This window comes from Varroa jacobsoni, unplaced genomic scaffold, assembly GCF_002532875.2.
Source record: "Varroa jacobsoni isolate VJ856 unplaced genomic scaffold, vjacob_1.0 scaffold_742, whole genome shotgun sequence".
NCBI classification, from domain to species: Eukaryota; Metazoa; Arthropoda; class Arachnida; order Mesostigmata; family Varroidae; genus Varroa; species Varroa jacobsoni.
The window spans coordinates 100,367-172,455 of NW_019213644.1; the positions used below are offsets into that span (position 1 = coordinate 100,367).

A 72,089-nucleotide genomic window follows, 5' to 3' on the forward strand; every position below is an offset into this window, starting at 1 on the left:
CGGCGAATTTTCCCTATTAGCCACGCATCCAAACCTATAAATATACTCAGCAGCCAGACAGATCCATTGTGCTCATAAGTTTGATTACTACAGAATAAACTATTACACCGTCTAATACTTTCAAAGCTGCAGCTATCCGCGATTCTAGCAATCGCTACCAACTATATAGGCCAACACATTTTGGCGCAATAAAGACTCATGAAGCAATTTCCTAATTTCAGGCTGTGTTATTTTGCCTTCAGTTTCACACGGGTTACATATTGCCGACGGTGCTTTCGTAAACCAGCCGTGCTGGTTATTAATAACTAATAATAAATCATTATATCTAATAATTAGCTATTAGGCGTTTGATAGTGCGGAACTTACTTAGAAGTTAGCGAAGCTTGTGGAAACGACCAAATAACGAAGTAGAGATGTACTTGCCGTTTTCTTGAGAACTTAACTTGGACAAGAAGAGAAACTTGGGAAGAACCGTGCAAGAGTTTAATGCTTTCATTCTAACCAACGTGTTAGAAATCCCGTCCTTGAAGATTGGCCTGTATCAATTGAATGCAAGCAGTACCCGTTAGAATGTCCAGCATTCCAACTAAGCCAAAAAAATATGTCTCATTATCCAGAATCATCTATAACGTGTGATCTACCTGAGAAAAACACCTACGGTTGAATAGAATATATTACAAGCGTCTTCGTTCTATTGTAGTCTTTGGCTATAGCTAGACTATGCGAAAGATAAATGTCGTACCGGTTCATAGTCAAAGATCGTTTACACGACAAAACAACATTGTCTACAATGCCAGACAATTATAAACGGTGTTAATCTACTCACGAACACTCGTCAGGTAATTCTGTTGCACAAGCATAATTTCGAATTCTTGAGGGATTTTTTCTCACCATGTGATCGCCAACAAACTCACAACTAGGACAAAGCTAGATAATATAAGTAAGGCGATCACCTACATATCAAAGCATGGACGTATGATTGTAACTATCACTATTCAGCCTTTGCGTTCGTTAAAAACAACTGCAGCTCTCTGGGATCGGCAAAATTGACTTTCCGTAATGCGATTATGGACGACGCGTAGGAGCTCACGCTGTTTACTACCACTTGCTGAGAGCTCATTCACTTCACAGTCTCGATCCTTCTAATGAGCGCTGCAGCGAGCAGTAGCCCGACAAGGCCGTTCAGATGGCGCCTAAAGAAAAACGATACAATTATTCTGATCAACATTGCAGTAATAATGGTAAGCCTTATACGTATTTATCCACGAAGTCATTGGCCCCGGCCATATACTCGTAGCTCTGGTTGTTCGCCTGCTGTGGGTGTGGGTGTTTAGATGAAATGTCCAGTATCAGTGAACCTGGACATAGCACCGAAAGGAGCCCAAGAGAAGTGACCGATGGAGCTGATTTATGAGGTAACATCTATGTGTTTCATTTTTACTGCGCACGTCATAGTACCGTATTCGGTACCGTTTAATTCGTTATACGTTGCTTCGATATTCTGCCATTTCGGCGGGTAACGATCGACCGAAATAATTTTTTCCGTCAGTCTAGCGGCCTAAACTAGCGTCTGTGTGTACGTATTTATACGGACTCTATGTAGCTTATACGGGCAGTGTCATAATCAACGCTTGAAACACACTGCATTTGCGATCTTTTCGACTGGGCTGGACAAAACGGAACTGTCCGAGGAGTCTTCTCGATTTTGTCGAATAACAGAAACAGTTTTTGACTAGTCTGTAGTAATTTTTTTACTGTCATCTTTCTGAGCATTTGTCTTTGTCAAAGAGCTCCATTGTGTTCCGCTTTCGGATATTCAGATTATTTGCGTCGGCAACCTACTTCAGTTCGACCATAGCCTCATGGCTAAGTTTGACTTTATCAAAGTTCACAGCAACATAACATCATTGAAAATTATTATTATAAATATCAAGGAAAATAGCTACTGCACTGGCAGTTAAAACAAAAATTATGCTCAAAGCTCGGGAATGCTGAAATAGAAGACTGAATGATGGCCTATCATCCGTAATTTTTGAAAAGAACTCATAATAGCTCCTGCCGATAGATGCGCGTGAATTCACGCCAGGAAACGTACGGTACCAGAATTCATGCAGCGTTCGTGCCTTGTAATCATCTTATCCTTTCCTCTTATGATTAATGTGTAGTATAATAGTTAGATAAAATGATCTAAACAGAATTTGTCGAACAGCTTGAACTTGCGAGAATCTCTAAGAAAATACATACACACACATACGCACACACGAAATGAATATGTGTTTTTGAATAAATTCACTTTTTTTTTTTGTTTCTTCTACATTACAGCTCATTTACCAACGAGTTTCGCCCTGCGCTGATCGAGACGAGACAATTGGAGGTTTTTGCTTAGCGCAACATAAGTGCGAACATAGATTGCCGAGTCGATTTCATTCAACGGCCTTTTCCGTCTGTTTTTTCGACAACCACCAGCTCCACCTGCCGACAACCCGAAGAAACAATATCAGCTATAGAATCAGCTTGGATTACAAACGCACGCATAAACACAATCCAAGTTTACTTATATATGTATAGTTTAACTTCATTGGCTGAGTTAGCTCGGTTGAATATCTTCAGTTGCCGCACTCGAACAGCGATAGTCAGCCTATGCTATATCGCCTGATTAGACTGTGTCTTATAGATCTAGTAGAAAAAATATGTATTTACAAAAACTAAGTAATGTAAGCTTCTACTTTTTGGAGTACTGCAGATTGTTAGCTGAATAGCCGTGGCTGGGTCCCACATTTAACAGGTGGGTTATTCTAATTCATTCTCTACGGAAGCCGAGACAGGCTGGTTCATTACGCATAAATAAATGATTCATCCAGCGTGTGGTATACGTATAAATACAGTAGTTTCTGTAGGTTGGCAGTATATTCATGGTTAAGTTTTTGGCCTCCTACCGCTATCCATTAAGGTGTCCGAAAACCGTATAGGGAGCTGGGTATAGAATGTCATTTTAGTCTGTTGCTATTTACATATAACGGGCAGTTATGCATGAAAATTGGCTAGAAAAATGTTTGTTTTTTAGTACGGTGGCCAGGAGGCTGGTTCGCAGTCACTTGTTTGCGTTGTGCTCCTAAGAGGACAAAGTCGAGCCCCATCGTTATAATAAAACTCGTAAAAAAAAAGCAACCTATATTTTGTCGCGACGCTATTTTGCACAACCTTAGACTCGCTGATGATTAGTGGTCATTGTGAGTAGTACCACTGAAACGCCCAAACAACTTGCCCATATGCCTAGTTCATTGGCCTGATTCTGAATGAGTCAATCAGGACACCAAGAAATGCTAAAAATAGATTGCTACATCTAAGCAAATAACATTATTTTTATTGATCGACTAGGAAATGGCTCGATGTCATGGATGCAAGCAATGCTCGTTTTTTTAATAATTCCCAGAGCTGGATCACTTATGTTTGTCTTATGGATTGCTAGATTGAGTTTTTTAGGTATTTTCTGAGGATTTCTTCTAGGCATCCACAGCCCAGTACATTATTCAAGCTTACTTCGAGGAAAGGTGTACTCATTTGATTCTCTATCTTGCTGAGTTCTTTTTTTCTAGCCATGTACTGCGCAATGTCTGAGCCACTACCTTTGATGAACAACCCTTAAAAACAAAGTTTTGATGTATATATGATTACGGCGTAGGCTGGAAGGGTAGTTGAGAGATAATTATTGTGTACTGTTTTAGAGTCTTTGGATATCTCAGATTAGAGTATGTCAAGCCTTGAAACACGCTCCAGTTGTACCGGAACCTTTTTCCAGCTTGCATACCATTTAATCGTTAGGAATCAAATTTAACCGAAACACATAATCAATTAATACGTTTATTTTGCAAAAAAAAATTAGTTTATAATTGGACGTATGCCACACTCCATAATCGATTCACCCTAAATCCAGAATGATCAATTTAGGCCTAAGCTAAGTATTTCCATGATCAAGGCCTAAGAACATATTATTCCGTTGGAACATCATAGTATTAGAAGGTTGATCTAAAAGCTCATATCTGAATATATCTCTTTAAGATGTATACAGCTTTACAGGGAATCCATCTACTCTGCTGAATTCAAGATTAACTCTAGCTGTCAACACGATTTAACGTTGGGCGAATGACCTTTAGCAGAAACCAAAATACTTAGGAACATTCACCGTGTTTCCGGTACATTCTTTCATGTCCCAGTCGACTTTCAGTCCTGTCTGTTAATACGAAGGCTACTCCAGATCTTCAGATCAGTTTTAGGATTTACGCGCAAGTAGGTGAATATTATGCTTTTGCCAGGCATCGGCGGGAAAGTTCCGCGTGAAGATACGCTTAGGGAAGCTTTTAAATAGCGGAAAACAGTGACAATGAAAATATCCGACTGTGCCAAGTGAATGCATACTTAAACACCTGCTATGGCGACCGCTATTGCTAAATTAGGTTGTGTTAAAATCGTGAAAAAATAACTGGGCTTCCTTAAGCGGCGATTTTTCCTGAACATGCGGTAGCAAACATGCGCCATGCGCTGAAGTTGTAGAAGGAAAGTCTCTTCAAGATATAAGGTCTATACGAAAATGAACCATATATATATCAGCTTATGGTTCGAAGCAGCCGATGACGTTATAAGGCGCTAGTATCGTAAACCAGTGTACGCGGGCCAATGGCACTACATCTCTAAGTCTACTAAATAGAAAATAACCGAGTCACATCAAATATACGCATTTTTTTTTAAAATTATGACATTAACTAAACACATATAATGTATAATAAAATAATACTGTATACAGAAGCATCTGTAATACGATGAAAAATAATCATAAACTCCATGAAAGCTACTGAATATATTGCTTATTGATGAACTGTTCCACGAACCGTTCTCACGGAAAACTTTCCACTTAGTTATCCTATGGGTGTACGAGGGTAGCATCGGTAAGTGCTAGTTTCGCGGGAAAAGTTATAGAACTATAGGTATAAATTATAGCAAATGTTTCACTGGAACAAGAAAAGTTATATTCTTTTCTTATATATATTTCTATTATAAGTTCACAGCCTGGTTATGTCCTACTAATACATAGGGATAGCGCAGCCGCTTATATCAATTTGCTTCAGTTTTATTCTTCCATAGACTGGGATCATTTTTATCCATATACTATTAAGGCTACTGAGGTTGCATTACGACGTCCGTATCATCGTGCACGACGAGAGCATTTGATGCAGAAGAGCGATCCTCCGCTAACAGTTCAAAGCAACTGCCTAGAGCGCACGACGCCATACGATATGAGCCTATCAGAGGCATCGAGAGGAGTCTAAGTATGTAGACGGTGCTCCGAAAAAATGAGACACACCTCGCCTAGAAGAGAACACACAAGTCCCCCATTTCATAGCCACCGTCGCAGCCTCGTCAGTCGTCTGCTACATGCCCGCTACGCGTATCACTCACTATTCCTGGTTAGATCTGTGCTTGTATCCGTAAGGCCTTCCTTTATTTCTTTCTTTCGGTTGTTCGTCATCGCATTCTGTGAGCACTGACACAAGTGATGCAGGCCAGAACGAAAGAACATGGGATCATTTACTGGTTATCATTCTCTTGCCAGAACACTTTTCGCTGTCACGCCTTGGCCACAGTTGATCTCCCTTCTTTAGGCATGATTCCTCTAGTAGGAGACTGGTCGGAACAGGAGCTTCAGCGTTGCTTTAGGTGGCCAAAATTAAGGCCTTTCATTTAGACTAACACCGTGTTATTTATTGAATTACGGATTTTCAAGCCCAGCTCCACACTACGTCGAGCCTCGTTGTATCTAGTCTCAGGCAGGGCGCTCGAATAAGGCTATTCATCATCCAATTCACCTGTTTCACATATTTCTTCAGCAGACTTCGACAGAGAACGGCCATTTGCATGTGGAATGTTACACCCGTCGCCGTATTTCTTCATCCGACAATGCAAAATACTGCACGACCCGCTTTGGAACTACGAGCAACCTCGTGCATAACTACATTACGCAGGGCAAAAAATAGCCAGTTCATAAAAAAAAATCCCATATTATCATTTTGCGGCTGCATGTCTATGCTACTGATTATTTTATCGTCTTTCTGACATAAGATAATGTCGAATGCTTCTAGAGAATTTTGCAGTTGGCCTTCAGTTCTGTAGAATGCTTTATTTCTAATAACTTAATAACGATACACGTGGGGTGGGGCCGAAGCGGACAGGTACCAATCTCTTTTTTGTGTGCCTAACCGCGAGCTGTTATTTAGAAATCTCGTGCTCTTAGTATCGATGGAGATATCAGATACCCACTCTATAATTGCGAGTGTCGTGTCAGCAATCGCGTTTCTTTTAAGACTAGAAAAATATAAACCGAAAATCCTGTTCCTCGCTCTTTGTCGTGGAAGCGACCACTAACTTTGTCATGAAAGTGGGCGCTGTACCTTTAGTGGGCGATCAGCGGAACCTTGGTAAACTGATAACTCCAGAGTGATTAGCTGTCTGTACACATGGCGGGTAGAATTTTAAATCACTGGCCCTAAACCCCACACACAGACTTCGAAGATATTTGTATGAAGCTTGTCCGGTTATTCATGTAGCCCCCGACGGACCGCCGTAGAAATGAATATTTAACTGATTTAGAAAAAAAAAATATCTAGTATAACCTTACCCAGATCTCTACAAACCCGTAAATACTAGTTCAATTTTATAGGGTGTACGAACTAGAAACACGTTTGCCAACCGATTTTGCAAAAAATATGTTACGATTCGATGAAAGTTGGCGTTAACAAAATCGAAAAAAAAAACAGAATCTGTAACATCGTACGCAATTTTTTTCCTGTTCGTTTATACGTGTGCTTGCAGCTAGTTCTGTAAACTCGCGCGATTTTTCTACCAGCAAATAACAAGAAAAGGGTCAAGGATTTTATTACAGCAACTACGGCCGTAATCGACCCATACACGGTTTTATTTTAAGAACTTTTTTACTATATGATGCACCACATAAATTAGAAGTCCAATAGGATTTTTTAAAATTTTCGTTAGATGAATCTTTTTTAATTCGAGTCATATAAAACGTCGTTTTTGCGCGTACGATAATATACTTCTGTGTATTACGATCAGGCAAATTTCTTTTTCGGGGTACTTTTTTTTTTGCTTCTAAAGAGATTTGCAGTTCAGTCGTGCTCATAGATGTTGAAGCGGCAAGTATAATATGTGTGAAGCATTGACTTGCGCTGGGGCAAGGTGTCCATTTCGTCCTAAAGATCAACTGGTCAAGAATACCTCAGGTTCAGCCTAGGGGCATTTTGAACATACAGAGTACTGAAACAATTGCCACTTGTATCGTATACACTAGCAGAACAGATGTTGCATATCATCAGCTACGGCTATGAATCGTTTATATGTAATAAGTGACAAGAGCTAACTAAATCGATTACGAGATCCTCATTGATATAGGTCGATCTTTTTGGAAACCGATTTGATCCTTAAACTCATATCTACTTCGGGCATATTACCATGATTTTCTATGCTGTCTGAAAGACTGACGAGAGGTATACAGTTATCTATTTACTATAGTACATGTATGTCTTATGGAGTGACAAAGAAGAATTCAAATTTCTGCAAAAGAATGCAAAGAGAAATGAAAGAAGCTTGCTTCTCGGTTGGCTTTCCAGGCAGCTTTTTCGCCCAGATTGTCTGGTTGGATAACTAAAGCTAAAGAGTGTCGATTCTGGTTGGCGTAATGATCAGTGACAGGGTAATTTGGTTACTACTACAATCCACATCATACTATGATCAGCCAAGGCTTGTGCTATAAACGAGTTCGTCTGGACATTGGGCTTCTTGTATTTAACTGACCAGTCTTTTAGAGCAAAAATGCAATGAAAATGACGTAGAAATTAATGGTGAGCTGTAAGTCTCATGGCTCAGTCGATAACGTTTTGATAAAGAACAGCTACGGGCCACTACATTTAGTGCTAACAATCTGCATCGAGCTTTGTAGAACATTAACAACTACGGTATTGACGACAGAACAAAAACAAACACATAATCAACACTGGTCGTTTGTAACAGTGGCTGATCGATAATCATCGAAAGGTATGATTGTTTTTTTTTTTTTTTTTTTTGTTCTGGCCTTTGGAGAATCCGCAGTTTGAAATCATGTTGCGCTTTTCGAACTGATACCCAAGCACATAATTCGTTTCACCAACGAATGCCCATTACGCTACCAAATCTTGGAAATAACGCGAATACAGGTATATAACAAACTTGTTCTTATGAAAATGGTGTTTGTATGAGGTGTGGTAACATCTTGGATCGTGCAGCGTCGTGTGGAACTTCCGCGTGGCGTCGATTTCAAAGTTGAACATGTCATATCTGAGACAGATGGCAAAATGCAGTAATTAGGAGCTTTGTTCTGATATCTTTAAGGTATTCTCTGCTTTGAATCGAGTAGACAGCCGGGATTCAGTAGCTGTCTTTGTTTCTATTTCCACTTAACAGCTGTTACGATTGCAGAAGTTTGCTTCAAATAATATCAGTGATAGCTAACGGGTAGAAAGCTAGCGGGATAAATTATACATGTTGAAAATGTGCACGACAGAACCGTTGCATAGAAAACAAGGATTTGCAAAATCTCACTGTTACTTCTGACACCGTACCATTTTCCTCTAAAACAGAAGCTACATTATTTGCCTTATAGAAATTCGTTAAATTAAATATTTTGGTAAAATTTTTAAGGTTCTAGGGTAGCTTTGCGGAGGCTAGTCTACTATCTTTTGCCTTACGAGCTCATCCGAACCATAGGCAGACATGAATATTCTGATTATGCTGCCACGTCTCTAAGTCAAATCCAAATAGATCTATACTTAATTTATAATATTGGATTGTCTCACGAGTTTGCAGCGGATTTGCGAATCGATATCAATTTTGGCGCCATTTTTTAAAACAAAAAAGGAACTGTTAACTATATTCAAAAGGTATTGTTTTTTGACTTCGTGCTCGATTCGATTTATTTAAGTTTATTTATTTAAGAAGTAGATTTATTTAAGAGGGACAAAGATCTATTTGACGCTATTTTGAATTTTTTTTCCCGAAAAGGACTGCGTGTAATTCAAATTCGCTAGAAAATTAACGTAATCCTCTAGTCAAATACACAGCCTTTTTCTTTGAGGTGGTGACTTTAGCACGCAAGACAAAACAGGTGGAGGTCTATTCCCTGATTAAGAGAATTGTAAAGTTCCTACTATGTGTGAGTTTTTGCCAGATTTTAGAAAACACGAAACCTCCGAATCGACTGTCGCACAATGTCACTTGAAGATACATCTAAGCTCCCCATCATCTGCCGGTGACTTTCTAAAACGAAGATGAGCACGGCTATTTAAAGATATTTAGAGCAGATTGCTTGTCAAAGCGCACAAGTGACTTTCGGGTAAGCATAAAAAATGAACGCTGTCAATTTAGTGAGAATACAAGAAACTACGCTTTTGTAAGCTTTTCTCGAATAATCGAGACGTCACCTCACTTGATCTCCATAAACAGTTCGGCTGCTTAATGCATCCGAATATGCGTCCAATATAAGGGCAGTCATGCGTCATCATGACAACGGCCAGTCTTGCCCGTTTTCAGTAGTTCTCTAAGAATCGTACGAGTTTAATTGACGTGTTGTGCCTCACCCGATCCATAGTCCCGACCTTGCTCTCTGCGGCTATCACCTTTGGTCCTAGCAAAACTCCTTTAATAGGACGAATTTTGTACCTTCAAAGGGTGTAAAAAATAATAGATTTCAAAGGCTGCCAGTAGTAAGGGTCGTCGCTAATAACAGCCAATATATCATTGACTTAAACTGTTAGGGCGAAAAAAAGCTGTGTGTATCCATTAAATTAATGGATAATAAATTATAGCTATCGCACAATGAGCCAGCATCGAGCTCGTATGATTTCTGTCTTGGAAACGCAAAACCGTTCTCATTAATTAATACTAGTTCACCATTTCGGTCTTAGCGTGTTGAAAAAATTTCGAACACCTTTGATTTCTTTAGCTACTGCACTTTCGGACAGTCTCAGCCTTCGTTTCCGCGAAATTCGTTATAAGGTTCTGTTCAGTTGTATAAAGTGACTTTTCGATCTGGGGGCAGGATCTATGAGTTGCTGCTGGCCTTCTGCTCTCCTGCCTCCAGCGATTCAGTCAGCAGCACTACAGAATAATGGTGAAGGGGAATGCGCGTATTCGACAATGGAATATGACGGTCTTCCCTTGGCCAACAATATATTCTTCAACTGAGGGCCCGCGTAGGGGTTTTCCGGTCTGCACTTTTCGTAGATCTCAAAGGTTCCCCTATACGCGGTCCAGTCGGCGCCAATTAAGCCAATTCGTAGTGCAAAGGACAAACATATGTATGGCAGTTAAGCAAGCAAAAAGCGGTGCCTTGAGGAGTACAACAGAAAACTTTACAAAAGGATTGTTAAATTGAACCTTTTGTGTTCTGCCCGATTCGATCCGATCCAGGAACGTGGCTACGATATCACCAGCGCTATGTGCAGCCTCTTTCAATTATAACCTCTGCCCTTTGACAATGGCAAACTATGACGAACATTAATTAAGACTGCATTGTATAAGCGGAGAAGAACTGGTGGGTACATTGTATATACATGTAGATCTTTCGTTAACATTTACAGTTTTTGTTACTTTAAGTGTTATTGCATAAAGGAATCTTGTGCTATCATCACACAATACCATAGATGAATAAGGAATATGCTCTATTTTAGGGAAGGAAACACATAACTGTAATGATAATAAACCACTATGTTAGGCATACGAGATGATTTTATGTTTGTAGATACATTGATAATATCCCCGTGATAGCTTAGGGAGTAACCTATTTGCCTACTGATCTCAGGGGCACGCTGGGGTGAGTAAAACAATGGCATAAATTCTATTCCAGCCTAGTTATTATGAATGTAGTTTGCACATAAAATATCTCTCTGTTTCACTGGCTGAAGAACCGTGTATTATTCTAGATTGGATTTTGGCAACTGTATACGAAAGACTTGAGTATCATAAGATCAGGGTTCTGTTTAAAATTCATTCATTCTCCTTTTGAGTTCGTTCGTCTCTCCGAGATCCAGAAGAAACAAAAAAAAATCTATGTTATATAAGTGTATGTTTTGTATCAGAATATTCAGCCATTTATTGGGTAGAAACACTTCAGGTTGAAACTAAGCATAGTTGAATATCTTGTGTTGAAAACTAGCAAGCGTATAATTAGATCGTATTTGATTTTAAGAGCATAGCCGGTGGAACATCATAAAATATGATAATAATACTTTTTGGGTACAGCCAGATAAAACTAGTCGACGCTCATGGTAGCAATACAAAATGTCAAAATATCCTGTTATATCGTTTGAAGGTTCGCTCCGTATCCCTGATGTAACTCAACAAAGAATTCTTCATGACCTCAGCCACTCCTTTCCCTCTTTTTTTTGCAAACGTCACAAAAAGAGCTGCTTCTCTATTTCCGTATCGGTTCAACGTCGTATCAGTTATTATACAGTCTAAACCAGAAGAGCACGCAGCTGTATTTATTGCCGTATATCCGCATGCCGATGCAGTCTGAATTAGGCAGAGCAGCTTCAGTGTATTAGGAGACGAAGTCCTAATTATATATTGATATTGAGATACGTGCGTAAAGTGTTAGATATATTTACTATTTTGCTATGTCTGCATTCTACTACACTTTAAGTACATAGACACTTCCCACACTAGGAGTTATCGCCCAGAGACTGCTTCCATCAATTCACCTATCATTTCTCTGATTAGCGCTCGGTCTAGCCTGTTAGTTGCTTGTGTATCGGCGCATCTTTGCAAGACATTGAGGTTGCCTATGCACATACAGACGACCAAACCGACGGCCATTTTGTTTCTGTTACTTCTCACTTCGCCAGTCTTCAAGAGAGTGCTTTCGTGAGAGCCGTTCTAATTTCACTGCTCCTTTTTCTGACCCTGGCTTTAATGCGCTTTATCCCCCTAATTTATAGACATATCTACACGTTTATACCGGCCATGTCATAAAACGTTGCTGACGTGCATCATCTTGCTGTCCTATTTTTGCCTTTTCTAAGCAAAAGTTTGGGCAACCGATCAAACGGCTTGGGTACCTAGTGCATCGTGTACTTGCGGGGGCGCTGTTCTCCGAGAAGGAGAAACCAGCCGTCATGTAGTCATCATCTTTATCACCATCAACAATTAAATAGGCGTTTACAGCAGCAGGGCAAATTTAGCTAAAGCCTATGCGCGCGCATGTCCCTGGCTGTACCATTTGTGTCTGTCACCGGATAATAGCTTTCAGATTTATGTCCGCTCTTTTACTTTGGCGCTGCTGCTCAATTTGAAACAGGACTTCCTCCAACCTTCAAGGTTCATTTACGGTCGTATAGCAAGCCTGCGCATCTCAGCTACATCAACAGTGCGTGTAAGGGTAAGCCGTTGGCACGTTTCGCTTTGCCAACTTGGGTTGGCGTAACCCTTGTGGAGAGGCCCGTGGTCCCCGCGCGGGTGCGTTCCACGGATGAGCTAACTACTACCCTAAGTTCGGGGCGGGGGGAGGGGGTCAGTTGTTCGGAAAACAGCCGTAACGGAAGTTACTGGAGGCAGATTTCGTGCTATATTACAAGGCACGTGTACATATACTAATATAGCGGCAGCAGAGATAGTAGCCAAAGCAGTGTTATACAGCCGTTATTTTCAGATCAAAGTAACAATACCAGCACAAAACTTTCACTCTAAAGTTACTAACTGAATAACCGGTCAGTTACCAACGGAAGTACCAACGCGCTAAAGGCATTGTCTACAATTCATTAGAAGAAGTCCTTTGCGGTTCATTTCTCAATGTTAGATTTCCTTTCCATTCATAACTTATCTTCCCAGTTTAGTCTGATCACATAATCGCTCCTCTTAAACTATGCAGTACATAAGGTTCGAAAGATCTCTTACAAATATGTATCAGTTGCTCCTGAAAACAAATTGCTGAAATTACTTGGGCAATAATATCAGTTGTGCAATATATCAAGATAATAGCGTCGGTCGCAGCAAAGGTAGTAAATAGCCTTATCTGAAGCCGCTGGAGAAACTGATTTATAAATATGTTCCTCTACTGTGTTTCGTTCAGCTGTGTGTGTTTGATATTTCTCTAGTCCTCAGCAGACGAAATATGTCTGCCATCGATCGCTGGCTATGCTGGGAACTCTTCCTATTACTACCGAGCTTGGCCAAGTAATTAGGGATTATGTATCGATATGCCGACGACGGGCTTTCGTTACTTTTTGGTTTGCTCTTAGTTCATCTGTCTTTGGCGGGAGGCTGATGTAGGAAATAAACGCGTTCCAAGAATAAGGTCAAAAATCCACCTCCCTGTTTCTATATTGCGTCATCTACCACGGCTTTAAACCAGAACCAGATGCCCAACGACATACACAAGCACACCGAACGGGCTTTGGCAATATGCGTGTACCTTTTTCGGGGTAAACGAGTCGGGAAATTTTCTATTGTCTCAACATAGCCTGCCAGAGACTGCACTTGAAATATGCTGTGATCCGATCTTAATTTATGACAACTGCTTGCTTGAGCCCGAACGTTCATAAAATTCATTAAGTTTACGAAATTATATATTTAGATGAAGTCAGGGGTTCATTTCACGTATTCATGGCAGGTTCTGCTATCTATCTTCAGCGTAATACGTTTTTGGAAAGCAACTCGGTTTGACAGTTACACGGTTTTTTTTTTTAACCCAACACCATAGGCACGCCGTTTGGTTCAGCGTGCGAATTCATAGACATTTTTCTCAGATCATCCTTAGCTACAGTCCTTCTCTTCTAATGTCACAATACTAGTTTAACTAGCGAACTCTAACATGTTCGAACCCGATTTGCGAATAACGGTCGATACCTTTCTGGCTATACATCTCTAAACACATCTGGATAGTTTTCAACTTAAAATCCCTAAATAGACTAAATTGACAGAAGTTAGAATTGAATTTAGCAGAAGTTACTAGCATCGGAACTATGGGCGAGTTTCAAAGCCCTGTATGATGCAACACGTACGCTAAAATGAAAAATCGAAATCGATGCGGTCACTGCGTTCGCCGTTCCACGTTTTGCTCAGGCACCGCAAGGTGTCCAATACGACCTACTTTTACAGCAGTCCGATCTGACAGCAGTCAACGTAGTGTTGATGGAAACCAACATTAAACTCAAGTTTTTTTTAAGGAACTTTGAGATGGATTCGTTCATTTCTTTTCGAGCGTCAATTGAATCTGTAACCGACTATATACTTATAAAAACCAAGGATAACTTAGGGTTATTTACATATATTCTACAGCTATTGACCAGAAGCGAAAACTAAATCGAATGCCTCTAGGGGATGCGAACCTTGCGTTCCTATTGGAATTAAACATCTGATGAATTTGCTTAAATGGCTGGATGGTAATGATGCGCGAAAGTAAAAGATCCGTGTAGACATGCCGCGTTAACTTCTAAATAACTATACTAGCGCTCGAAAAGTTATGACTATTTTACTCCAATGTAAACGGGTTGCAACAGAACGTCCATACCGCTTAATCACGTAATCCTAAACGATTTTTGAAGGAGTTGATGGTGTACCTCGACACCCGACATTTGTAATAGAAGTTACGGGTAGAGATATCTGCTAGATCAGTCAGAAATGCATGAAGATGCACTATACTCCTTTAATGATGTATTTCCTGCGGTGATGAGCTTTTTTTTAAAGAAAATAAAAATAATAATACATATTTTGTCTTCCTATTTGTTACAATGGTACTGGCTTGAAAGAGCAACCCGTCATCCAATGCTGTGGTCATCAAACACCTGTACGCCTTTCAAAATAGCTTCGACTTTGTTATCCATTAAACCTGAATAGTATATTGCACTGTTAAAAGCGGATACCTAAGTAAACACTGCAATCGAACTCCATTGAATAGGAAATTAAGTGTCGAGGTTACTATAGTGATGAATGTGCTACCCTTTATGATTGCCACAAGAAGATCGTTTTTTTTTGTGGGAAAAGGTAAAACACCGCTGTTTGGCCTTTTTAAGTTCTGTGTGGTCAAGTCGATTCCCCTAAGGTATTATACACGAATGGGGGCGAAGTGTATATGCTTGCCACCGGGCTGGCTAGTCCAACATGGCGTTCGACACCAATAATAACAAAGCCGATTGCTGTGGACATCACAGTAAAACCCGGTACAAAATGTTACTGCGCTCTTTATTACGACAATTGGCATACTGAGGCTTTACTTGAGGTTTCACAATTGTCATGAACCTTTGGCGTATTCAATGTATACGTGTATATAAAATTCATTTTTTATATATGTTACCTATGAAATGTGTATAAACATCAAGTTACCTTTATACACATTGAAAAAAAACTCCATGATGGTAATTAAAAAGAGATTTATGCAAATTTTTATTTCGATGCGAATTCAAGAGCATAGCTTACATACGTATAGATTATACAAGTCCTTCAACAACGACAATATATGGGTTTCGATCGTTTCCGATCAGGAGTTGTTTCTTATATTCTACCGGATTTGAAAAGAAATCAAATCGATTCGATGCGTATCTGTAACAAAATAAGAAGTTTGGGTAAGTTTTCACGAAGAAACAACATTAAATGTAGCGATGGTGGGTGAACTGAACCGTACCAACCTTTTGGTAATTTTTCCATCGGCATCGATCAGTAAGAAGCTACCTTGATGCGAAGCCATCTCCGATACGAACTCATACGAACTCAACTGAAGCCGTGAACAATAACAAACGTATAGTGGTAAGGCATCTGTGATGACGTTTCCGCACCCTAACAACGCTCATCAATTAGGCTGGCAAACATCTATAAACTCGTCGGGAGTAAGACTGATTGATCATCAGTGCTCTCACATCTCATTTAAATATATCTGACCAAAAAGGTATTCCAATTAATGTTCACCAATACTTTAAGGCAAAGGTTGCACCTGTCACCGACTTCACTTTATGGCAAAAACGTGTTCGACCTTTAAAAATAGAACACATTTGGCACAATGAGTTCCTTTATTATCAACGTACTTGTGGCCAAACTGCCTGTCTTCCAAGGTAAGTGCCAGAAAGCCTCTTACATGTTGGGGCTTTGCGCGTTTCCTTGCCAAATGTCCGCACAACAGTCCCAAGGCAGATCGTTTCAACAAGGTTGCCAAACCTACAAACTTTAAAAGCATTTTAATGAACTTTTTCTCATTTCAGACTGACTTGACGTCAACGAGTACGACGCCGCCCTTCGAGATATCCAGAAATACGCAGCTGGTAAGCTCAAACCTCGTCATAACAGCCCATAGTTTGATATACTCAGAAGTATTTTCAGACTCAAATAGACGCCTGCTAACCTGCCATAATCTATCCAGGAGGACGTCCGCCTTGCATTATTTCATGAGAATGATACAAACAGCTCTACCGGACTGAACAAAAGAAGCACTTCGATATGCACGAAGCTTATCTTTAGTTCGAGGCGGAGATACATCCCATGTTTACAATGGCTTGTATTTCCTCCCTTGCCTATAGAGTTAGGTATCATTATTGTTTATTTTCGGCAGATGTTTAGTGTTTCAGCGAGAGCGCAATAGAAGAGCGACCGGGGTATAGCGCGGCACGGAACAAGCAGACAGATCAGACGAGGACTGCAACGGTCGCCGACGCCTTGTGGTGCAAGAGAAACAACAACGTTTATCAGTCCGTATAAGTGCAATGCTGTAGACATGGTGAAAATGTTCTCGTGGTTCACAGTCGATCCTACTGACGATGTTTTGGGGGATTAGACGTTTGAGGTGTCAAAACCTTTACAACTTCATGAATTTTTAGAAGACTATTCGACAAATGCATAGATATCGTTAGATCTCTATGTTATAACAGAAAATCTCTGTATTTAAACAAAAACAGATGATTCAGCGACATTTTTCGCCCCCACTGTATGTGATATTTTTAGCATCGATTTACCTCGATTACAGCTTCAATTAGGGACTTAACGTTAAACTTACCGTTAAGGGCAGTTTAATCGTTTACGAGGTTTTTCATCAGTACATATATTCAGCTATCGCCTCGTTATCAAACTTTACACCATTGAAATGCCATCAAAAAATTTGGTTAGGATTAGCCCATCTTGACCTGGCACGCTAAAAATGGGTTCGCAAACGTAAGTTTAGTGTTCCACTAGTCATTTTCAGAATATTTTTTCTAACTCCGAAACGACATGTTTTCAATAGTAGTGCGTTAAGTGTAGACTCGTTAGAGTGCGCTTGACCCACCGCTCAAGAGTAGCTAAATTTTGGTCCAATAGCAGATCAAAAATTCCCAGAAATATAGAGGTTCAAAAAAGACCGAAGGATCCAAAAGATGCAAAAGTCTTAAGAAGACTTGGCGGCGTTGGAGCTCGCCTGAATTAGCAATAAATACTTTCTCAAAAAAAAAAAAAAAAAAAACTGTTAATTTATCTATCAAAAAGCCAGGGTTATCAGAAACGGTTTTTGAACCTTTTTGATGAATTTTGAGCCTTTGGGCTATTTCCTTTTTCCTATATAAAAACTTCCTTGGATCTTTGGGAATCCGCATAGAAACTTGCAATAACATGGGCCGCCGATTTCGGCCAACAAAGGAAGTGTATAATCTCGGCGAGGCTTCTCCAGCTTGAAGCGAATGCATAGCAACTAATCTTTACTGAGACTTCAACAACGATGCATCGTTGTCCGCGACGATGATTGTGCAGTTTTAAGTCAAATCTCGCTTTTTCTAGTACCAGGAATAGGCAATGAGCGGATACCTTTTAGGGCAAACAGGCCTACACGGTTTATCCGAATTTGTCCTGGACGCTCGGCATACGTATATACATATATATCATGTTTCAACCTCCATTTACCCTATCGGCCACGTCGATATAGTCCACTCGATGAGTTGTCTGTGCGACAAGTCTCAGATACTCTGCCACCAGGTTGTTCATCTTTACGAAATTTTCAGTGGCGCATGCCTGCCAAATGAGTAAATATAAACAAATAGCAAGAAGCTTATTGATGCGGTCGATGACTAGTACGGCTATTATAAAAGAACCTAGTCTCTTTTATATGGAATTTTGAAACACAGTGGAAAAAAAAAAGAAGTTGGTTTTATAAAGGGAGTTACACAGCAAAAAATTAGGCCGATCGGTAGGTAACACAATTTGCTATTCGATAAAAAAGTGCTGAGTAAACATACAAATCGTCATAAAAATTAATGCTTGCAATTTTTTGAATTATTTATACTTTTGAGCTATACGAGGTAATTAAGGGTAGAAACATATTGGTTACTTACCTTATTGGAGAGGTAATCAAAAAGGACCTTTTCGCTACCGTTACGGGCGAGGTTTATTGCCACCCAATAGCTATTATTAGACGCGGCACGAATGTTGTCAGGCTCTCCTGGCATTGATGGTGTAAACACCGTATAATTGCCTGCTTCAGGAAACATAAGTAAATGAATAGAACGTTCTGCATTTGATATATTTCTAAAGATTGAAAGAATAAGATGAGAGTCAAAGCCAGAACATTTTGCCCCATCCTGTAGTGCATCGTTATTTAACGAAATCTTTACTTGCCTTTTGAGGCACCGTCGAGCGTAACCTGTAAAATTCGTCGCCTGTTCATCTCATTGACCAAGAGGGTTTTTTTATCGTGCGACAGTTGGATACCGTTGGGGAAGCTCAGGCCGTCCACTAGAACTGACACCCGATTAGTTTCGATACTGTAAGCCAGTACGCTGTTACGCAAAAAAAAAATAGCATTTGCTTCTTTTATTACATACTCGTATTGAAATGATCTATTAGCGATTAAGTTATAATATCTTTACATAAATAAAATTAATAAAATTGCGTAGACGGGCAGCTAAAGCCCCGTCATTCTTGTTCCATAACAGTTTTATTACCGTCCGTGATTATCATGTAGAAGTGTTCCTCGAAGAATGTTGGTATTAGAATATTTCGTACTGCTATCGCTCATGTAAATCATTTTTGTATCTTCGTTGACATCCAGGTCGTTGGGTAGCATTATGGCCTTACCATTCACCTTTGACAATCTAGGCACAAGAACGGTCACGTTGTCTGTTTTATGAAAGAACACAAATTGCAGGCTGCCTTATTGAAAGGTGTATTGTCATAATATTAACATGTACATATATACACTAGTCCGTAAATCGCATTAATGCCATTTCGTATTTATGGGGTCTAGCTGCTCTTAGCCTATGGATTCATTTATTTTTGCAAGTAAATACCTGTGCATGTACGGAATGTACTAGATACGTACATAAAAAAAAGAAATAATACAAACCTGTAGCGATATCATAAAGGCATAGACCAGCAGAATCGGCGAAATAGAGTTTGTTGTCAGAAGTAGCCCGAATACCTTGAGGTCGGCATTCGGTGACTCCGGTAGCATTGCAGGCTGTTGCAAGTTTGATCGCTTTCATTGTCAATAAATCGATCTGAAATTAAAATGATTGACCCATACGAACTTGTGTGTATTAGTTAATCCATATTCTGTAAAGCTATAATGATTCAAATCCATTTTCGCACAAAAGAAGCACTTTTTTTTATTTGATGGTAAAGTATTGGCCTCTTAATCTTAATTAAAGTAGCAAAAAAAGCCATTTTTAGATAGAATATTATTACACAGAATGCTAATCTCTTGATTCACGACACTGGCTAGGTCGTGGAAGCCAGCTTCCAGAACGCAGTGGACTCAGAAAGAGCAGTGATCGAAGGGACTCACTGCCCATCCTATCACACGTTTACCCCTTGGCCTCAAAGCTAGCCTCGGTATCACGTTATAACGATCTGAGCATTTCATCAAACTAAAATCAACTGTGTACACGTCGACATAGCTTTATGAGTAGTCTACGTAGACCTCTAGACCATTCGAACGTTGCCCACTCAGAGTATAACATATAAATGTAAAAATAGACAAACACAGTACACAGAGAGATTTGGGCGACGCAGACATGATCAAAGCCATTCGTTAATTTTAATCAGGTCCCAAACTGACGGAATAATAAATAGAAGAGGTTTGAAACATTGGCACGCATTTTCACCGGAAGTGATGGGTTATCCAGGCATACTCTTGCAGGTTTCAGTCATGCACACAGGTGTTAATAGTGCGTGGTCACGGGCAAAGGCCCAAAGCTCAGTCCTATGTGAGCGGAATCACGCGAGTATAGGCTGCTTAGTATGCCTAATCTAACATATAAACTGAGTTTAGCTCGTATTTTTCCGCAAGTTTTTTGTGCAGAAGTTTGTCGAAGAGTACTCATTGCATAGTTTTGCTACGCGCTGCTCTAGGCTCCTTGCTAGGTCCCAAAATAAATCTTAACCCGCCGTTGAAATACAAAAAAAGGGTTCGTTTAGATGCACCAAAGCTAAAATGCAAAGCTATTTTTGCAAAGTTTAGCCATAACCTATTCCGACCCGATCCTATTTTCGAAAATATGCTTCGATGAAAATAAAAATGCTATTGAATTTCAGGAAATTTAAATTCGTCATTCACACACGTACCTTATAAATCCAGCCGTCATCCGCTCCTGTATATGCCAAGTCTTTTTCTTCCACCACGGCAATTGATTCCGGCCCAACAATTTCCGGGAAGTATGCGGTTAGCTGGTCGTCGACGTTTCCGGTCACAGGGATGTATGGAAGTTGCAGACTAACCGTAAAAAACAGATGATTCAAGTTGCCTGATTAACATGTCACTGGCTGTCGTATAGAATCAAATGGATGTTTGTCTTATATACGAAAGAGTATTAGGCGACTATTATTGGTGGACACTTATGCCGGTCATCAGTTATCGTTGTAGCTTTCCTCCCTTTCGGTTCGAAAATTAATTTTTTGCATCAGCTATTGTTATTGTGCTAACCATAAGACGACTTGATAAAAACGTAAATAATAGCTAAACAAACTCGGCTGAAAAACCCACTCGTACGGGTTGGCCTCTTCACCCTTCTGAAGAAAATTATCCGTCAGGCAACTGGCTCCATCAATAAACTGGTTGAAGAAGGCCGTATCGCTCTTCAGAGGCTCTTCAAAACGCACGTTGCATCCCGATGTGTAATCTGGGTTTCTATGAACACTGCAAGCACCGTAGACACTCGATAGATTATTAAGGGACGACTGGAATGACAAATACTTCAAGCTCATACTTGTTTAATGCGTTTTTTTGTCAATAATGTTAGTATTTTATCGCAGATGGCTGTCGGTGCACCTTCATATTGCTGGCGAAGAATTCCGCTTGATAAGTTGGCTTGACCAAAGGAGCGCTCCTCATTGTGAAAGATTATGTTAGAACATTGAATTACATTAGGAAATACTGATCATCAAGTACCTCAAAGTTATGATACATGCGAGTACAATGTGCATGAAAAAATTATTCATTAGAAGTACCATTACAAACATGCTTCATGTAGAAATTGTGTATATTTTGTAAGTGCAAATTCGATTCGTAATATTTATTAATTAATAATAATAATACGTATGTTTTCTACCCTGTATTTATTCTATACGGAAGATAAAGCTGGGGTATTTAAGAGTGCCAAAGACGCAGCACCTTCGAGATTGTCATGGCAGTCGGCCTGCATGACCTGTATATGTAGCATTAATTTATAGTTATAGTGATATGATAAAATGCTCTACGTAGATTTTTTTCAAAAATGCAGAATGCATAGCTATAGCAATACAGCATAAATGCATTAAGCTGAGTAGAAGTTAATTATTTATGGCTGGGGGTTTAGTTTTACGGGATTTACGCTTGAAGTAGTTGGCAGGCTGCTAATAACATCACATTAACAAAACATGCATTCGTAGTCTATAGGTACGTGTTCTGCGCCCGAATCAAAAATGAATCTGCTGTATTTAGCTAATTTTCTAAATAGTACTCACTCAAAAAGTTTCGCTCTGGCTACAATGGCGCACTTAGCAGTAATCGCGACGATTATAGATAAAAGCCTCATTTTTGCTGTAGTCAGAAGTGGTCCTGAAAATAGTTCGATTTGTTCATGCCATTAGCCTATTTAGGTATTACCGTTGATCTTTTCGTTTTCTGTCTTCGAAAATTTCGTAGCACTTCTTTGGTTCTAACATTTAGTTGAAATCTATAACATGTGTTATTTGTAAACACAGCAGCATCGTTCCATGTATATTCAACTCGCGTCTACCACTGAGAGGCGTTCTCCATTTCGGCTTGCCTTAAATTCAATCGGTACCGACCTTCACGTCCGCTGTCAACAACGTAAAGCTTGTTAATACAATCACTATTGGCTATTTTTGAGCCAACTACCGCACCTACATAGTTATCACTTGGAGGCACAAATGAAATAGGGTAAAACAGAGAATATCTTAATTTGATTATATTTTCCTTCTCTTCTTGATGAGGGTGGGCTCTAACTATTCACCCGTGGCTGTTTTCAAACAGATCGTAAAGAGTTTCGTTACACTACGACAGGTCACCCAAGAGCCTCCTCAAAACCTCATAAATAATAAAAAAATTAATAATTTACCTTAAGAAAATATCACCTTTTACGCTTTACCGTTAGCTTATCACACAACAACAAAATTAGGTGACATTTTTAGGTAAATGCAAGTACGCCATATATTTGATATGCTCTCATGAATGAAATAGGTGCGCACGGAAAATAACCCTAATTCGTCCTTCTTTACTTCTTGGAATGACCAAGACGATGGACTAATGCCTTTTTTCTAATTTACCTTTTTTTAAATAGTCCGACTGTGTTAAACTGTGATCTGGATAGAAACCCAGTGAATCAGTTCAAATAAGCTATCGCGTTTTACTGATAGTTTCCGTGACTTGTTGTGTTCACAGACGGCAGTATAGGTTGTCGTCAAAGCTGAACGTTCTATCTATTGATTTGATTATTACAACTCATACGAATGGAGGAACAAAGGTAAAGTTTAGTTTTCACCTTTCGTGATGGAACAAAGCAATCTGACAGGAGATAAAATCAGAGAGCGAATTTTAGTTTTTATGAATAGTTTTACATTATTGTGTGATGTACATTATTAAACCTCCTACTTGTGGCGACAGGATAGTCTAATTAACCTAGTGGAAGACAAACTTGCGACTGAGGTCAACAGGACGCAAGGATTTGTAAAAGAATTTTAATTAGAAAAATTTCACGTGTTTCCTTAAAAAAAGATAATTTTTAACCCGGACGATCGATTGTTAATATCTACTATAACAATACTTTAATAATAATAATACACTTACATTTGAAGCCGTTCATTATTTAGATCGCTTACATTCAAAGTAAGAGATTAAATGATGTATATCATTTGCTGGAATTACTTGCATGATAAAGTCTTAGAACATTTAATTACTTTTGATTTTTTTTTTATTTAATCGGTAGTACACTTTTCCCCCCACACAGCAAAGCTATATGGAACATATGCATAGATATTCTTGTGGGAGTAGCAACGTTTCGCTGCCTCTATATGAATGAACAAATTTCTATAGAGTGAAGTTACGGTATTTTTGCCGAATATATAATTACAAATACATCATTGATTGAATTGGCCAGCAGGTAAGTGCTCTGATAAGGAAGTCTGTGTGAGAAAAACAAAAACCAGATGTGATCTCAGCTGCACAGTTCCTTAATAACGTTCTACTCGCAGCACGGAGTTTGATTATTTAAGAGATTCAAAGTAGTGTTTTACTGGAACATTCATCAATCTCTATTTGGTTTACCTATCTGACCCAAGTATCGTTTCAGCATTGACTCGCCCTACTGTATATCATAAACAGTTCGAAACGCGTATGCCCCTATGCCAAATACTGTTGTGTCAAGTGAATAAATTCGTATTTTGTGTTTTTTTTTTATTTTACAAGGAATTGCCTAATAACTGGATAAAGTTATTATCGAAGGCGGCCTTTCAAGTACAGCGTAATTTTGTCGAGGCACGATTGAGTGCAACGGTTCGTGGAGGCACTGTTTATCTGCTTCTGGGCATCGGGGTGCGACTTTGTTGAATTTACGTCTATCTGCCAAATGCTTTCCATTTCTAGGCAGAGCATTATGTGAAGGCAGACACTTGCCGCATCTCACGTTGTTGTTCCTGCTAGATACGCTCATAAGCGTTGCTATACAATTTTTCTCTCTACTATTGGAAATTTAAAAAAAGCTTCGAACCGTGAGCTCGTACTTGTCTCTCCAGGCACTATAGCATGTTTTTGCGAATTTAGGTAGGTGAAAAAGGTGCGCAGACCCTCTAGGCAATCGCATGTATTGCTCGAGAAATGTCTATATTTATTGAAAAAATGGCGTACCAACATTTTGCTTCCAAGTCCTGCGTCCCATTGTTAATGCTATGGCTCAGGAAATAAAATTTGAATATAGACAATATTTGGAAGGACGAAAGACCTATTTGAGCAGAAACATGCTTCCAGAATTCGATATGACAGGGTCCGGCAAAAAGACCTGTAGCGCGCCTGTTTTTTTACTCGGATGTTAACAGCGAACGATTATCGATAAGCATAATTTATAGAGCTTAGATATCTGACCGCCTTTGAAAAATGAGTGGACGTCCTGTTGCGCTCCATTGTGTCCGATAACTTACGTCATGAAAGAATGACCAAAACAATAGAATAAGATGTTCCAGTATTGATGCGACTTGTAGCTATTATGGAGTTGTGCTGCATATACTAAAGCTTACATGACGAATCTACGCAGGGTTCAGCTCTATGGGCATGTGTGTACTAAACTAGCTATGATTTTTTCTATTAACTAATGTAATCGGTTCGATAGAACTTCTTGTCCTGCGGCATCTAGTTGGCAGGAAAAATGGGATTAGCCAGGCATATAATAGTGTTGATCCCCTAGATGTTGCTAGATAATTACCTATCTTCTGAGCACCGGCACAGAAGGAATGAAAAAAGACCTGGGTAAAGCGTAGATTGTAAAACATAAAACTGAATAAAAATCCACGTAGTTTTATCGTTGCTACCCTTCAATGTTATTTTAATATTTAATGGCAAATAAGTATTTTAGCTGAACACTTATGATAACGGTTGTTATGTAAGAAGTGCAAATCTTTGCAGCTTTTGGATGAGAATCTAAAAGGCGAAAAACTGCTGGTTTAAAGTAATCAACATTTTATTGTTATACTTTTACTTACATATATATATATATATATATATATATATATATAATGTTCTGTGCTACAAATTATAAATTCATACTTTCAATACTATATACTCAATAATAAAGACAACTGCACAGCGTATAACATATGTTTACTATTACTTGCTATTGCTATCACGAATATGTTTTTCGCTCATCTTTACATGGTCCTTTACACAGGCCATGGTCGTTGCTGGGCCTGTTGCAAAAATTAAAAATATAATAAGCGCACTCCGATGTTGAGCCCGAATGGCCGCGGGCACTAATTACATTTCCTCACGTGCGAGTATACACATGGGTATGGCAGTAAGTTGTTTTGCTGGGAAAACTCAGCTAAAGCTAGCTATTGTGTGGCCGAAATGCCCGCACGCGCAAAGCGTTCCTGCGTTGTCAAATTTAGCTGATACAGATAAACACAAGAACAATATCCTCGAGAATTTCGTATTGTTTCAGATATGTACAAGTTGCGCTTTGATATACGGAAGCCCTCATGCGTGTACAGCACGCCATGCCCGCAGTATCTATCTAAAAAGAGAGAAACGTCACGATCACTAGAACGTGCGGCCTGCAAAGGCATATTCAAGTGAACCGCATGTGGAAAACACGCAATATTCAGGTGGTTTAGGTCCGTTAATCCTTGTACTTTTTACCGACTATTTTACACAGGTGGTAACCGTCTCGCTTTAAGCAAAATCCTGTCTTTCACTTACCGCAAGACTAGGAATCATCAACTTGGGGTACTTCCTAGGCAGCCATCGTCTTCGAGTAATGCCCCTGATATCGGCAGCCTTAAGCCATACTCTGACAGCTCAATCATAGTAAACTTTCATACGTTCTCGTATAAATTAAAACTATTTTTCGCATCCATATCCATAAAACTACATTAATATACTTATTAAATGCGTTCACTGATTTCCAGAAGCCATGTCATTCTTGTATCTGGCAGCCTGTTTATCTAGACATTTCAGCAGACACTGGGATTGCATTATACTAGCGTGATGTACAAGTACACGCTAAGTTAGGTCATCGTTTATGTCACAATGCCGAAGATCGACAAAATTATCTTTCCTTGTTAATGATGCCAATGTAAATGAAAAGCAACCTCTCACATATATATATATAGACCCACATATATAGACCTTTTATAAGCTGCAGTTGACAAAAAAGAAAGTGAAATGCCTTCACATCTTGATCAGAGTTTTACAAACAGAAATTACAGGTTAAGGTTAATTAAATTCCCATTATATTATAATTCTGTCTACTGTTAAGACCAACACGTTTACTCGTTCTATCGTAAACGTGGTCTATAACTGTGTACTTTAAGTTGAAGTTCTCAGAGAGATTCAATTACTTGCAAACATCTATAAACTTTATCGAAAATCCTATCTTTTAATACATAGCAAGGATCAATCAGTCGGCTGATGTGTTCTGTTTCGGAAACTAAAAACACAGAGCTTCCTTAGCCAATGTCTGCAGTTCAAGCCGCTGTTCCTCTCTCAACAATGACGCAGAAAAGGAGGTCATTTGAAGGCAGAAAAAACGCATCTAATACAGGTGGATTACGAAGGCCAAAAGTACGTACAATCTGAGGTTCGTTCCTACGTGATTAGGACAAATAGAGCCCTTTCAACTGTGTTGCGTCATGTACGCCTTTCAGCTATTAACAGATTCATGTACATCGAGAAAAGGGTACGCGTTTACGCGTAAAGGCTTAATCATCAAAGTGCTCCGTAAACTGAGTGCTACCTTTAAGTTTACTGTTTGAGCTTGTTTTAAATTATCGTCTAGTGAAGTTAAAAACACGCTGATTTCAATACCTGTCCCTGAGTGTAACGACGAATTTCATTTCATAGGTTATCCTCTTCTTATCCCTATATAAGGCATGAATACGACTTTTCAATCTGTGTTGAGAGTCATAGAATCTGTTAACTTGTTCTGGCTCGGAGAAATCCTAATAATTCCAGTTGTTAGATAGAGAACATTATTGAAGCTAAATACGGAGATTGTTTTGTGTTCTTTTAAAAGAAAAAAGAACGTATCGCTATGAACGTATGAAGAGTACGATACGAATATTATACAATAGATGGGGCAAATCGCTATAGCATACAATCGATCTCTTAATAAAATTTGAGAATCGATTGGCGTCGTTGTGACAGATCGTTACATCGACGGTTGAATGATGTACCTAGCTCCACAAACCTGAGGTTAGTCTGAGAACAAAATCAACGTCTGCTACCTTTCTGGTTTACCACAAGTAGGCTCCTCCGTGACTCTGCAACCCTGTTGAGCTAGCGACCGTTTTTAACTCCTGTCGCATCCGAGTTGTAAACTACCTTTACGCTTCTGTATCTGCTTATTCGAAGTAAACTCACGCTACTACGTGATTAACTTCTAGACAATCTCACAGCATGAAGGACACTCCCCAGCAACGCTACCCAGGCCAGGCAATGTATTGCATAAGTATTGCACATAATAGACAGAGAACGTGGGACTGATCTGAACAAAGTCATAATAACGTCGTTAACTTGCATGCCCATCGAAAATACTTTCTCGCTGCATAATAATCCCAGTTTCAATTATCATTGAGGGGGTCGACACATGTCCTCCAGGGTTATCTATTTTTTCTGAATTTTTTTAACTCAATTATATTGCTACCGTGAGACACGCTTAACATATCATGATCCACAAAAAAAGTAAGACAGATATATAAATTTTTGCTATTTACTACGCGAAACTCTAGCCCATTGAAGATATGGACAAATTACTGCATGTCCAATATTATTACTATGGAATACTTCGGATCTTGCTAAGGATCAGTGATTTCAGTAGTTAGGAGATTGACTTATTCATCGTACTAAGGTGTGCTTACATTGCACGAGAATGCCGGAAATAATAAATACTGAGAGCTCTGGATTTTTTTTATTTATGAAACACGGTGGATGCAGTAATTTCATTCAGTTAATCTAGCCTCACTTCTAGGTTTTTACGTTCGATATCGCCGTCAGGCAGTCTACCAGACGGCTGGCTGGCTGGCTGGCTGGCTGGCTGGCTGGCTCCCAGGGCCAAACCAAATCTGCTTATCCAGACTACAACGTTTGCCTAAGATTACCTAACCTAACATTCAAAGATGTTATTTTCCCAATATTAGTTCAGTTTATTTTGGGAATATTTTGTTTTAGCGAACGATCGTTTTTGTCGACTATACAAAACAGTCCAATCGGCAGGTCAACTCCAAATTCTTAAAGCCTTATTACTACAAGGATATGAAATAATGGATAAATAATTGATCCACCTTATATCGGTAGCTGCTGGTCGAAAACGTAACTAGTTCAAATGCATTCAATCGAATCTTCACCGTACCTAACCTAGAAATAGGGAGCACTTTTTCTGGGCTATAATCGGCCTTGTTGGGTGAGCTTTATACATCATCTACTCACTATGCAAGAAAGCAGTAATTATTCAGCAAGAACCTTTTTTTTTACAGCTAAGTGGGTACATTCGTCCATCGTACATGGCTAGTGTATGAAGATTTTTACGATGCAATGATTTGAGCTAGCATAGGTATAGATAATGCTGCACTAAAAACTGTATAAATTCCCATGTACGTTTTTCTAGTGCGACAGATTTGTTGCCAAAATATTCTCATAGAAATTACTAACGTACCTGTTTGAGATTTCAAAACTGAGCGCGGCAAATAAAAGAGTAGTCGGTATTGCCGACGCCTGGGTCAAGCTGGAGTGAATTTTACGCGATGTTGTCCCTGTAACACAGTCGGCAAATGTTTAGTTATATTAGACTGGTAGGTAATATTAATATCCTTACTAGCCTTTCTTGTCTGGTTGGAGACATCCAGAAAAGAGGACAAAGCAAAATTGTAGTTCTAACATGCAATGGGAAACAATTTAAAATAACGAACCGCATACCATCCACGTACTATAGGAGTAATTTAGAACCAATATTATATATATATATATATATATATTGCCATGCACGTGGGTGTTAATAACCTCGAATGACTCTGCGCGAGTATTTAAACAATATTGAATCGTGACTCCTGGCTTACCTACTGGTATACATATCGCAATTACCCAATGAACGTTTAACTAGCTATTTATATACAGACATTTCTGACCTTGTCTTATAGGTCACAATTCTAGCAAATGTCAATTAGTATGCTGCAAAAGCGTGTCCTACTCCGTTATAAAGTGATCCTAAAGATAACACAATGCACCAACATATCGTAATGTTTATAGCTTGACATTATTTAGAGTCTATTGCGTGGCACACAATGCCGAAGCGCTTGAAATATAAGCAGAGTTTTAAAAACGATATTGCAGCAGCTTGAGTATATTGAATCGTTTTCTGTTACTTTCAATTCCTAAACATTTTGAGCAAGTGAGCTTGTCCTCCATCGAGACTATCTGGCCATGTTGTTCCCTGGACCGTCCGATGTTTCGCACAATGAGCGACGTACGACTTGCGTATTCGGTAGCGTGCATTATCTCTGTCGAACATCGATTGTTGCCGCCGTGAAGCGTCGATGGCCTGATCATCCACTGAGTAACTCCCAGAAGCTTGACCTTTTCTTGTAGCTAGGTTGTGTGGCCATTTAGAACAAGCGGAGGTAGCGCTTACGATCTATAACCGCTAAGCAAGAAAATTATCTAGATATCTTTCTGCGTTTATCGCAATTCTACTTACCCTGAGATTTTATTTAACAGCATAGGTTAACTGGGCAGAGCTAATCTGTTTTACTGGCTTGATAGAGCAAATTATGTCAGCTTCATCATAGGTTAATGAGGCTGAGGTACATTTAGGCTGTCTATGGATGAACTGGCCTATTTAAAGCAGTTGTCGCGACGAATCTCGTTGCTACAAGGCTGCCTGACGGTCAGGCCTAGGTAGCGACACACAAGGCCACAGCAACACCATTTGCTTGGTGTATTGAAATCAGGCCGTCAAATTCGACAAGCCTTTCTTTTGCAGACAGAAAATATAAGCTGCGGTGCGGTGGGACTAGATCATTTCCAATCGCTATACGTTGAGTAAAAGAATTTTACCGTACTATTGGAAGCCGGACTATTGGAAGCAAGATGTCGGATGATGACGGGTAAAGCAATGCGCTATATTTTAAAAATCTTTTATATTATTGGAATTTTCTTTTTTTAGAACAGCGAGGACAACTCCTTTTTTCATCTTAAAACTCAACCAGCTTTTGCAGAGCAGCTTGTCTGCTTTCATACTATTATTATATATCTATCATTGCGCATTAGTTCCTTTACAATGCCCGATTAATCCCGAATGGGCCGTCAGGTCCCTCCCACAGGATTTAGCGGTACTTACACTGGTAGAAATGTGTACAGATGAATTTACTCTAATAGATTTCGTGGGGTGTTGTCGTCACGTATGTGCCTATTAAAGAAGACATGAAATAGTCTATAGGCGAAATCCGGTATAAATACAGTTTTGGGCTGGGGGCTGGCCGCTTCAAGCAATACTTAGCGGCAGTGCTGGGTGTGAACTGGAAACATCTTTTTAACCGGACAGACGTTGCCTCGTTCGGGTCTCTCTGCTATAGGTCATTAATAAATAGATGAATAAATCAACTCGGTGGGGTATGTTAACGGATTTAAGTACTATGCAGATCCCATTATTCTGGCTATAGTTTCACGCATTTGAATAGGCCCACCTATAGTTTGTATCGAACTTGTAAACTGAAAAGAAAGTTGGTAAGAGATTCGCTGGGAGAAACCTGCAGCTGGTCAAGAGCACACTAATGAGCTCTATCAGTCCCGTTACCGTAATACGACAACTGAACGGACGGCTACCGTGAACCATAAGACCGACCAGTGCGCTCAACGTTGAGAACTCATCAGGGTCTTCACACACAGCCAAACGATTTTCTCTTTTTTGCTCTGTGTGCAATAATGTACTCTAGAAAAGGTTTCTATTTTGGTCTCTGTCTATTTTGATACCATGCAGGTTTTTCAATATATCTAAAGCCCTTTGGGAATAGGGAGGGCCTGCCGAGGAAGGCGGGAAAACTGAGACTATTAGGGTTGAATTATTAACGATAACGAGCTCGTTGTTCAACGTCCGAACCGCTCAATAACGGTAAAATCTTATTTATACGAATGCAGACCCCCACAAGAATCCACACGATTGTGTTGGATACTAAGTGTGCTGTGATGTCTTTGGATAGACTTTAGTCTTTTTGTATTTTTTTCTATTTAAATTATCTGCAAGGTATATCCTAAAATAGCAAATAATATACTTTTATAGGTCAATTGTGTAAGGAAATATCGAGCAGAATATTGCGCCTATGGATATAGTATTAGCCAGATTTTGATATTATCGCATGAACCTAAAACAGTCTCCATATATGGCTATGAGAAAATGAATAGTTTCACGGTATTCTTTACCTTGCTTTTTCTACGGACTATCAGTTTAAATATAACGAAATTTTAAACTCTTATGCAACGTACATGTACGCACATGCTTTAAATACATGATCTGGTCAAATTAGTACAACTGTTTATAGTCTGTCACTCATTTGCTAGTTAAGGGAATGCTGATAAATGGGGCTCTGGCAGCGTTTTACTTGACTATTTTATTTCATTACGTATTATGCAAGAGTCATATGGGATTCCTGAGGTTATGGAGCTGCATTTGATACAGATCCAATTCGATTTGATCTGTTGATCTATGACAAACATATGATCAAACTAGAACTAACTGAGAAAATTCTAAGTAACAACGATAATTTCGAATCTCTTGCCGAAGTAGATGGTAATCGTCAACCCTAACAAAACGGGAAGTTTTGCAAAAGATATTTTGCAGTATTTATATGTTGTTTATAATTGAAATATAGTTTAGCCTCCAGCTACATTTCGTCGAGCTAGGTAGCCTGCAGTACTTTCGTATGTATACTTAATCAAAACAAAGAGTAAGATTCATTGTTAGAGGGTCCACTTATACCACTGACTCGTTACTTCACACATAATTCAGTATACGACATCAAGGTAACGCAGAGCCGAAGTTATCTCGTACATGTAGAATGTTCTTGGGCGCTATAGGGACGTAAAAGAATGCGGATTGCCGCTTTTTTGGTTAACAAGAGTGTATGTTCTTAGAAGGAAATACCATACTTTTTTTTGTATAGCACTATCAAAAACAGTGCTTTTACTTTAGATATGAATCGTAAACTTGACACGATTTTCTTTCCGACCAGAGTCGAAATGACGAAACCCTTCAGGTTATTTATGTTGCTTTTACATTTTGTCGAATTCTGACTGTATTACAAAAAACAAATTTTTTTTTTTTTTATTTCATGGTCGAAGAATAGAAGAAGCTAGAGAGTGGATCATAGTGCAGAACTTACAATAGTTTCGTTGTCTATTCCATGCCGAACTTCATAAATTACCTCACTGAGTTATTTTGCCAGAGGCCAAAGTTTAATATGAGATGGCACGCCGTTGATTGTTAATTCGGCAAAGGAAGTGACCTTCGTAATCGACTCTCTTTACAACTAAATGAAGTAAGCGTGTGTGTAAATATGAAGGTTAATCTGATTTATAGCTCTTTCTGTTTTTTGTGCCTTACATGTTTGTCGTAAATAACATGCTATACGTGGTTTTATAAGAGAATCGGATGATTACCATATGCTGAGGTCGCCTGCTTTCAAAACAAGGTCATCACGCACGATCATGGATTATAAATAAGCAAAGATAACTATTTGTGCCAAAATCATGAACAACCACCATAGTTAGACAAAATTCAGTGAAATATTGCTGGCTTTGTAAAAATAGCGCCGCACATTCTCATAGTTTCTTTTTACTCTTGCTGATCAAGCTGGCTTTAGACTGCCATAAGAACTTCGTGAAAATCTGTGATGGATAAACTATAACTATTTCCGACTATACTAAGGATGCGAGTCTCTCTAACTCAGGTCTAACGCGGGACAAGAAATTTTTTCTTAGCTTCATTAGATGACTGGCTCCTTCACACGAAATACTCCACCTTAAAAAAATGTTTCCGTTCTGAAAATATGTCTTTATGTTTGATGTTTTCCTAAAATTTACCGTAGCGCCTTTTTAGGCTGCAAAATAAGGAAGCCTTTGTCGAATGCATTAGTATATAATTTTCGCATCGTAATGGCCGTATTTGGTGATCTGCTGAAGTAAATCTTGCTTACTATTGCTTAATTGTTTGTTATGGCCATCTTTTTTAGCATTTTTGATCAGCCAGCGAGAAATTGCACAGTGCCAGAACTAATGTTCCTGTTAACGGCCTGCTGCTCGTGGTGTGCTAAAGATCATTTAATATATACTTTAATTAATTAAAGAGTTAAATCATCTTTAAAATAGAAAATCACTTGGTTTCCATTCAAGGATGCAGTCGAAATTATTTTTGAATAAACAGGTACAATTTTGCATACGCAAAAGGCTACACAGTTTTAAATATATAATATATATCCTCTTTATTATTTGGCCGGTTGTTCTGAATTGGTTATGATAGCATCTAAATTTGCTTTGTTTAATCATATAGATTGTATGGCATGATTTCCTTGGTATTATTTTCTAGCTATCCAGAACGAAGTGTTTTTAAAAATGGCTACCCTGCTCGTTTGGGTTTGGCGAAACACGGGGCACGACTGCGCTTATCAAAGAAGCCACCCTGAAAACATATGGTTTTCATCTTGGGCACTTTCCACCAAAGGTCCACTTGTGTGGCTTGCAGCATCCGAGAGACATAGCTGCTACGATAATATGGCCTTTGGGGTGTCTATTGGCTTCATGAAACTGTGTTTATTAGAGTCTGATATGCCTTTCGTCTACGCGAAGGTCAACAGACATTAAATTTATTTCAGTTTTTTTAATTGGACTGTTTTATCGCCGCTGAGCCTGTAGTCTTTTTAGAAAGCCTATTACAATACAGGGGGTGGATCGTGTAAACCGAAACGTTGAAGTAACTTTGTTTCGTTACAGTTACAAATATGTGCTGTGTGTCCGCCTTATGGATGTTAATTACTCTAATGGCAGTAGTTCCGAGGTGTGCAGTAAGTGCGCGATCGGAGGAAGAGGTTATTCTGGATAAACTTTTCAACAACAAAACGTACAATGGGATAATTCGACCGTTAAACAAGGCAAAGGCAAGACATTATTGGTGCATTAGAAAATCGTTCATTTGGGCTAGCGGAACCCTTTCTTTGTCGAGTAAAGCTTTTAAAATGTCTTCATATTATGATATATACTATGGTTTAAATGTGTTCTGTAGAAATTAGGCGGCGTGCAACTTAACCTTCTATTCTGCGAAGCCATGATGAATCAGTGGGAGGACCCAGGTCTATCGTAAAAGCCATAGCTGACAGTTTGCTCTGGGAAGAGCTGTTGCTCTATTTTTTACAGTAGAGATCTTTAGAAATAATCTGCACCTGTCAAAGCATGCGTTCAAGGAGTGGGGTTTAATATAGCCTGTAGCAGCATGAAGTGCATATGTCGTGCATTTGGCCATAAAACATATTGCATAGTGCACGCGGTTTTAACCCACGGTATACAATGTATAAGTATACGCTAGAACAGGAAAGACTAAATGTGTCCGGCGGCATAGACCTAATTGTTACAACGCAATCACATAATCATCAACGAGAGCGCTCAATTAAATGATTTTTTACAATAGGCACAACACGAACGCATGCTCGCAGTAAAAACTAAAGAACACATATGTGTATTATATTTTAGTTTTTGTTTGTATATAACTAAATTTTGGTAGCATAAAGGAAGTCACTTATACCCAATAAGTAGGCATGCGGTGCATCTTACGAAAAGAAGTGACTTTACTAACGAAGGTTTACATCTAACTTTTTGCAGCTGATTGTTCGTGTAAACGTTTTCATTCGAGAGATTTACTCAGTAAATGAGTTGAATAGAGAAATGTCGTTACAGGTGAGTCTAAATGGGTTCAACAAAACAATCATACAGCATAACCCACACACACAGTGTTTTCCCTGGTACAATGATACTGTTCATACGGTTGCAGCTAATACTCCGCCTGCGATGGCGCGATGAGCGCCTCATTTTCAACTCGTCTCGACTGAACTATATACTTGTGGGACGGTCGAGGTCGGAAAGATTGTGGGTGCCGGACATGTTTATTACTAACGAAAAGGAGGCCCAGGTTCACAAGACGCTTAGCGACAACGCGCTTATCCGGATCTACCCAAATGGACAGGTGTGTGCATCGCGTCTTACTGTAGGACATCCATGCGTCACATACCGAATCGTATACAAAGATTGCCAGCATACGGCATTAGAGAACAGTTTCAAGGCTTTCGTTTGTGAGATGTTTCCATAACATAAACACATTTCGTGTGGTTTTTCGCATGAACGCATTATCATCTTGTCACAACTTTAGAACCGAAAAGCCGCAATGCTGAGGCCGTGATGTCTTCACTGCATGTGCATGAGAAAAATATGTTTAGCAATTTGCTCGTTATCTCGCCATTGTCGTTCTTTTTCCGCAGCCATTGGTCAGTTTTTCAGCGTTAGCCAGATGAGAAGCGGTTTAATAGCATTTAGGATGCGAAAACCTAATGACATTCACAGCTGTCTACCTCTCATTCTTTCCGAGCAGCCGATCCGTAGATCGGTCTGCCGCTACGATCGGCCTTACGTAAGGGATGGTTGCTGCTTAGCTGCCATAAAGTTTATCAGGACGAAGTTCGATACGCGACGTCAGTTCCGAAGATACAGCCAAGCACAAGGGGAAGCAGGTTGGCTTAGCTGTGCTCCGTGGTTCTGCCGTGTACCGCGCTGGGCGAGCTAATTTAAGAATCCATGGTATTGAATTGAGTAAATCACTTGCGACTCGATCCCAGCTACGTTTCCGATCCCGCTTTCCGGATTTTGCCCCTTTTAGTCGGGACGAGTTCCTTCTTTCGCTCCTTCCGTCTTGTCCTAAGCTGTTGTTCGCTGTTCCCTTTTATCGTCTTCTTCACACTTCTTCCTTTATAGCGCCAAGATACCTACCCTCTATGCTTACGGCCCTATGCGCAATTTGCCAAACTTGATAATCACGCAGGTTCAGCACAGCGTTCGCATCTCCTTGTCTCTATCATGCCCTGTCAACGCAAGCTGGTTCCCGTTTGGGTCAGTGTCCTGCCCGCTGCGAGTGGCGTCCTACTCTCGTGAACTTACCGAGATGCAACTTAGCTGGGATGACGGTGGCCTTGCCTTTTACAGGGGTAGGTAGCGAGAAGAGTACAACAGCTATATGGTAAAGTGAGAGAAAAAGAAGAAAAGACAGTTCGGACATATGCTGGACGTTCTGTAGCTGCTCGTTTCGAGATAATAAGAGTATTGGCATGATAGATGAGTGCAAACGAGTTAGATGTCATATTATTTACTACTCGATATTGCCTACAGTGTTAAGGGCCATTAAAAGCCCTGTCGTTAAGTAAATAAACTACGCTCGTATTGCAACTGTATTTCAAACACGGCCCATATATAGTTGGCTGACACAGAGAAAGACATGATAGTAACACGAATTTACGTGTACATGTTTTTGGCTTTCCATGTTTGTTACGCCACATGAGTACGCTAGTCTTCCTCTTCTGTCACACAATGCACACACGTTTGCAGGCATTGAACTCGATGGCTACCGATTAGAAAATTTTTCTATTCGGACAGAACAGTGCGTAACGTCCATAAAGCTCGACAAGTTTTCATGTGTATCATCGGTAATCCGGTTACGCCGACTTCCACGTCGTTGGCTGTTCACGCTCTTCGTGCCTTGTGTTGTATTAGCCGGGTGCGCAGCTATCACTGCCTCGTTTAGACGGAAGAACGAGCACATCGTAAACGCGCTTTGTTTTGTTGCAGTTATTGGAATTACCCTTCAAGTAAGTACGTAGATATTTACAACATAATAGCATTGCAAATGCAATCGTACACGGTCTATGCAAGGCTTCTTTCCGTGCCCATCATAAACATACCCTGTTATGCATACGTATAAGCCTAGAACGTTTTTATGATCTTAAAGTCACGACTAGCTAATCACCAAATGTTGAGCGAACAAATACAAATGAAGAACATAGATGCTATCGGGAAAACAGCGGTAGCGGTTCATAGCAGCGCAATAGACCGCACCGTTTTTAGCTAGAATATTCTATCTAGTTAAATGCTAGCTCCGTCATTTGTTTTTTTCCATATAATGGTTAACTGAACGAGAATTGCTGAAATCACTTTATCTACACGCTAGGATCCTATGCTAGTTGACAGGATGACAGAAGAATGTGCTTCTAGACTAGAATTCGAATCCAGCTTTAATACTACATTGATTTGCTTTTAAGTACAAAATGCCTCGAAGCACGCATCAGCCACAATGTAGCATTAACAACAAACCGGCGTGTGTGTAACTAAATGTGTTATGATGCCGAGTGGTTAGATATGAAACTGATAATTCAGCTATTCAATATTCTCGATGGGATTGATGAAGTCGAATTGTTACCATCATAGGCCATAGGACAATTCAATTTCCAAGCGTAACGTCTCCTTCCACAGTGCCCTTGTTTGTCTAACAGAACACGCAAGTCGGTTATATACGCTTATAATCTACAATGTTAAATAACAGAAAATGTTTGATTACGTAAATTTTGCAAGATGATAGCAGAAGTAGGTTGGGTCGGCGCCAGCTGCATGCTGGCGTGATTGCACATACAAATCACATGATCGATCAATATAACCTATTTCAACCGAACGATGAAGTTTATCTTTACGATATCCTAGCAGGAACTGAGTCACCTTAGTGTACATATTAGGCACTGGTGCGTGATTATGATCTATTATTTACGTGCAATGAATACGTGAGCGTACGAAATGATGATGATGATGATCATGGTCATATATACGGTGCGATGACTCGGCTAACTGACTCGAGGTAGAACAGTTCGGTAGAATGCTTCGTTTTGTGAACTTCACCCGTGAGAAACAGGCCTATTACTAACAGTTTTTTTCATTAGATAAGACAGATTTAGGGTAATCTGTCTCAGAGGGTCGTGTTCGCTCAGGGTGACGTTATCTGCCAAAGCCCGCATGTGCGCGTACATACATACACACATATGCACATAATAGATAATGGTCAAGTTGATAAATACATTAACTAAACATGTGGCAAAAATCGATTTGACCACATGCACGTTGGATGCTGTCCATAAGGGCAAGACGCGTATCCCGCACCGATATGGCTCCAATTTTAACAAACGGTTTTTGTTCCCAGGTCTCGAACGCGCCATCCAGTGACGTCATCCATGCCGTTGATGCTTGGGTTCTTCTTGTTTATGGCTTCTTCCTATTTCATATCGTTTTAATCAGCTATCCCAAAAGCAAAACTAACGGTGAGTTTTTTGCGAGTCGTTTGCGTGACCTTCGGGTTTCTGGGCAAGCGACAGTCACTGGTCTTTCCTAATCCACCATCAACTCAAGCAAGCACTTAATATCCAAATCAGGGCAATACTATCGTAAGGGCTTTTCTAGAATAGCCGTGCATACAAAGTTCGTGATTCTCAACTTCACGTTGTGCTGACTGGCATTTTTACTTTGGTATGGAACTTCTGCAACCAAACAGGTCCAATCCAGAATGTTCATCACAATCTTTATTTCTAAAATTTTTAATAAACATAATCTGTGTGTTCTTACGATATTGAGCCATCTATCCAACTGCTACTAGTTTCTCTTTCTGCGTCTCCACAAAACCGCAAAGGGATCTTATAACTGAAGAGAACTTTATGCTCAATGTAAATTGTACCTTTTTCAAATGTTGCTTGATCAGAATATGCTTTCATGTATAATACAGTACGCAGTAATATGCGCCAGAACCCAAATTGTAACGTCAATATGGGGATCACATTTGTTTTCGTTAAATTCGTTTGTCTTTTCGACGCAGTGACGGGCCTCGGAGTGGACTACGGGGTAGTCGATGTCTTATAGTACTAAACGTTTTTTTGGCATCTTGTCACAGCTTCGATATGCGAGTTGAAGGAGCATATGCAAGCCAGGGAGCATTAAGCCAGAGATTGACAAAAAATGCTTGCTAAATTTTCTAAGCTAAGGATTTACTACATAGATTCGACCGTCAGGTCAATTGATATAAGGAAGTCGTTAGAGGAGATAGATAACGGAAGAAACATCGAAAGGGGCCTATAACACGACAAAAAGCAATGCGCTCAATTAAAATGACCGTGTCTTCTCTCAGACCTAATGAAATATTGGGAGCATTTTTTTAATGAATGTACTAGAGACGACTTAAACAAGAGGCTATACAACAGCCGAATGTACTTCAGCGCTAGCACGTTATGTTTAAGGTTGCATCGTCTGCTACGGGTGAACATGTATACATTTTCATGTCAAATTCATGTATTCAGCTTTTGTTATGATGCGAATGAAATTGTAAAAAGTGGTCAAGGGCTAGTAATTTCGTCTTACGTATTAACAACAGGCAAACATATAGGTGGACTCAAACTGTTTTTAATATTCGAGTTCTATTTTATTTTTATTCAGGTTCAGGAATGCTAGGATTAAACATTTAGCTGCACCTTCCAGACTATACCTTACGATCTCCATGGGCAAGAAACACATCAAATGCAGTTAGAGGACTTTCGCTAAGAGGAAATATATAGTCACAGAGTCTTCTTAAGCAAACCCGCTTGCGAAATAAACCGGTTCAGGAAAGTGTTGTGTTTAGATTAGTTACAAGCGGCAAAACAAAAAAAATCCCTAGTATTTTTCTAAAAAGATCTCCTCTTTTTCTGCTGACACTTTGTATACTACGTCTAGAGGGCCAAAACGCCGTCGAGGGCTGGTAGGCCTTCGACGCGATCGGGACAAAAATAAGGTGCGCTGTTTGTTTGTTTGTTAAGTTCGAGGAAGTTAAGTTGGCAGAACAGCAATCATTTTGGGTGATTCTTAGTAGCGGGTCCTTAGTAAGGGGTCATTCTTAACGGGCAGGGTAGAAATCAGATGCTAACGGCAAATGATATATTTTTCAAACAGCGAATCAGTTGAATTAGATCAAACTGGACGCATTAACGCAGAAGTGCTGTAACGTACTCGAAGTAGGGAACTGATCACAGTGATGCAGGAAGCCTATGAGTTTGACCTAAGACGTTCAGCGTCGTTTGTATATACATATGTGAAGGGCCATCTATCCAAGTTTGTAATGTTATTTTACAAAGGAAACAACTAGCAAAGGGGGAGACGCTGTTTGTAACTATCGACTGAAACTGTTACTGCCTAGTGCCCGAAATTATGGAGCTTGGCTCTAAAAAGAAGGCTTGCTGAATATTATTTTTCCTGAGGACGTGACCTCAACTCTTTCATTGTTACTTTGCAGGCGCGATTTAAGGCAACGCGGTTTTTTGAGGTTTAGCAAAGAATGAAGTCTTTAGAGAGAAGTTGTCTGTGATAGAGTAGCCAATTATGCTGTATTTACATAAAAGTGAAGAGAAAAAGTGTGTAGTCAATTATAATGATGAACGCAAGTAACCAAAATATTCGACTTGCCCAAGCGTTCGCATGGTGCTACTAAAGTATACGCGCACATAGCTACTGCGGATTATGTGGCTTAATTATCTGTGTTACTTCACTGATCTTTTACGTTGTCTTTTTTTTGCAATCCATAGTTAGCTCCTTATTCCCGAAGGGAATTTCTTTTATTACGAAATTATGCGGGTTTTGCTTCAGGCGCACCTATTCATATGATGTAAAAATGTTTTTAGCATTGGGTTAACGGCCTAGAGTATAGAAGCGCTAAAGTGTCTGAAACGCAACATCGTAATGAAACAAAACAGGCAATGGTAACTTGCACAATTCTAAGGGGTGCCTGTAGGCTACACTAGAATCCTCGCCGAATGACGCCTAAGTACAGATAGACTATGATAATATTCTGTTTATCTCGACAGGCTGCTGCTCCAGACGAGAAAATTCGAATCAGCTGCCCCGAACGACGCGACGATTCCTTGAAGATAACGCACGCATAGTATTTTATGGGATCTTCTCCGCGATTACCTTAACTTACTTCATTATTGTTCGCCTTTGTACAGATTAGTTCATAAATACCACATGTGTGTTACGACGCAGTGAAGCTCCAGAGCAGATGCGATAAGAACCATTTGACAAAATACAACATCGCCAAAATGGGGGCCATTTCTGCTGAAAATTGGAACGGTACACAATAATGTGCTCTGCGCTCTATATGAAAATCAATACATGTATTGCATAACTATTGCTAGGTATTTTATCGGATTTTACGCATAACTTTTTTCCTTTATAGGTAACAAGGATCCACGAAGTTCACCCCATGAAACACCCATAAAGTTCAGAACATATTCTATGTACCGCACGGTGACTCCAAAAAAAATGCCTACTTTATTAATTTCCTAAAATTTTTCCTAAACTAGATATATGTAATTAAGAAATTTTTTCTTTGTATAAACCACAAATCTCTTAGTAGAATATAGCGCATGCGACATTGCGTGATTCTTATCATACATACGAGGCATTGCTTGATATTTTAGATGTTAAATAACCACGTACAGTGGCACGTAGTCATTGCTACCGCCCGGCAGATCCTTAAGGCCTACACTAGCCTAACGCGGCCTATGTGACCTCTAACCCCCAGCGTGGAAAACGTGCTTATGGGAGAGAGAGAACGCCGGCATATAAGGATTACTCTGGCGGTAAACTCACTTAGTTCTTATTTTTTGTGAACTATGCTTTTGTCCATACTTATGTTTATTATTCTGATAAGCGTATATCTTGAGCGATGTACACAGCATGAGGCCACCCTTTTTAGTTGTCCAATCTCCGATTCTAGGTTGTGAACTGCGATCGTATAATTTTCGTGAGCGGTTAAGGATTTGTAGGTATTCTACACGAAGCCAGGAGGCAGCATTTGCCCGAGTTAAGTGGAATTCAAACCTTTTTCGACCAGATATATTTGCCTATACAGAGCGAGATCGTCCGCATTTCGTTCGTTCGTTCGACCTCGATATATTGTGTGCCGAACTTTATTCATGTTGTAAGCTGATGCGGGGGCTGCAGAGAGAAACCGGGACTCAATCAGCAAGCATTGATCATCATGGATATGGAGAGCCTTCATTTTTTAACATTCGATGTAATTCCTTGTGACCGTAGCCCAAATTGAACGGGTGCCGACCCATACCGTTTTAGACAGTAAGATTAGCGAGTAAAGCCTGTATTTATATACGAGATACTATGGACAAATTATTATCTTTAGTCGCGTGGTAGCACGTGTCTTTTTGCGCACATGCCATATAATTATCTATTGAATGGCACCAAATATTCTCGGGTTTGAGCCTATTCAACCGTATCTGACGTCTCGAGATTAGGTTGGAACTTTGGGAAAATCAATTATATACTTCATTCTGAACTCATTGAGACGAGAAACTATTTCGTGTTTTCTATATATAATAACGTAGCTGTTATGAACTGATCTTACTTAACGTGCGCATATATGCAAATATATATGGATGAACCTTGATAGATGTAAAAATTTACGGCAGAAGGGCATTCAACTGTGAAACACGCGGTGGTGTGGGTTCGAAGCCGGCCGTAGCCAGTCGATGCTCCACTGCTGTAGCAAACTGAGTCAATCATTTTAGTTTAACAATAGCAGATTGTCACATTCGCTCTATCCATAACAATGTTCCCATATCGGCCTGTCGTATACCTTATATACTACTCTATTTATTAGACGAAACGTTTTTCCGTACATTTTCCAATCTTATACTCTTCTCCTCTACAGAATTGAAAAAAAAAAAAAAAAAAAGAGATTTCATCGATAACTAATGTAATTTACATGACCGTCAAGCGCCAACATTCGTAGCACCTAAATGGCTAACCAGCAACAGATCCATGAATAGCTCCTTCTATCCACGCGACTCGCGCAATATGTGTCACCATAAACTACGTTTATTTGTGGCCATACAATAATGAACATCGCTGCCATGCTAAAAGATATTGCGCCATTCAGTCGCCAACAAGGAGTCTACCTGCTTAATAAAATAGATGGAAAAATTTTTAATTTCCTGCAAATAGATCATTGCCAGAAAGTCCAGTTGGTTTATTAGAATGCAGACTAACTGCAACAATATGTGTTAGCTGTAGATGTACGGCATGCGTGTGTGTCTGTGGGCGACAGTTGCTGGTAAGAAGTTCCTGGGCAAACGTTAAATATTAGCCGGTACCTTCAGCATCCTGGGAACCTGTCTGTCAACTGTCTTCGGCCCCCACGCCTTTAACTATCGTCCGTTTACCAACAATCAGAGTAATGTCGCATTTTATTTTGTACGCTATTAGTGTTTGTCGTTGTCAAGGCGTGAGTGCTCTACTCGCTTGACCTTAGCCATTTATTTGCGATGCAGATGCCTATCCTCCCCCTTCCCCCTCAGAGGGAGTTAAAAGTGGGTTGAAAATGGGTTCGAATGAAGGGGACAATATCTTCCAGATGCTAAAAGCTATTGTCCGGATATCCGGCACAGCGCTGGCTTGCCAGAGCTGGAACTTTGGCCCCAGCTGACGATAAGCTCCAAGTTGGCCGAAGCAACGACGCACTCTTTAGCCTCTTCTTTTCGAACGCCCGTCTCCTTCGGCAAGTTTGGCGACACCTCGTTGCAAGACAAGCGAGGCGAAGACTACATCATACTACGGTAGAAGGCAGAAGCGACAGCTCGGACGTTGAAACCCCCGGAGACATCCGACCATCCTTGGCACTTCCGTTATTTTCCAGCAGGTGGGTTAACAATCGGAATAACTAGCTCTAAATCAAAAGATTTCTCCAAAAGTGTAACTTGAATAAAAGAGAAGCTATTATGATTTACGCAGTGCAGCCAATGGAAATACTTTTGCTGACATGGGATATTCACAGTGTGTTGTTATTGATCAAAGCTTACATAAATGATCGTTCCCGCGGTACATCGGTGCGAACAGCAATACTGTTGTATCGCCATCGCGAAGTTAGCGCGTGATTCGTTAAAAAAATCCATCGAACGCACCGACTGCTGTGGTCATCATCAAGGCTAATTTAAAAATATTAAAATGCAATCCGTACAAGGTATATATTTTTTTCGTTGGGTTCGAAACTTCGACTGAGGTCACAGCTATCTTAGCGCTTCGCAACCACAAGATGCACATACTTTTTTGATTTTATGATTTCCCAATTATCTACTCCATTTGTTTACGTAGTGCTGATAAAGTTAATCATTTGCGTGGACCATGCACGCATTTTTTGTGTGCGGCGCTTCAAGGCTTCGGTTTGAGTAACACGAAAATGTGGGTAATCTGTCGGCCAACTTAAGCTAAGTGCTTATCGTCCAAAATGAAGCACAAAGATGGAAGCTTTGCCTAAGCGAGATAGGCGGTTTATCATCAATGCCGGCGGTGGATAGTACGGTCCTTGTTGACATCGTCAAAATAACAGGACGTCAAAGCAGAAGTCCCGCTGAGCTAGCCAGACAGAACTTAAGTTCCGCAGATCTCATTAGAGTCGCTATGAGGTTATAGGCTCTGGTAGCGATAGAAACGCAGTCGCGATAGTAATTTTACGAATGCCGCGGTAGAGGGGTGCCAAATTGCTACCTGCATTGGGACAAGTGGCTAAGCATGTTTGCGCATACTAGATGCCGCGCCGGGCGATCAAAATGGTCGCGACGCATGGCGCAACGAGGCAGCTCGTATTATCATGTTAGTACTTCACGGGCCCTCTTCGCTCCCGTCAGTTCCAGCTAGACGTGGTAGACTCTGTCTCATCATCAGGCTGCGGTCCATTCGCATTTCGGTGCGTTTTCTTCAATTAATCAAAATTTATGCACATCGCTGTTAGCCGCAGTATATTGTCATGTCCATCCACTCACTTATGCCCGTGTGCTGCCAGCTCGCTACTAGAAACCTGTTTGGATACAGCCGCCGAAAAAAACAGCTGGCCAAGCGAAAGCTGGCCGTAAGCGCCGGGTCTGGAAACATACATTACAATTTCTGTAGCTCGTGCACACCGCATCGGTAACCACTTGCCGTATCGCTGGATCGGCCGGTAGAATCACCATATGATATAACTTCCCATCAGCGTTAGTTGTAATAAGTAAAATAAGCTGCCAAAGCCTCTTACCAACAGGAACGTTTCTTCCTACACAAAAGTCAGTCAGTTATTCATCTGACTGAAAACAAATTTATGGTCATGTGCATAGGTTTGCTTATCGTCGGTAAACATTCTCACCAATACAAAGACGAGCAAAAAAAAAAAACGAGGAAAATAACAAAAACTAAACAATAACGACGCTCACCATACCAGTCGGCAAACAGAAACATTCATGCTTTTGAGCTTCTGAAGCTTGTTCCTATAAACAGTATTGTGGACGATCTAAAAGAAGAATATACGCCACGGAGGCAAGCGCCTCTGCACAAACTGCAAAGTCCTCGTTCGACAACTGTTAAAGCAGCAGACAATTATTACAATGGTGACCGGATTCAACCCATTTGTAATAGAAACATAATAATATGTCTATATTCCTATAATACAATATTACAAGCATATCTAGGGGTGATATTAGTAACTAATACCGTTCGAATGACCACAGAAATGATTGTTATAGCTAGACCCGTGCAAACGCTATACATTACAAGAGAATGTTATAGAAAGTCTGTATCGAATCCATCTTAAATTAAGGCTTCTTAACCGTTAAAATGTTTTCACTCACCTCGTAGATAAAAATCAAACGTTTTACTTCAATATCTACATGAGGATGATTTTCAATTTTAGAGAAATATCTCCATAGTTTTTTATTAAATACATTCTTCCCTTTCATTTAGCTTTACCGGCAAAGCATTATGTTCTTTTTTTTTTTGTTTATTGATAAAATCTTCCAGCACGAGTACCGTCGCTGACGGTTGTTTGCCAAGGGGGCGAAAATGTGGAAATTAATTTGAACATGTTACGAGTTAATAATGCAATGATGAGTTCGTGAGTCTTATTAGAGATAAAAGCTTATATTTAGTTCATAGATTAGTTATTTTTTTTACATGAGTGAACGCACGCGTGATTAACATTAGTCGATTTTTTTTTAAATTTTATCTCTGGATTTTTTTATTTTATCTGTAGGTTAGAACATCAACAGACATGTTTACATGTACACATAGAACTCAGCTTCGGTTTCTTCCCCGTACTATTGAAGAACTGTTAAAGGTTGTCCTTAGTTAAAGGTCTTTCCTCTAACGATTTAATGGGTGCGTAATAATTACTGTCTGGTAGCTTACAGTTCGGTAGCCTTACCATAGTGGCAGTCGGACCATGTGTGACCATGGGTGAGAGTCCCACAGTACGGGACAAAGCACAGTCAATGATGTCCGGTCTGCATAATGCATTTGCCCTTAACCTCCAAAAAAAAAAAAGTCGGACCATCCAGGAAAGTTGAGGAAGAAAACTACTGGCAGGGCTCTCCAATGTAGGCACTCAGACAAACAACGGTAGCAGGTCATGGTGCTTCACGATGATGGTACAATTAGAGTAATGGGAAACGAAGTGCTACAATTAAATAAATAATTGCCGTAATCTAAACGAATTGCTTACGTTTAAAGATTCTCAGCCCGACCACGCAAGTGGGCCGCGAATAAAGGTAGCCAGTGGCTATTCACCTAGTTGGGTGGTTGTTGGGGAAGAGTAATACGAAAAAGGTTTTAAAGGAAGAAACAACTCAGGTCTAAGTAACGCTGGGGATGCCTTGTGGCCAGGCTCAAAGGATCTAGAATGGAGCATATGTTTAACAGGGAAGTTAAAGCACGATAGCCTTGAGCGTTTTTGCTGTGGGGGCGTAAAAACAACCTCAAAAAGGTTTACGTATGTCATCATCTAAATACAATGGGCGATACATCGCTTGAGATAAAAGTAAACTGTGCAATAATGTATCAAAGTATGAAGCTACCACTTAAAATCACTTTTAAAGTTATTCCACTAAATATTCACTTTGTGAGTAAAATCAAATGGGGTCGAGTCGGTCCTAAGACGTCGAACATAAAACAAAGCCTTTTTACAAGATTGGACTTGTCGGTGGCAGTCTAAGATGGAGCAGTGCTAAGCAGATGATTACCATTGTTGCAAGCTGGCTTGCCACCGCGCGTTGCCAAAAGCGGAAAGTCTTCGAGGTGGGCTCCAAACATTAGTAAACATAATAAAACTATATGAACTCGACAGATAACAAGATGTTTACATTTTAATGTTATTTTAATTGTATAAGTTAGCAAATCAAGCTTGGGGATAAGTACGATTTGGGAAATCCTCTGCGATGCTAAATCCGAGTCAGCCTCTAGTTTTTCTAGATTTTCTCTAGATTTTCTGTCAACAGAATTACCCAGCTAAATTTGTACATCATCGTACGCCGCCTTCGAAGTTCGCCTGCTTAGTTCCTCAAGTATCCATTGGTCATTTATTGATGTTCATATGAAGGAAGAGTAACAGAATATATATACCTTAACTATATGAATGAACTTCAGATTATACCGAAATACCTTGTGTAACAACAGCAGTAACAATAAACAGACCACTGGATGAAATGATCGCACACTGTGAGCATGCCGTTGAGTCAACTTGCCACAAGTTCTATTGACTATCTTCTTGTACGAAATAAAAGACATTCAGTAGTCACTAGTTAACTATCAGTCCTACTACAAGGTGTTTCATCTCTAGAGGTGGACGATTAGATGCCGCGATATTTTGACCGCTGGCTCCTGTATTGTCATCATCTAATAGCCTATACGTATGCTCCTTTATATGATATTTGATGGAGAGCTTATTAACATTTATGTCTCGAAAAAGAAGACGAAAGATTTCTCTTATTCATATTGCCTTGATTGTTTCTATATCTTCTATATGTACCATACGTTACATAGGGCTGGGTAGTTCTACGACGTTCAGGGTACTCCTGTCGGTGTAACTATCGACTAGCCGTCTGATATGGTTTCTAAGGTAAAAACTGAGTTTTTGCTTTTATTTCTTTTATTGTTTTTCCTCTATAACCGTGACGTGTCATAGCATAGGACTGTGTCTCAGCCAAAGCAAGTACAGTGATCACCCTGCTCGCCGTCATTGCTGGTATGATGACGGCAACGCCAATGACTGACTGCGGCAGTGCCCCGTTTTCCTATTGCTATTACAATACCTTTAATGTTTTCCATTATTCTTCCTATTCGCCATAATTATAGATATTGAATCCTCGCATATTGAGCATAAATATTGAAGAGCCAAATCGGCTTCTGGGCTGCGTCGCTGTGCCGGTAGTATGAACGGTCTCCCACAACTGATAGTGTTAGCAGGCCAACGAGGAAAGGCAAGGATTGTGATACAAAACCTGAGTCTATTACTGCTGTCCTCCTTCTTGGACAGGTAAATAGACGGTACCAGCATAAATAAGCTAAGAGAGATGGAGGCCCAGTACATTCTGTGCGCATGTCTGAGTAACAGGGCCTCCCTTATCAGCTAACGCCAGCGTCGCCCGGCTATAACATTTTCAACTTGGATAGAACTCAGGCGATTGAGAAATCTGAGCCTGATGGATCGATTGTGATAATGGTCGTTGGCCTATTATTACACGCGTTCTCGTCGTCGTTACTATTATCGATGGACGAGTTTAAAGAAAGACCACAGAAGAAAAGCTATGCCTAAAATAAAGTGCTCGTAACAATGTATTGTAAGAGGGAGTGATAGGAAAGGTGTGAAAATCTGAATTCAAACCATTGGCAATCTTGTACAACTATTACTTCAACTGTTTTATTTAAAATTTCGCTCGCCTGTGCTGCACATAGCGACAAGGTCGTCTGTACCTCAATGCTAACATAGTTATTTTATACAGTATACTTATATATTTCAAAGTGCAATAGCAGCGGACAAATTTCTTTACGGGGGCGACACTGTGGTCTGAAATTCCTAGCTTAGCTAAAAACTTAATGTTGCTTGAGCTATATAAAGCTTCTATTTAGTTCTAGCCTCGTATTCATGAATAACTTTTACGTCATTTTATGACCAGAGATAGGCCAGTCGTTTTGCCTCAACCGTCGACGCTGGAGAGTATTCATTAACGCTCGATCGTTTCAAACGACCGAGTAGCGAAACAAGAGGTCCTGTTTCGATTAAGCACATTGCAGAGATCAAACTCACACGAGACTCATAGAGTAATGCAGACACTGTCATAGGCACATCAACAGATTACGCATGAGCGCACCTTAAAGCGCATTTGACACTTCTCGTAATAACAGTGTAATTGTCTAAAATTTGGGAAGTCTCAAACTCGTTAGTTGCTCCGTTACACCTAATTGGGCAGTGGCTCCACGGCCTTGGCAAGTGTTCTTCGTCACGGTAGGATAAGCGTCCCCCAGGGGCTTCGGGTTATTGCGGAGAGTTGTGTATTCGATAGAGGAGAACGCAAGACAGCGAAAGTAGCAAAGAAACAATGGTATCGAAAGGCGTCACATCGACCACCCTCAACTCTCAGCTCTTTAATACCTTTCGTCCTCTTACCAACTATTTTTCCAAGTTGTTTAACTAATGATCTGCTTACATTGAGGCACTTGAGAGGTTGTCCAGAATAGCTGCAGTGTCGAGAACCCTACGCCATACTGCAACAGCAAATTCAGCTGAAGTGTCCACCGTAATCTGCACATGAAAGCCATCTACTATTTACAGCTTAAACCGGCGAATGAGTCGCAGCAACCCAGTAAGACGGTCACTGATCGGATGCGTCGACAATTTGATAGAAGAAATGACATGCGCCCAGCTTCCGTTTGGGTTGTAATAGACCGTTTTTCAATATGAACTAGAATTCGAGTATAATGTGTGCGAATTGTCATCGCCTTCGGCGTCAACAATGAAAGATGTATAGATGTTGAAACGTGCTTCGCTAGCCCTCGACTTTTGCAGAACATTGGGTGAATCATAACTTTCTGGCTACTTTGACAATGGATTTTTGACTATCTAGATTGCGAAACGGTAGCAGTTGACGTCTGAGGTATAGTGCATGGTGTGCGGTTGAAACCAATGCGTGAACTTGGTAATTTTGTAACTTATCCAAATTAATTAATTTATTTTAGTTAAATAATACGTTACAACTGTATTGCCTAAACGTCTTAGTGTCTAGATTATATGATTTCATTGAGCCTAGGATGAGGCCTTTTGCACACTGCCGACGACAGCGGTTGCCTTGGCTGCTTCCCCATAACCAGCTAATATAATAGTGCTCTAGTCTCGATGACGATAGGAGATGAGAAGAAATAATGAGTTGAATATTGCCAAGTTGTGCAAACGAAAAAACCCCAAGCTAACCAATGCGCAAATAAGTAACTGCGCGTGGCTAAAGATGCTGCTTATTCTTAGGAGGAATCAAGGGAAGATGTCCGTTATCATAATTCTGCATTTGTAAACCTGCGTCCGTCTACGACGTCAGCCTGTTTCAACGCTGCTGTTGTTCGCAAATCGTGTTCTTCAGTGGGTGAACTTGCCTTAATTCACGTAATATCTATGTTTCTGTCGCCTTATCATACGCTTGAAAATAACTAGTAGTTGGCAAAGTGCGCCATATGTAAATAAACCGGGCGAACCTAAACCGTATTGCAAGATTTATAGGCTTGTCTATGGGTTTGTGTGGCAACACGTGGCATTTGTCAGCCTGCGTTCCGGAAATATTTTTCGTATCAATATACGTCTCTTATATATACAAGTTATAGGTTTTTGGTTGATTCGCCCGATCTCCGGAAGTGGCCAAAGGTAAGGCGGCTCGTATCATGCATCGTATCGATGTTATATTTAGCAGTGAAAAGATATAAGCCATTCGCATTTTTCAACTGCATTACGCTTAATCCATCAGCAGGATTCATATCCAGCGGTCCTCCTAAAGTTACATCATTAAGGCAGCACGCCTCGTAGATTGCCTATAGTTAAAACCATCTCAATGCTAACAAAGGCCGATGCTAATAAGTTGATCGTCTACATGCTATCTGTTGAAGGAAACGACTCGACTAGGCCGCAACATGGCGAAATAGGCTCTACTATGGCAATTTCACATTATGAGACAGAAAGCTGACGCGTTCTGCTCCACTTTCTCCAGTACGACGTTTTCCCCACTAGGGCTAAATGCAGTTAAGCCCAATTTCGATCTGGAATGAATCTTTAGCTGGAAAAAGAGCTTTTGCTGTACGGATAGCCGCTTCTTGGGGCGCCGACCTAGTTAGGTAGTATACATTGGAGCCTAGCGCTTCCCACTTGCATCGTAGATTCGATGTGGATTTATTACTAGACTATGCGAAGAAATACGAATGTCGCAGTAGAAATAAGAGGACAATTTGATAACTATTCATTAGGAAGCCGATTTTTAATGATTCCTGGGTTTGTTTATCACTCGTTGTTACTAAAGCGTAACTAGTTAATAGATATGTTAAGTGGGCTTTTCTACGCGAAATTACCGCCTCGTGAGGTTTGCAGTATAATGTTTTGCTAGGGCCAGCAATTTTCGTTGAAAGCTTGTATCTTTGGGGAGCAAATTGTCAATCTCAATCGTTAAAGCTAAACTTTTATTCTGATAAAACAAGCTTCCACATTGTTCATTATGCCTTTTAACGTGTTTCGGCCGCTGTCGCATGATACATGTTAAAAGCAAAACTATTATACATTTTCCTTATCCTATATAGAAAACTCGGTACGCACTTCCTTTCAGGCCCGTCATTAACAAACATGTTTGAGCCGAGTCCTTTACAGTTAAGGCGATGCGCTTGACAAAGCTTTTTCGCTCCGCTTTCAATGAATCCATTTGTTTTATTGTCAAACTGTTAGATCACATTCATTGAATCACTCACCCACTCATTAGCTACTTACTTTACGGCAGGTTTATTAAAACAGGTATTCGTTCGATATAAAACAGCATATAATAGGAAGAGGGCTTTTGATAGATCAAGAAATGACCGGAGTGATAATTATATTTACTGTTTCTTAAACGCTTCTTTTCTCACAGTTTCATCGAAGTTATTATGAAACCGCTCAGTCGGTTCAGAAGTTAAATCTTGTCAATTAGTTTTTTCAATAGAAGAATATAGAGTCTATGGAAAGCCCAGTTTCAATGGGAACTTCAGTTGCTTAGTGGGCAGATTCTAACGTGTCGCGATACTCCGATGTCACAAAAACATCACGTATCGATTAGAGTAATGCTTCGGCAGAGTCTGACGACCTTTACGTTCTAGAACATAAAGAAGTGGACATAAAAAAAGACAAAGTTACCTTGCTGGCGCGACGTTGTGCACCTTAACAATAACTGTTATCTCGACTGAGTTGCATTGAAAAAGGGTTCCATTGTAAACAGACGGTACTTCTAAATACCGCAATTGGAACTTTATCGAGGTTAGGTTCATTGTATCTAGGATAAAAGTCGGGGTATGCTTTTCGTACAACGAATACTTCGAGAGGCAATTCTTATTTCAAATATTTCCCAAAAATCTAAACCAGATCGACTTTAAGAAGAGTCAGGATGCAGCTACTGCCTTAAAATCTTTATCTTATTGTGCACAAAGTGTATATTTCATGTTGAAGAACTTCCCTTACATCAGTAATGGTGCAATATGGTAAAGTAAGATTAAGTATAATCAAAATGGTTTTAGAGGACTATCAGCCAGATCGGAACGTCAATCAAATGGAAAAAACATGACGTATTTTACTAGTTAGGTGGTGCACTTCTAGCCGCTGGTGTCCACACTCTCTACTAGCTGAACGTTCACGTCACCCGTACCCCTTGCGACCGAACTGGGCGCCCTCTAGCTTTCTTTGCACTATGATAGTCGTCGACGCCGTTACTCGGGCCCAAATAAATTTAGTTATAGCACATCAGCTCCGATTAACACGTTTGCTCTGTGTTTGTGTGTCTTTGTCATCACCTCTAGGACCCGAATAGTAAAAGCTCTCCGGCTGATGCTCGACAAAAATTTTCAGCCAAATATACGCCCCTAATACAAATGAAATTTATTTTATTCAGTTCTCGAGTTGATTTTATTCGTTTGTTCAATACTTGGGCTGAAGCATTCTAAAATAGAGATCAAAAAACAATACACGTCGATAGGAAATGGCTTCGAAGCTGTTTCACTTTAAGAAACGCTGAAGGAAGATTACTACCACCAATTCCACTAGCGTCTATCGTACTTCCGGCCATATAAATGATGCAAAGCCGGCTGAGCCCCTTCTGCTCACCGGGACAAGCTGTAGCTTCTCTTGCTGGACATGGAATAGGCACTCTTAGGCGGATTCTCGAAGCTTCTCCGTAGGAGGCAAGGATCCTGAAGCACTCCGTCTACATCGGTGATGACCACGGCATTGGAAAGTGCATTTACTCAAAGGAAGAAATCCACCGACTAAAGCAAAACAACCTTACCGGGCCTCCGTGGACTGCCGCTACGGTTTAGACATGCTGCCGAACATACCTAGTGGTTAGCGCCACCATCGTTTCTGCTCTGACCTATCGTCGAGAATCCCGACGCCAAGCAGACAGCAGAAGTGTCAGCACCAGCAGAAGAAACTGGCAAGACCAAAATCTGCTTGAAATTCGGGACACTAACGGTTGGAAAACGTGAATAATGGCGAAAGGAAGGATACACAAAAGCGGAAAAATCGCCGACTTTCAGCTGGTTGGCGTCCATTTCACGGACCCACAAAGATCTAACCCACAGAAAAGCGGCAGCAGTAATAAAGGCGGCCTTTTCACACATTTCCACTTGTTGAGCTCTTAGCGCGTTGACGTATTATTGACAGAAGTTCGCTACGTGAATGGACCCTCTTCCTTTCGGTTCGATATCCAGGATTAGACAGGCAGATACAAATAGTTATAGAAATGGTTTGGATTGGTTAATATTTACCCTTCTGAAAATTCGATTCGGTGTAACAAGGATCTGCCGGTATAAATGTGGAACGGGACAATGCGCTAAGCCGTCAACAATTTGCAGAAAACATTGTACCTAAGGCGATATCTGACGGGCCCGCTTGTTTGTCAGTGTTTTGTTAATTCATCAAATTCAGATATTTAACAGTAATTCATGCTTCGAATGCTTAATACAATTTCAAAAGTACCGGGTTATTGCTATGCTTGTCTCCCATCACCGCTGAGACTGATTGTTGTCATTGCAATTTTTACCCGGATCACTGACAGCCCGAAAAGTTCAGCTACCAAAAACGATCTACCTCGCTCCGATTTCATAGACTGTGCTGTTATAGGCGAGTAGCATCCACAATAGGACGTGGCCACTGAAATTGGTGATTTAAATCAGTTGTCCTGAATTTATTTGGTAATCATAAATCATAAGCAGATGATTTAACTGGAAACATATCCTACGCACCGGTACCAAATAAATCGGTATTAAAAAAAGGCGGTTTTATAAGTAGTTTAAATGGCTTGCATCGTCAACCTTATCAAGAGCTTTAATCCGGTTGAGCCTAGTTCTCGACCTTCACTTTGCAACACCTCAGGTGCTGTGCCGCGTATAGGAGTGACAAAGAATCTATTGAGCTTCTATTCGCGTGTTGCTATTGCCTGGTTCCAACACATCCAAAACATGTTTTTCATTCTATCGATGCGCGTACGATTTCGTAGCCAGTAATGGATATAGGATTCCAGCTAAACAAAAACGTTTCTGGTAATTAAATTTTATACATTTAGGTACTGATGACGGTTAGCAGAAAAAATTAATCAGGGTAATTGGCTTTAATAATGGCCAGGAAACTTAATATTATTACCATTAAACTAATTAACAATAAATGTGGTATAGACTGTGTGGTCCGCCTTGGCCTATTTTCATCCGATCTATTTTATTCTATTCTAGAGTTGCACCGACATTAAACGTTGACATATGAATATATGCTCTATCTCAGCGTTTCTGTAAGACTTTTCCAATATCGAATTTTTCGTCCTCGACTTCCGCAACAAACGTGCCGAAAATAGCATTATAAACAAAAGTATCGATACAGGCTTAATCCTAAGGTCTCCTTTATCCCAAGGAGTCAGTTCGTGTGTAATGCATCCTTGATATCCAAGGATGAAGTCTTACACTCTGCGATGATAAATAGGAACTAAAAAAAAAAAAAACTAAAAAAAATAAATTTAAGAAATTTATTTTTTTCTATTCTTAGGTCGCTATTTACTCCGTCGTTGATATTGTTGTACCTCCATAAAGCACTCTAGTTTTACAAACGACTTTTCAAAAGCGCATTCAACATCTAACATACGTAAGACTTTTGGCCAATCCAAATTTGCGGAAGCGTCTAGTTCCGTCTATATAATCATATATGAAATATGTATACATATAATCATATACATATACTTTGTTGATGGATTTCGAAGAAGTGTATTCTTATTGCATTGACAATGCATACGTTATCGTGAACAGTTAGTAACATGGAAAAATATAGATGTTTTCACAGAATAATGATAATTTATAGATGCAACACGATCGCGCTGAAAAACTCTACAGGACTCCAATAGATTTCAGCTAGCAATAGGACATGGTAAAAACGCCTAAAAAACGCACTTATGCCAATATCCTGCATAATCTGCTACGCATTGTTAACTTAGCGATATTCTTACGTAGCAGCAGTGTGTATGACAGGCATTGCATTTCCCATTTGCGAACGATTAGTTAACGGCCTGAATAAAATAGGTCATGTTGCATTTTTGCAGAAGGCTGGTACGGGCAACTCTCCGCGTATGTCCTGCAGACAGTGTGTGCTCGTGATTCCGGATGGAAGCCATATACATACATACATACATACATACAAAGTTTGAGTAAAAGCGCAACGTGAATTTTCGGTAAAACATTAGGGTAATTCCGAAAGCCGTAATATCGTTGTTTTATGAGTAACAGAAACCGAAATAGGTAAAAGAACTGGGAACGCATTCTTTTAGAGTGGCGCTTAGCTACACCCAATGACAGGGTACTGCTTCCATTCGAAGCCCAACAGAACTCGGAATGGGCAACAAAATGACATAAAGCTATGACAGCGCCAATAGCGTATTGAATAATTAGCGAATAAAAAATATGTATATACAGTTAAATACAGGAAAAACGGAACTTTACGCATCATGCTAAACACAATACGTTAGCGTTGAACTGATCTTAAGAGCCATATTGGAAAAAAGACGTTGTCTAAGATAGGCAGCCTCTATTAGGTATGCATTGTAAAATAAAGAATATTTAAGTTCTGATCTTTGTAGCCATATATTCTTCCTACGAAAACTTGAAGTTGCGTCCGTTTTAGTGCCACATATGAAGTCAACAATACGTTGACCTACTTTCAGTATGTGTGACTGAAAGACTTCTATAACATAAAATAGCGCTACGTACCACTGGGTCATGGGTACAGATATTTTAGAGAACTAGAGTTTCTTCTATAAATATCGCTACTTGTTGAGGTATTGATGTCTGTATTTTTTATGTTTCCTACTTAATGGATGTTGAACTATAAAACAAAAATGTATAAAACAGATAGATAGCTGTTCAATATAGCCTTGTGTATATCTTTCTAATTTGTAGTACAACATTGACATGACTATAGTTTTAATATCTTCAGAACGTGTATGTGGCTATGATTTACCATTGTGCGCTAATGGAACTTTAGCTTACTTACCTCAATGCTCTTTAGAGCACTTTTAAATGTGTGACTTAAACCTCAGCTTAAGCCGTGTAAGTACGATACAGCTAGCCTGTTTGCTTTCAGGCTAAGCACACCTTTCCTAATTGCTCCAGGCTTCATCTCAGCTTCCAATTCAGTAATCTTTATCCGTGTTAAATATTCAATGACAACAATGCTTTGCCGGACATACGACTAACACATCATTCCTTTGATGGTAATTCAATAGTTCGCTTTTTCTGTTCCCTAAAAACCGCATTAGGTTTCCGGATCATCGATCCATATTGTGTTATTAGAGATAATTATTATATTCACACTTTAACCCCTCACAATAACACTTGCCCCAACGAAACTATGGTCAAAATGCTCTGTCAAGACGAGCTTGGCCATCGAGCGAAGCCACTTCGAGAATTAAACCATCGTACGGAGCTAAATGAATGCATCCTGTTGTTTGGCTATTGCTCATGGCATTTGCTTTTTTCAAAAAGTGATGCTTTTACAACTTTCCCTGTCAGTGCCTGTCGTGTGACCGCAAGACCTAATAATAAATGGTTGGATTATTTGCCAACAGCGAGATCAAGATAAAACTGGATCCTTGTATACGCGACCGTGTTTTATGCCAGCTGGTTTCTCGAAGTAAAAGTTGTGGCGGAAATGAAGTTAATTTGAGTGGCTAAAAGAGGTAGCCAAGGGCCGCCATCACTCGTAACCACAGACAACATCGGTACGCTCCTAACGCATTTACCTTTCCGAAATGTTTCCAAATACGGCCGTCCTATTACGTGCCATTGTGTCCTATTCGGTTAGTGACAATAACTGCCCATTGCATAATACATACAAAACCGATTCGTGCGGTACGGGGAACGCTTGGATATTTGTTTTTTAGTTGTACACATTGTTTAAGCAGGAAACGAATAAATTATGGGTTGTTATGGGCGCAATTTGCCGTTGCATCGTTATTTATTGCCGTTGCATAGTTTACAATTACTACCGAACGATAAAGAGATCCGCGTCGAATCATCAGAAAGGCGTTCAGGATATTGGATATGTCCGATATTGGAACAAATATGGACATAAGATTCACTGGATCAAGCCCTTGCCATTACCGAATGTTTCCGTTGTTAACTTGACGCGGAAAATTAAATTGCACAGAAGCTGTCTAGTATTTTATTTGTGCCTTCGAAGACTTGGATATGGCCCCATGAATAGATAAACCTTCTCCTCATTTGTGGGTGCCTAGTGATACAGTTCATTATCATTGTACCTCCGAAACAGACGAATGTAGCCAGCAAGGGGAATCAGGGAAATTTTGGATTTATGCTGATTCAGCTTTACGGCCTTTCGCCGCATAGGATAGTTCTGTTTACCGCTAAACGAATTATTGCCAACGATGACAACCTGCAGCCTTTCACCACACCTCAGAATCTACTATACAACTATCGCTTTGCGACAACTCCCATTCTTCAAAGTTCTTGAATACATACAGATAATATAGCAGTTTTTATGCAAATAGACGAATCGTTCAGAAGTAAGTTGTTATTATTAATTGTAGTGAGGAAAACTCGTTATTTTACTTACATGTACCTTTGAGTGGAATATTTAAATGTACCTAAATTTTATATAAAATGTACCTTGGAATATTGCAGACATTAGGAAAGGCTTTCTTTTCATCTATTTATCTATTATTTCAGAAACAGTAATCTTATGATTACGTGCTTACTCTGGGAAATTTTAGCTATTTTCAATTTTTTTTGGGTATTACGAAATTCTACTACTCAGGCATATTGAAGCAGCCGCTGATGTACAAGCAACGCGTACCCTTCTCAATCCGTCGCCTGTCAAGTGACCTGTAAAAAAGAATAATAATCAAACAATTATCACCATTAGATTTCGGCGAAGAACTTAATGGACATACAGATGGTAAGACACGGGTGTTTTAGCGTCGGCGTCTTGAACTTTCACCAATCGACTCGTATCACGCGTGCTCTGACCATGTCACAAGCTCAAAATACCAGCTACAAATAATATTTTGCACTCGAACTTATCCCGGCAACGCCCTTCGAATTACGGAACCGTTCAATGGAAGCGAAAGTTTTAAAACATTTAAAAAACGGAAAGCCAGACAACGTCTTCCTCCATATTCTACCCAGTATGTAGTTCCTTTGAAAATAAATGCAACCCGCGCAGGACCTGGCATAGCCTAAATAACGATGCTGCCAGTTTCGAATCGAAATTTGATGACTCACATTAACTTTAACATAATAAATATGACACAGAAGTAACGAGCTCTTCGTACCACTGAACATTCGAATATAAACTAGCTCTATGAATTAATGTGGTTTTTTTAAGTTCAATAAAAATTAATCTCGAGAGACTACTGAAAGCTCCTATTACGAGCTTCAGATTATTATTTTTACACTCATATTGCAATCGCTCTAAAAACACAAACTAAGGCTAATATCATAACGCATTGGGCCACTTTCAGGACCCACATCATTGAATAATAGGTTCATACGTGTGATCGCTTTGGCCCGTGGCGTAATAACTTGAAAGGAAGACATATCATCCAAGTTAAAAAGTGGCATTTTGTTTTATTTGATACTTGCGCTCGATATCCAGAGGACGTCAATGATGCGTTGACGGGAACTGTAGCCAAGCGGAAGCAGGTCGATCACGATTCACTGGCTAGCTGAATGAGGAGTGTTACATCGGGTAGTTCCTTCATCGAAAAAGTACGGTCTAGCTTATATTATACATTATGGGACTGAATATATATGGTTCAATCGAAAGTTATATATTAGTAAAATGAAGGCGCCGATAATTTGGTCGTTCGGCGTCCCAATTAAATGTGGTTTGTTGAGGGAGATGAAGAACATAGGATACTGTTTGTGAAACGCTATCTTGTTTGTTTCTTGATAAGCTTCATCGGGACGACTTGCTTTCTCCTGTGTATTTGTTATTGCTTGGGGAGTCGCTAACAGTAATTTCATTAGCTAAGTCATTAGGCAGAAATATTCCGAATTACCGTTGAGGTAACTGTCTTTGAACGATAATTTTTTTATAACATATTAAATTTTAGTCGAACAAAGATTTTTTCTTATCCCCTCAATACTGCAGTTGTTTGTCTGCTAGCCTTAAGGATATGTGAGGTTGGTTGGGTTCGAAACCCGGCGGAGAAGCATTTTATTTCAACTTATGAGCCAACAGTTTGAAGCAGTACTTTGGTACGCAGTGTTTGACGTGCTATTTGAAACATCTATTTATTAAGTATATTTTTCGTTATTAGATTTCGGTGTTAGGCCTACTGGTTGGATCTGGAAAAAGATAAAGAGATGTCTGACATAAAGTATGATTTAACTGAAACAAACGCGCGGGGATGCTCTGTTCTATAGCCGGAAGCTTCTCTAGATTCACTATGCGTGATGCATGCCACCTTTTTCATTCACTGCGGAGCTCTCGATTTCCCAATTTACAATGATACGCGAACTGTATACACTTTTTCTCGTTATTTGAATTGTACGCAGATGCCAAAGCTGACTGAAGTTTTGTTTTTTCCGGACCAGCGCGTTGGAGGCCGTCGGAACACGCTTGAAAAGGGAAGAACGCAGAGGGGCATAGTAGTAAATGCGTGATCTGCTGGCTGACTTCAAAGGCTAGAGTCGACGGAGTGGGATTTAGGTTCGTTGGGGCAACATTAGTGACGACGACAGCAGCGACGCCAATTGCGACAATCGACAGATAGGATGAAATTTTTCCAAACATCTCAAAATGAGTCCCTATTCCGCTCTACTGTCCTCACGGCGTCCGCTATTGGCTTCACTGCCGCAGTCTTTGCTACAGATCTCGCAGCTGGTGGAATGACAGAACGTTCGATGCTAAACCAGAAGGCCGGGTAGCAGCACGTGTTAAACAGCTTCTCGGATCCTCGATGTGACAAGCCTCTCTTTGGCACCGAGCGAGACAGAGGAAAAACTAAAACGACGACGTGAAGGGGAACGGGGCGCGCGAAGCGAAAGGAGTGCACCTTAAGAAAGCCGACGCGAATGTAAATTTCATGCTGACATCGAGTGGATAACATTCTCCAATCAGCTTAGTCTAGTTATTGCAGCCTGGTAGAGCTATGGGCAGTAACCATCACGAGAAGGATGTCGAACTCCTTCTCCCCGTCGCGGCGACTCCTGTCCGAATCAAGACATCCAACGAGTCACCCAATTACCTGCGGATACTTACCGCCACTAAAAACGAGATCAAACCGCCAAGCGGCCCTACAGATTTGTCTTTTGACATTCGGTTCTTCGTCTTTCGTAGCGATTTGAGGTTCCGAAAAAAGAGGATAGAAAGCACAAACGATGACCTGGGCTGCTTCTAACGTGCCTCTTTCAAAATGCTCGTGTGAACACGCCAATATGAATGGCCACGACGGCGCGATGGTTTCAGTAATAGGGGGTTCGTCTGCAACAATTTACTGCTGATTAGTTGCCCGCAGTTGCAATATTGAAGCATTTTGAGAACGAAGCCCTAACAGCTGACGGGCAACCAGGGTGCCTACTTTTTTCATTTATTCTCGATCGACCTTTGATCTGATAACTTTTGCTCCTTAATCCCCTCTGAAAGTAGCTACGTGATTCCGTCAAATACGCACACTCGGCCTCGTAGCAACTCAACTTTCCGATGCGTCTCTGCGGCTTTGTCGCCTTCAGCTTTTACCGTGAAGACACATTTTCGTAAAAATCCGTCCCTGCGTCCTTGGGGGCACGAGAAACCGCAACTGTCTTCACTAGCGTATCTGTTAACATCTTCTGGAGAGTCTTCCTTATCTTATGTAATAAGTAAAGAATAACTAGCTTTCAAAGTAAATACCATTGCACCGCCGAAATAAAGCTCAGTTTTATTCTGTAAAAACAACAATAATTTTTAAACAATTTCTAAGCACAGCATGCTGTACTCGATGTTCAGTGGACGTCAGATCATACTATGATATGATCAGCTTATAAATAGCAGCTTAAAAAATAAAAATAGATGAAGCTTATGTAAGAGCAGAATTAATAACTTCATACTCTCCAGAGAATTAATTAATTATTAAGTTAAAAAAACAGTTACAGCAGAGTTTGTCGTTTTGATTTGCAAACTATCCATTTCGTGTACTTCTTTTCTCTATCTTTATGCTGTCGCCCAGGCGAAAATTTTGTCGTCGTAAAAAAGAAGCTTTAGGGCCTTCCCCAAATATCGTTTTGTTTAAGAAAATAGTTTTGGTCTATTTAGAAACAATCGTGAATTAGATCCTCTGTAGCATGTTTACCACCATACAAAATTTAGCATCATGCCGAAATTCGGCTCTTCGGTACGTGGTCTTGTATTTTCACCTTAAACATAATAGTTTACTAGTTATACTGTTTATTTAAGCGAATAGCTCGTCTAAAGCTTGACACGCATCCTGCGGTCTGCAGGTATTTAGTGTTCCTGCTAAAGTTCCCGTTCGCGTTCCTCGTTTATCCCTATCATATAGTGTTTCTAGATAATGTGAATATATTACGTAGGCGCGCACCTAAGCATATATTTGTAGGTTAGCCGGCCGTATTTACCTATGACAAAATCAATCTTGTGATGTCGTCGTAGGTCGCCGGTGCTAGCAGTATTGAGATATTCTATTGGGTGCAGTATTCACAGTCGATGCATATTGCGGTTAAAAGGTAGGGGACGATAACTCCCCGCAGTTCTGTCGAAAAATGAGGTCACACGTCGATATACGCTATCGAGAAAATCCGTTCAATATTTACTCGTCATTAATCTACACCTGTTTCGAATTTTTTACTTTTCTTACAAAGCTACTCACTTGAAGAGACATAATTTTTCTTTGAAGAAGCATTCCAATTAATTTACAACTTGGCATATTGCTTCGTACAGCTATTAAGAACCTGTTCGAGATGTCTTAAAAAAATCGAAAATATAAAAAAAAATACTTTTATTTATATTCATAAATATTTTATAAAGGTAGCAAAAAGCTAATGAGGATGTCTGGTGATCAGGAAGTCCAACGTTGAGGTTAGAAGTTTCTGCTTAATTCGACACTGGCAATACGGTATTAGAGGCCTATTCAGGGTCGTATTGCAAAAATTCAGGTCTAGCAGGCATAGCTCTAATGAGAAGGGCAGTGCGTGCAAAAAACAATAATAAGCAACTTTTTATCTACATTTTGAAGCAGACCTTTAAGGGCAACTAATTAAATGTCCTAGCGGTTCTGCCAAAGGTTATGATCGTACGTCAGACATTATGGAATTTCCTCTCAGATGCGCATTACTCTAATGTATGTATCTCTGAAGCGGCGATAGCCTCCGTATGATAGCGATTTGCTTCTTGAAATCGTCCTACGTTTGGTAAAGACCAAGATTCGATATTGATTTCCGTCTTGTAGCTAGCCTCTTTATTGGACTCCACCTAACAGTATCCTAATACTTTTTCTAATTAAAGTTCTACTTTGAACGTAATTAGGTTTGACGTGGTCACCTTGTCACCTGCTGTTACAGTTCTTATTAAACCGTTGCGATTCCTTTGCCTTTTGCCGGTAATTCTCCTATTATTTTGGTACAATACTATCTATTGGTACTCAGAGGGGTCAATGACAACACCCTAGTTGTCTCGTGACTATATGATAATAGTTATCTCATTCATTCCTACAAACCAACTCGTTCGTTAATCCATTTTGTCTGGGTAAAACTGATCATCACTTTCGGAACATCATGTAAATATTTTATCGTTTTGAAAAACAACTAACGATATAGAAACACCAGTCTATCTACCGATTTTTGAATATTTTTTTTGGGAAAATATCATAATCGACTGATTCTATGGTAAAAACGTACAGTTCATTCGTTATAAACAAAGTGTCGACTCTTCTTCGAGCAAGGAAAGGCACCCTTTGTTTAGGTGCTTTACAATGTTCAATTATTGTTAAGTTAAAAACTAAAATAGAATTGACCTCGTTTATGCTGGATAGAAATAGGAACGATTTGTACTCTTCAATATAAAACCAATTTTCGTACGCATTACCTTTAGCCCCGTTAGAAAACTGTCCTGAAACAATTATTCCTGGTAAACTCTGACATATACATATATATGTATATATTCAATTTGTGTGTTTCTAGAGAGTTAAGAATCGCCGACCAGGGGCGTACTTCTGTTTATCTATCTGTTTTGATAAGATCACTACGGAATAAAATTCATGTAAGTATGACTACGATGTTACCAATTGTTCTCGTAAACGTTAGGTACAGCTCGTACGTCACGGAAGCTAGACAGAAAATCTCTAAGGCCAATAGAGTCAGTTAATGTTATTTGCTCGTCGATTCTCTCAAGAAGTTAGCAACACCCCATCTTTGACTTCTCCACATTTAATGAAAAGTGTCTATTGTTGATTTAGAAATCAACCGCACAAACGATCGATGGCTTACGCATGATCACCCAGAGAATGTGCCTATTCTGCGTAGAACAGTGTTCCAGTCCAGGCTAATGTTTTGAGTGTCTAACATACTTTTCTTCTAAAAGACAAACAATCTCCATATGTTTTCCAGGAACACAATGCACCTATTCAAGCAAGACGGTTCATACAAAATCAGCTGCTTGAGAACCTAGGCATGATGTGGCAGTAAATGTCTGTATAGTACTTCTGCTTCCGCTGCGGCTATTTTCAAGCGCAGAGAGCTATAGCACTTATTATAGAGAGCTATAGTCTTATTGCCAGCGACTTTTGATACGGGGTAGTAGAAAAACCGTCGGCAGCATCATAGAACAACAGAAAAAAACACCCGCACAAAACCAAGTCACGTAAATATCGGTAACCGTTCTAGTAACCATGCTGATGGCGTTACTATACACATTAGCCGTCCATTATAAGCTATGCAATTAACGTTTCTTCTTATATATATGCACGTAGCAATAATATATTTTGTCCTGCGTCCTTATCGCCGCTGCTAACTTACAGCATTCCTCGTCATCTGCACTGCAGATTTAAAAACTGGCTCCTAGCGACCCATTGTACAGTATCAGCCTGTTACGCGGCTACATAACAGGCTAACAAAATGCGGTGATTTTCGTTAATCATGTTAATTTTATGTTCCTAAACTAAAAGCAAGAAGTTTTCCGTTTATTTAATTATGCGTGGCAGTAGCAGGTGCTTGGCGGTGAATTCATAAAATACCTGCAATAGATATCCCAACGAGCATGATGGCTAATCCTTTAATTTTCACAAAAATTGTGTACAGCTCAATGCATGCAGTGTACGGGAAAAAAAATTTACTCCATACAATTTGTTCTTGTTTTACGAGTAAAATCGATCATAAGCTCGATGACGATATCCTATGGCAGCTATAGAGCAATATCCAGCAGCTGCAGAAGGATTCGCTTATTGAACGTAGCCAGGGAACAACTACATAGACCGAAACCCCTTCTTGCCAGAGGCGCGACGATTTCGCCGAGTGACACGGCACTCAACGAGCCCTTTTTATAGGCCATTGGTGAACGTGCTAAAAGGTGACTATGAGAGGATTATTTTCTCCCTGCGTGTTTATGAGTCACGAAGAAGACACTGCTATCCTACGGACGAAAATCGTAACACTCGTTGATCTTAGACTTGTATACGTACATATCCAATTCATATATCACGTGCTGAATTTCACTTGGAATTTTGCCCCCTGTAATTTACTCTACTGATGTTAAAAATTGATTAAGAGAAAAGATAAAATGAGTCTTAATGTAGTTTCTAAATTCACGAAACCGCGGTTTTCGTACATTATTATACATTATAGCCTCGTATTATTTCGTACATTATAGCCTTTCTTTTGTATTCCTCTTATTATATTGCATACAAAGAAATTGTCTATGTTCCACTGATCTTGCGTAGATATGAATGGATCCGCAAAGAATTTGGAGGATCTCCATTCTCCTATAATAAGCTCTATGAAGCCTATGTTTTACTCCAGCTTCTTCGAACATCCGTATTTTGAAACTAGCTTACAGTTAGGTTTACATTAGAAATAATGAAACAGATATTCCTCCAAGGAGATTCTATTGATGTCACATCGATCATTATAGCCTGAAGCAATTTTTGATAGTGACAAGCGTAGAAATGCTTATTTAGCTATCAAGATAAAATTCGCCTAACTGTAGTGCTGTTCTGTATAAAGACACTAAACAAAATTTATTACATTTCCTAAAGCTATCAACGACGTTAAAAAGATATATATAAAAGTTCAAACCTATTGATAGAGCTATAGACCTTACCACATAAGGTTGCCTTTAAACTCCAAGCTTATCACTTTTCGTCGATATTTTATTGTGACGCCCACGTGTTTACGCTTTCCGATGAAATAAAGTTCCCTAGCCTCAACGATTTGTCAAAAGCTCGTTTTATGCTTATGTTAGGAAACTACAACGTAGTAACTGTGTCGCCTATCGACATATAATTGTACCCATCCGCGAGCTAAGTACTCCATCTAAAAATTAGGCATAATTCCTGTCCTAATTGTGTCACACCTTATTTTTTATTTTTTTTTACTTGTTTTGATTTTTAATGACTCACTTATATCCCTCCTTTATTTGTACATTGTTAGCCTAATCCACTTACTCCGTCGGTGCTATCTAAAATTCTTTTGCTTTTTCTTAACATGTAGGTAATTTGACGTAGTGTTTTCTTTTTGCAAAAGGAGACTGTACGTAAATGAACGCATCTTTCCGATCGCTTCCCAGCAGTCAATCCATTTACGCATCTGATAATAATAAAAAGTACTTAATACTGAGGTGTATGCACGAGCTTAGTCGATGAATTGGCTAGTTTTAAATAGTGGCCCTCTATTATTTACTCTGATAACACTTACAATGCAAAGGCAAGGTCGTGCTAAATGTAAGTTTAACTCAGACATTGACAACAGGTCACTGCTTCCTCAAACCAAAACGAAATGCGCCTGAGGAATCGGCCTACATAGGTTCAATAAGATGTATTACATTTCAGATACCTGTTCGGAGTTCATTATGATATAGCAATACGTCATCCAATTCCATTTGATTATCGCTGCAATCATTACTTCGCACCGAGTATTTTTTAACATGCGTCTACAAAAGACAGTATATAGCTTAAACTTCCGATCTAAACTTAACAATAGAGGTGGACCCTTTATAGTGAAAAAATAGACCATTAAAGCTTTAACCTTCGGCTTAAAGAGCTGTCAAGAAGTCAACTGTATGCGTGGAAACCATACTAATGTGTAGACCAAGAAGTCTTTGAGAGTCGTCTGCTTATAAATATTATCGGAAATGAGCACGAGCGATACCCAGGCATTTACTCCTCGCGTAGCTGAAATTGAATAGGTTCAAAGAGAATACATGAAACTTTTCAAAGTTCTCAAATTTTCAGACCGGAGCAAAGTCATAATGTTATGGATTGCCCTGTGCAGCTTTTTCGAACCAAAAGGATTCTTATCAAATAGGACAACGAACGAAAAGCATGGCTACTGTGATTGTACTGTAGTTATGGAGAGCTATTATACACGTGATTTGGCTTTAACTAATATGACGTAATGGTATTTTGTGATAAAGCTCACCATTTTGTTAGAACGCTCGTGCGACCGAGGTCCAGGGTACGCTCTTCGTTTAAACCGTTAGTAACTTATATCCTGTTACGAAGGGCCTGCAATCTAAGGCTAAAGCACCGTTTCTACCAGGCAGCTAATTCAGGAAAGAGAAGATTTAAATTGTCTATGTGTAGGTCCATTAGTTGGCATCAAAGCTGAAAGGTGTGAAGCGCGCTATTTTTTTTTCATAATTATGTTGTTCTCTTATAAAACAGCTCGCAGAAGCCTTAGAGATTGATTACTATATTTTTCGGCTCGCTACGATTTATTCTCCGTGAACTGTGTTGTCGCGTCTGTTGTACATTGGTGATCTGTAAATGCTCTTTTGGGTCTGCTTTGGCAATCTGAATTTAATGGCTCATTTAGTGATTCTTAAGCTTCGATTAAGTAATGCAGTACTTACTCCATGCTGAACTTCAACTAATCATACTCAATCAACTGTTTAGGGCGAATAACTTCAAAATGTCACCTCTTCACAGACAAAACGAGACTTGACCGCAATTCAAACAAGTACCTCTCATTATTATGTTTAATCTGCAAGTATGCACCCACTGCTATGCCATTAGCAATTACAATGTAATCGTCCTCGATTCTAAAATTATCGATTATGCGTTCTTCATAAAGCTTTTTGTTTAATAATGATTATCTAGAAAAAGTGGCCGACGCCACCCAATCCGTTTGTTAAGGAACAGTGCCGCACACGTAGAAAATTTATCTACGGCTCCGGGATGAACAAAAGGCTAAACACACTGTTTCATAGCGTCACTTATCCCGTATTTGCATATGGTCTTTGTTAAGTATTCATATCGGACGCTTACCAACGTTATCCTGTGGATTTTTCCAATTTAACCTAAATTCAATTGAGATCTGTTCGATCTGACCTCGAGTTCGGTAGTCCAAAGTCGAGTTGAAGAAACTATAAGCCCACCGCATTATTCGAGCTATGGCGTGAATTTGCTTCTGTGACTCAATTATCCCGGTTCAGATTCTTGACAACTCTGTCTTTGCTGTTCTAGTATTTTCTAACAGGTATTCCGTACGCCTGCGTCCGTTTTCCATGCTTCCGTTATGCTACTGTTGACCCATTACCTTTTCGAAATTATTCCTCTATCTCAAGGTAAATTTGAGTCTATTTTTCAAAACGGCGTGTTAGCGTTTGGCTTCTCCGAAAATTAATTAGATAGGCAATACAAAGACATGGTATTTACCGTAGATTTGAAATTGTTCCCTGAAATTAACCACCGCATGTAGCAATATGTTTCGCTCCATAACATATAGAGAACATCGCTTTTTTCGAAGAGCCGACCTCGTCTCTATCATGGAAATTTCAAAAAAAAAAAAGGATGTGCATAACAATTTCTCAATCCTTGTTGACAAAATTTTAATTCTTCCTCGGTTTATATTAATCTATAGACGTTTTTTTTTTTTTTTTTTCTATTTTTTAGCCTACAAGCAATTTTTTCTATACATATCTTCTTCCTTTCTACATTTTTTTATTTGTGTGACACGGTATATGGTAGGGATTTTATCGAATGGTAGATTAGCTGCTAGGACAAGACGTAACGGATAGCATAAGTGTAGACACATGTTCTTTCAGCAGCCAGCCGTTTGTAAGTAACGCTTAACGGTTAAAGTTATGCGAAACAGTTTGACATAGTACATAAAAATACACAGTTGAATTCTAGCATTCTACCGATATATACTCGTATTACGACTTTACCGATATTACGTTTTTTTAATTATAAGAGATCTTACTGAAGCATACATATGAAGACTAGCAATTACACAATTACAAGATTGACTTTTCCATTTTTCGTTTTACTGACATCGCTAAGCTAACAACCAACCACATTGAGTCTGTGTCCTGTTGCATACTGATTATATAAATGCGTCTGAGTATTGATACCGTTTATTTTGTTGTTTTGCCCCGATATGCCTTATCGTGATGATGGAGCGTTACTTTCACTCAAATCGCAAACACTAAGTGGTTGCTTATTGATTTATCTATTTGGGATAGAAATTAAATGTTTACTTTTAAATTCAAAACGATGTTGTGTTAGTGACGGTATAATATACCCGACAAAAAACAAAAATAGTTCAATATAGGAGCTTTTGCTTACTTCATTTTGCCTTTTGCTACTGGCTGTATAAAGCACATTTCGCGATAAATTGAAACACGGCAACGTTATATAGATTAATGCATGCGATATCAAGTTGGCTTTTGCTTATTGCCTCGTTTTTCTAATCTGCTCACCAGTTGTTATATATTTTTGGCGGACCTTTTCATTGCACTGAATTATGTCGTTTCGTCCAAATGGACAAGGTTCAGCCTTGCTTCATTCGTCAAGGATGGTTCTATCGGCTAGGAAAACAGGACAACTATATTCCACATCTTCTTCAATGTCGAAAATGTGCCAAAGTAGCCCTGGCCCTATTTTTTCCGCTATGTTGAAGACGCTTCAGCTGGGAGAATTAAGTTTATCTAACAATTACTGACTTCGAGAGTGACTTGAAATGGTCCGCGACAGCGCGTCAGATTTGAAAAGTTGAGCCACTTTTAGATGACAAGTTCACCTAAAGTGGCCTCGCAGAAAAAAAAAACTACTATTTTGGTATAACTACGATCAGCAAAAATTAGAAAAGCCAGTTTATAGAAAACCGAAACAAACACTGCTTCTGCATCTACCTAGTATTTCACTCATTCAGATCATTTGTGAAATATATATATGAATATTGAAATCGTAGTAACGCATGTTGTGGGAAAAGCATGAACTTGGCCAAGCCTTATTTTTCAAGCCAAGTGAAATTGGCTGAACTGGAATACCTTGAAGCGTGGAAATATGGATCCATAACATGGGTTCATCCCTTTTTACCACAGCTCAAGACCGACTCATGTTAACGAACATTCAATAGCATTTAGGTTAGAAAAGTATATTACCTAAAGTGACGATCTTCCCGTCTACAGGCCATTCGGTTAGTTCAATCTTGGATCGATACCTCGTAAAACCATCAGATTCTGGGGACGCAGATCGAAAATCACATAACGTCTCTGCTGTTAAGGTAAAGTTTACACTCGCTATGCAGTTAAAGTCATTAGCGGAAACGCAACCTGTACATGGTATTGGTCTGCCGCTATATTTCGAGATTAGCCTAAGTCGCTCCTGAGATGTTCAGCGAATCTCAGAACTTCTGTATTTTCTGCTTTGAAACGTTGGAATCGTTGGCCTGAGATTAAGTTGATTCGTCAGTGAAAACGGCTTGACCAGGACCAATTAGTGAGACTGGATAATCAGACCATACTTCAAATGGTGAACAGCTGACAATTCCTAAAGCTTGATGAACATCTAATAAACGTTCGAGCTTTGTGATTTCTTACAAGAGTTTTTACATTTGTGTTGCACATGGAAGTACTAACAGCGAGTAGTTCTCGATTTAAGAAACAATGGCTGGTCTATTTACTACCGTTCAGCATTCTAGATGAAAACAAACAATTTAATAACAGTCTAATAAAGGTAAAACTAAATTAGCAAATTAGTTGCTGAACTTTGATTGGGTTGGTATAACTTTCGGACGGCGCGCTGATCACTTATTATGTTATACCGAAAGATATTTGACAATTTAGCTTAATATGGTTTGGACCGCAACTTGGTTTTAGCTATATATGTCATAGATAAATTGCTTGGGGCTAGATCAGGGATGTTAATAGGTGGCGTTTCAACTTGTCCAAAAAAACTGAGGATGCATCAAGTTATACCGAATTACTCAAATTCAGGATGAGAACATTCATCCACTACTGAATACAAATCATGTCGTCCAAAAAACTACTAGTCTGACATCATTTTTCTAAGTACGCCTAAATCCGTAGAAGACATGTAGGGCTTTAGCGTGCTGAAATTTTTTCTATACATGCGAGATCGAATGAGTTTTTGTTGAATGGTGGTTTCCTTAACACGTAAAATACATTGCCAATCCATAGGCTACCCGATGTGTACTTAAACATGTTTGAGGCATCGCTGTTGATTCTTAGAGATGATTATTATGGGCTACAATAAATTTAGTAAAAAAAATGGCGTAAACCTAACAGTACAGTTTAGACTACAACCTTAAGGCGACTCTTGTCAAATTGCCGCTTTTAAAACGGGGATTAAATTCTTAACTGGAGAAACTTGCTCCTCTATAAAGCATGTAAGTTAAATGAGCACGTTTCGTTCGTACAAGGGTCTTTCTGATCTGAGCATCCAGCTAATTGATATCTTTTCCGCTCGAACATGACTACTTCAGCGGCCCAAAATCGGGTCATCAGCTAGGTCTTTAACAAGCGTACTGTAAATGGGAGTTCGGCAATAAATAAAAATTCGAGGGTCTAATATATTACATAAGGCGTGTCTACTGGATCTCATACAAGCGAAGTTGAATTTGCTTACGTTTTTTCCGTTGAGGTTTGTGGCACATTAACAATACCCGCTAGTAATGGTCAGTGAATTTGTCGTCTGAATTTAGTATATGGATGTAAAACTAC

The 72,089-nt window shown here is 39.7% G+C and overlaps 2 protein-coding genes and 1 long non-coding RNA gene across 10 annotated transcripts in view; 1 reads left to right on the forward strand and 2 right to left on the reverse strand.

The window, feature by feature from the left end:
* LOC111263192 (uncharacterized) overlaps positions 1-1,319 on the reverse strand; it is a 26,920-nt gene extending 25,601 nt beyond the window's left edge. For all 3 annotated transcript variants that reach the window (XR_002682088.2, XR_015312191.1, XR_002682087.2), the window contains exons 1-2: positions 827-1,319; positions 367-536 (exon numbers count right to left, since the gene is read on the reverse strand). This is a non-coding gene — a long non-coding RNA (uncharacterized LOC111263192). The remainder of the gene's footprint in view (positions 1-366; positions 537-826) is intronic.
* A 14,133-nt stretch (positions 1,320-15,452) lies between these two features.
* LOC111263188 (adipocyte plasma membrane-associated protein) lies at positions 15,453-29,332 on the reverse strand. Of its 4 annotated transcripts, XM_022838077.2 has the most exons (12): positions 29,305-29,332; positions 28,905-29,001; positions 21,988-22,081; positions 21,029-21,181; positions 20,611-20,758; positions 19,391-19,544; positions 18,990-19,164; positions 18,664-18,824; positions 18,381-18,520; positions 17,953-18,060; positions 15,723-15,808; positions 15,453-15,636 (listed from the first exon to the last, which is right to left on the reverse strand). In XM_022838077.2, exons 3-12 carry the CDS (start codon positions 22,056-22,058, stop codon positions 15,525-15,527), a joined length of 1,308 nt encoding a protein of 435 aa, XP_022693812.1. In that variant the 5' UTR covers positions 22,059-22,081; positions 28,905-29,001; positions 29,305-29,332; the 3' UTR covers positions 15,453-15,524. The 4 variants fall into 4 exon arrangements, 3 of the variants coding, with proteins under 3 accessions (XP_022693812.1, XP_022693811.1, XP_022693813.1); XM_022838076.2 differs by lacking the exon at positions 21,988-22,081 and having other exon boundaries at positions 29,309-29,326; XM_022838078.2 differs by lacking the exons at positions 15,453-15,636; positions 21,988-22,081 and adding an exon at positions 16,116-16,252 and having other exon boundaries at positions 29,309-29,326.
* Positions 29,333-33,730: 4,398 nt separating this feature from the next.
* LOC111263190 (glutamate-gated chloride channel) lies at positions 33,731-43,428 on the forward strand. Of its 3 annotated transcripts, none has more exons than XR_002682084.2 (8): positions 33,731-34,392; positions 35,111-35,185; positions 35,280-35,471; positions 36,321-36,483; positions 36,881-37,140; positions 38,517-38,634; positions 41,197-41,461; positions 41,812-43,428. XR_002682084.2 is itself a non-coding variant. In XM_022838080.2 (7 exons), the coding sequence occupies exons 1-7, from the start codon at positions 34,237-34,239 to the stop codon at positions 41,340-41,342; spliced, it is 1,110 nt and encodes a 369-aa protein (XP_022693815.1). In that variant the 5' UTR covers positions 33,731-34,236; the 3' UTR covers positions 41,343-41,758. The 3 variants fall into 3 exon arrangements, 1 of the variants encoding a protein (XP_022693815.1); XR_002682085.2 differs by lacking the exon at positions 41,812-43,428 and adding an exon at positions 41,568-41,758; XM_022838080.2 differs by lacking the exon at positions 41,812-43,428 and having other exon boundaries at positions 41,197-41,758.
* Positions 43,429-72,089: the final 28,661 nt, after the last annotated feature.

Coding starts and splice junctions, on each gene's coding strand:
- LOC111263188 (XM_022838076.2), bottom strand. Junction 21,182..28,904: donor AGTTTTGAAATCTCAAACAG/GTACGTTAGTAA, acceptor CGGTGCTTGCAG/TGTTCATAGAAACCCAGATT. Junction 15,809..17,952: donor ATATCGACGTGGCCGATAGG/GTAAATGGAGGT, acceptor TCACGGCTTCAG/TTGAGTTCGTATGAGTTCGT.
- LOC111263190 (XM_022838080.2), top strand. CDS start 34,237: ATGTGCTGTGTGTCCGCCTTATGGATGTTAATTACTCTAATGGCAGTA. Junction 36,484..36,880: donor TGGCCTTGCCTTTTACAGGG/GTAGGTAGCGAG, acceptor ACACGTTTGCAG/GCATTGAACTCGATGGCTAC. Junction 38,635..41,196: donor TCCCAAAAGCAAAACTAACG/GTGAGTTTTTTG, acceptor TTATCTCGACAG/GCTGCTGCTCCAGACGAGAA.